The sequence below is a fragment of the Argopecten irradians genome, chromosome 13, assembly GCF_041381155.1.
Source record: "Argopecten irradians isolate NY chromosome 13, Ai_NY, whole genome shotgun sequence".
Classification (NCBI taxonomy): domain Eukaryota; kingdom Metazoa; phylum Mollusca; class Bivalvia; order Pectinida; family Pectinidae; genus Argopecten; species Argopecten irradians.
Genome location: NC_091146.1, coordinates 16,392,351 through 16,451,038, shown reverse-complemented (window position 1 = coordinate 16,451,038; position 58,688 = coordinate 16,392,351). Strand labels below are relative to the sequence as shown.

General features: G+C 36.9%; 3 protein-coding genes and 2 non-coding genes across 5 annotated transcripts; 4 read left to right on the top strand and 1 right to left on the bottom strand.

Moving 5' to 3' along the window:
* Nucleotides 1-442: 442 nt before the first annotated feature.
* Nucleotides 443-514, top strand: Trnaa-ugc (transfer RNA alanine (anticodon UGC)). The gene has a single exon. It is a non-coding gene; the product is annotated as a tRNA-Ala (tRNA).
* Nucleotides 515-5,120: 4,606 nt separating this feature from the next.
* LOC138306762 (dymeclin-like) lies at nucleotides 5,121-33,707 on the top strand. Its single transcript, XM_069247231.1, has 16 exons — nucleotides 5,121-5,246; nucleotides 7,543-7,684; nucleotides 8,609-8,755; nucleotides 9,853-9,980; nucleotides 18,111-18,195; nucleotides 18,758-18,883; nucleotides 19,018-19,139; nucleotides 19,541-19,729; nucleotides 20,907-21,088; nucleotides 25,187-25,312; nucleotides 27,913-28,026; nucleotides 28,454-28,548; nucleotides 29,211-29,358; nucleotides 29,960-30,142; nucleotides 30,935-31,054; nucleotides 31,759-33,707. The coding sequence occupies exons 2-16, from the start codon at nucleotides 7,545-7,547 to the stop codon at nucleotides 31,903-31,905; spliced, it is 2,052 nt and encodes a 683-aa protein (XP_069103332.1). The 5' UTR covers nucleotides 5,121-5,246; nucleotides 7,543-7,544; the 3' UTR covers nucleotides 31,906-33,707.
* Nucleotides 33,708-41,152: 7,445 nt separating this feature from the next.
* Nucleotides 41,153-41,224, bottom strand: Trnav-cac (transfer RNA valine (anticodon CAC)). Its single transcript has one exon. It is a non-coding gene; the product is annotated as a tRNA-Val (tRNA).
* A 1,670-nt stretch (nucleotides 41,225-42,894) lies between these two features.
* Nucleotides 42,895-46,238, top strand: LOC138306354 (uncharacterized). Its single transcript, XM_069246793.1, has 2 exons — nucleotides 42,895-43,587; nucleotides 45,708-46,238. Exons 1-2 carry the CDS (start codon nucleotides 43,086-43,088, stop codon nucleotides 46,109-46,111), a joined length of 906 nt encoding a protein of 301 aa, XP_069102894.1. The 5' UTR covers nucleotides 42,895-43,085; the 3' UTR covers nucleotides 46,112-46,238.
* A 2,547-nt stretch (nucleotides 46,239-48,785) lies between these two features.
* LOC138305952 (uncharacterized) lies at nucleotides 48,786-57,999 on the top strand. Its single transcript, XM_069246257.1, has 4 exons — nucleotides 48,786-49,213; nucleotides 50,223-50,423; nucleotides 56,015-56,958; nucleotides 57,166-57,999. Exons 1-3 carry the CDS (start codon nucleotides 48,793-48,795, stop codon nucleotides 56,635-56,637), a joined length of 1,245 nt encoding a protein of 414 aa, XP_069102358.1. The 5' UTR covers nucleotides 48,786-48,792; the 3' UTR covers nucleotides 56,638-56,958; nucleotides 57,166-57,999.
* Nucleotides 58,000-58,688: the final 689 nt, after the last annotated feature.

Below are 58,688 nucleotides of genomic sequence, written 5' to 3'. Positions count from 1 at the left end.
TACGTCCTTGCTACTTCAAAATAGGTTTTCCTAAATTTTATTTCTCAAAACGTTGAAAAACTATTTTTTCAGACTTGCGTGTTTCAATTTGACTAAAAATATTTTAAATATTACTAAAAATGAACAGTGTTATTTAATGGAAAGAAATGAAAAAGTACTAAAAGCTTTATGTCCGATAATCCATTCTTTGACCAGATCTGTGTGAGAGTTACCTCCCTTTCAATACAAACATGCAAATAAACCAACGGCGTTGGTCTATTTAGCAAAGTAAATGCGATTGCGAGTAGCAATTAAGTGCATTGATGCTTAGTTAAAATAAAATTATATCACATGATAGAATTTAAACCAAAAGAAACGTGTACAAAAACCTTGTCCAAACTGAAGTATAATACATTTTTCGATTTACCATACTGATACTTTTTAAATGCCGTATTATCAAGGCGGGGATGTAGCTCAGTGGTAGAGCGTTCGCTTTGCATGTGAAAGGCCCGGGGTTCGATCCCCCGCATCTCCACATATATTTTTTTTGTATTTTTTTTTGTATTTTTTTTATTACCACTTTATGATGCATAAAGAAACAAAATTATTCCGAAAAATATATCATAAAATAATAATAAAAAAAAAACTTTCGAATTCGCTCTTTTAGCCTTCTTGGTGTTTTTTTTTAAACTATAAATATATATCTAATTTATAAATGTAAAACGAAAGAAAGGCTATAACAAAATATATGGGTTTAAATCGCATCTATTGTATTGAAATAAAGAAAATTAACAACTTAATCTACTACAGATAACCATGCTTAGCCAACATTTCCAAGTATATTAATGAATATATGTAATATAAGAATATAAACTTTATTTATTTTACATTGATTGAGAAACAAGTTATACAAATTATGTAAATCACTCTCGATGGCCCGGATGTTAGCGCGCGAGGGTCTCAGTGTGGGAGGAAACCGGAGTGCCCGGAGAAAACCCACGTGATCGGGCAGGTGACCCCTGACCTTTTCACGTCCGTGCCGAGGATCGAACCCCGGCCGGCTAGGTGAAAGGCGAGTGACTTAACCACTACAACACCCGATCATCCAATATAAGAAATATAATGAATGGCTAAATTATATCACAGTAGCTAAATCAATATTATGATAGGATGTTTAAAAATTGTTTTATTAAATGACGTTGGCCTAATTTACATAATTTATACATGCTAATATAGAAAAAGGTATGATATATTAATATGATAATATATAGCATTCAAAACATCATGCAATAAGCATTGGATAATGATTAATGATGCTAAATTGTTTGAGCTTATCCCTTTGTGGAAGTTAAAGGGTCACTACCTTATCAAAACTGTTTTTAATTTTTAAAATTGTAATGTAAAACGAAATTGATAATTCTACAGAGTCACAAAAGTTATTAACTTACCGTAAATACTACACTTACCACCACCTTCTCAACAATTTGATTTAAATAAATTAAATGCTAATTTTTAAAACGCGGGTCGGTTTTTTAATGTTAGCCATTTTGACCCATTTTATCGCTGCTCCTCTGAGCCCTGGGGGTCGGCCAGAGACCTATATGGATATGGTGTTAAAATGCTATCTCAGGCTAATAATTATAATCAAGTTTGTTTCATTTCCTATGAATATTGAGCAAATAATACTCATAAATGTATTCTCCCTATATAAACTCTATAATAACAAAGCTTGAGGTGACAATTTACATTTTCTACATATATTTTTTGTCAAGTTTAAAGGGCCTCTACCTTTGCGAAACAAACATTTTAAATTTCTTAAAAACAATAATAATATACGTAAATGTATATAAATTTCCTAAGAGGATGTTATAACGCCAACAAAATGCAGATTTCCCTGTATAAACTATGTTAACAGTGAATAGTCGGGCAAAGAAAACCAGTATAAATGCGTTCATTGGCCTTCCAAAAGTTCTCGCATATTAATACGACGGTCAAGTTCTGCTTAGTTTCCCAGTTCTGACCATTAAAGTAAAGAAAAGTTGAAAGCATTGAAAGCGAGGCTGCGTGGAAATGTAACCACGGACATAGTGAGCCGGGAGGACGTTTTAGAATTTCCATACTTTAAATTAATTTCTTCGTACGCAGACAGATTTTGACGAGAGATTTTATTTTTCCATTTGATAAGAAATTATACTGGATACATTCACACCATTTTTACCGACTTGAGCCATCCTTGCCCGACTGTTCACTTTAACAGTGAAGATTCATGTCGCTGTTTTGCCGTCTGGGGCAGTGATAATCAACCGACGCGTGGTAATTAGGACGACGGCGGGAAACATAAAACGACCCGCAAATTTATTTAAATTAATTTTTAAGTAGGTTTTGACTATATAAAATTATCAGTTTCGTTTTACATTCCCATTTAAAAAAGTAATAGACGTTTCGGAAAGGTACCGGCACTTTAAATAATAATAATAAAAAAGAATATGTTTTCACGAATTTATCCCATCGGTCGCAGCCATTTTGATTTAGTCCTACTAAATCGGTAGTCTTTGGGAAAATGATATTACATGTGGTTTTATAGAGAAAAAAAAATAAAACAACGAAGCAATGATTTAACTACTTATATTTACATATGACCCTATATAGTCAACGGGAGGGGAATTGCGTTCATATTAGCGTAATCGCAATGACGTATGAATACAAACACAGTGCAGGTTCGGACTACTTCTAGTTCACGCTTCGATAAGATTTTGCGTCATCAGTTGAGTCTTGACGGATTTCAAAATAACAATAAAGAGTTTCTATTAGATCCAATCAAATATATGTATTTGAAATCAAAACAAAAGATGTATTCAAGCATTGTAACGGTAATAAACAACAAAATGAATCGTTGGTCGGAGCTACAACCGAGGGGCTTTCCTCGGGGAAATTCCACATTCAGTACAGTAGTTACGTCGTCAGTATGTGTGTACGGTCACTCATCTCACCTAAATTTACAGAACATCTGATTCTTGGATCGTCTAAGGGAACAATAGGTAACAGGTCATGTACAGGATTCCAGAACAAAAAAAAAAAAAAAAAAACATCACAGGTACCTATCCGAAACAGTATCATCAGCTTTACCCCCGTCTTTGCATTCAAAATAGGCCTACACACACCATGCAAACACTTGTCTATCCTCCGTACAATAAAATAAATGCCATGACTATGAAGAATTTAGTCTATATCGCGTTCGTAGACCGACATATACATGACAAACATTCAGCAGCTCAATGGACATACCATCAATAGGCTATATCACAGTTTGAAAATCAAATATGGCGGCTCGCTCTACTTCGGACCGCATCACTACCCTGACAACGATACATACCGGTAGTCGTTCCGCTTCGGTTATCTCAATTTTTTATTCGAAATGGACATTATTGATATATTATCAAATTAAAAAAAACAACATAATTTCAAAATAATTTAGAGGTGTCATTGTTATATTTCAAATCAAACTGCAGCTATAACATTCAGCAATCGGAACTCCTGACTACCGTAGTTACCCAACTTAGCAACCATCACCGTTTTAAATTTTACGTAAAAGTAGACTTATTTATGTAAATATAAAGATTGAACAGTGTTTTGATTGCGTTAAAGGTGGTATAAACGCAATGGGATACAGACATATTCTACATGTAGCGCGTTAGACATATTCTACATGTAGTATATGTCTGAATTCCATTGCGTTTATACCACCTTTAACGCAATCAAAACACTGTTTAATCTCTATATATTTACATATGCCCCTATATAGTCAATGGGAGGGGAGTTGCGTTCAAATTAGCGTAAACGCAACGACGTATGAATACAAACCCAGAGTAGGATCGGACTACTTCTAGTTCACGCTTCGGTAAGATTTTGCGTCATATGATAATCTAAATAAACTTTAATTCCTTAATTTACATTTTACCTTTTCAGATGACAGATTTGCTTTGAATTAATAATAAACTAAAAAAATATTTCGGTCTTCTATTTGTCTCAAGACTGATCCTTAGGCGGCACAGACAATATGATTATCATGCTCGTCATTAGCCTACTCGGATGGCCTACTGTGTGAAGTGTAAACAAAGTTTCCTCGTTGTCGGATTCAAAATAATATTAAATAGTTGTTATTAGATCTACCATAGGTATGCGGATACATTTTTAACAGAGCGTTGGTATGCGAATTTGTCACATCTAAGTGATGAATAGCTGACGATATTGTGCTATTATGAAAAATTAACTTGTAAATAACAAACAAATCATATTTATTTTATCTCAACACCAAACATGGACATACCAAATTAAATGATCAATTAACGGATGACAACTAAAATTTATCTTGAAACTTACTAGAGTGCTGACATTAATATTCCATCAAAATTGATAGCAAAATGATTCCCTGAATATTTGAAACCTTCGATTCGTGCAGGATTTACCAGGACAGCTCATTTAGAACCTCTGTCTATAAATTTCATCTTGATTAATACATCACAGTGTGGGAATGTGTCTGAGTAGTCAGCTAGGAAGAAAAAGTGTGACGAGGCTAAAAGAGTCTCGAGATCAAATCAGAATTGTTGCTATGATATAGTCTTGCTTCTGTAATATTGTAAAATTGAGTTTTGTGTCTTTTGAGGGTAAAGCCTTTGAAGGCGACACTGGATCATTTAAATTTAAAAAAGATCTTTTCAAAGCATAAATACAATAACATGTATTTCATATACAGATACAAGATTTGCCCAAATGATCTGTACAACTTGGAAGTGTTTACTGCCATGATACAACTGTGATTACTTTCACTGTGATCCCATATGACGGTCTTCATAATTTAATTTCATTTTGTTTGTACTCCTTTATCTTGTCAAAAGTTTTCTGGAGAACTGAGCTCTGTGGAGCCATGACAAACAAAGCTATAAGGTAATACAGTGGGCTGTATAGTCTACAAGGTTATATATCTATCTGACTTTGTACACATCTTGTAATTGATCAGTCCCTTGCACAATGTTTAGTGGTTCAGATAGTCAGAACCCCTCAAAGTAGTTAAGCTGGCTTCTCTGACTTATAAAACAAGAACTGATTCAGCCATGTGTAATATTTTCTTGTAATTTCTCTTTCAGATTCATCTTGTGTCAGGAACCTGTAATTAGCAATTTGAAAAGTGATATAGAACTCACCTGGTGGTTTAGGTATATCATGTGGTAGTTCCTGGTCCTCTAGTTAATACCCATCAAACACATCAGGTAATAATTTTAATATTGATTTTATGCATTGAACATTGACTCTAAAGATCCAATCATTTTATCATAATTCTATCATGTCACATCAAGATGTACAGAGTGTTACTGCACACTAGGACCTGTCGGTCGGTGATCATGACCAAGCGTCTGGCCATGCCTTGTACCTGCGTATAGTACTAGTGCACACACCAACTTTTCACTTGTATATTTTTGAAAAAATGCGGGCACAATACGTGCAAAAATACGATACTGCTCTCACAAATTAAATCTTATTAAAATTTGAGATCCATGACTATAATCTGCAACACAAATGAATTGATATATATATAATGATAAGCACTCGTCTGATACACAGGTGATAATTACTCTTGTCACAATTTGATTAAATTCCAGATTTGATCCATTACTATTGCATAATCTGCAATCTGTTTAAGATAAGTTCTCATCTGACGTCACAACTAGAAATCATAAATTCATAGGTATTGAACTGCATATCATATGTATTTTATCATTATATCAAATAAATCTCTAACTTGAATCTCCTTATAATATGCATAGTACAATGCAAAACATTGAAGCAAAAGATACCGTAAAAACTTGTATAATTTGCGCACCAGTGTAATTTGCGCAAGTACTTTTTAGGGCTGAAAATGCTGAAAAAAATCTACTATCAGTATATTTTGCGCATCAAAAATTTTGGGAAAAAACCATGTCCAGGGAGTCCCAAAATCGATGTATGAAGGTGACAATTTCAATGCAAAATATTTCTATAATTGCGTGCATCAACTTGCCCTTAAGATTGATTGATATTAGACAGATTAATGTAACTTATGTATATATCTCCAGCATTCGTGTTTGTTCTTCTTTTTATTGGTCACCGTATCCTGGGAAACTCTCCTCCTGAAATATTGTCTGATGAAGCTCTCTGATGTCCTAATACTTATTGGCGGTCAATGGTCCGCGTAACTCCTTGCAATGTCAATGTTTTATGAAGATATTACAGATGTTTATAGTTATCTGGTATATTGTGAAACAGTTTTTGAATTTTAAATATTACCGTGTAATTGGCACATTTAAGTAATTAGTGCATGTTTGAGGATCTTTTAAACAAGCAACGCAGCTAACAAGCTAGCGGATGTCGTGTTGTAGCTACGTGCAACAATACATTGCGAGTAAACTCACTACCTGTACGGTAACAGATCCAAGCTGATGGCTAATAATATTTATCAATACGGTTGAGTATGTCACTAACCTTGTAGCTTGTTAATTCTGCAGTAATAAAATTGCAAACCACTTATTGAAAATCCTAATTATAGGTCAGTTTAGGCATCTTATAAATTCCACGTGTGGTTTGACTTTTTGCACACGGCCTACAGCTGGGCCCTACGTAAGGTTTCATGTGCAAAGCTGATGGCTAATTATATTTATCAATACGGTTGAATATGTCACTAACCTTGTAGCTTGTTAATTCTGCAGTTATAAAATTGCAAACCACTTATTAAAAGTCCTAAATATAGGTCAGTTTAGGCATCTTATAAATCCCACGTGTGTTTTGACTTTTTGCACACGGCCTGCAGCTGGGGTATACGTATGTTTGTGTATACACACACACACTCTCTACAGACTTTCTCTACAGTCTCTCTCCCCTAAAAAAATACAGGTAAACTAGATTGACCCGGCCAAAGTCACTGATTGTGGCTGTCCCATTATACTACGAGGTGCACAGGGTATACATCTGTTGCTGTCAGTAGAAGCCATGCTCTCAGTCAGTCGCCATTGAATTCTCAGGGCAAATGGAAACAAGACAATGTGATCATAACTTAACACTTTAATTAGCCTTAGATAATCCACTTTAATAGGTGAGGCATTGTTTTTTACAATCTTTAATACCTTTCATCATATAAAATGACTACCATACACAGAGCGGTACCTCAACATTCATAGATCGTCAGTCCCTCAGAATGGACAGATTTTTTCCCCGTAAAATTTTTAAATCTCCTCTATCAATATAATTTGCGCACCCCTAACTTCAAATTTTATTTTTGCACAGAAAAAGTGCGCAAATTACACAAGTTTTTACGGTACATAAAATCAGCGCTTTTATTTTGAAAGCTTTAGATACAATAGTTGTTGATAAATTCATAGTTCTAATAACAGACTTAATTTGTATTCTTTAGCACATTGAGTCAAAAACTCTTCTGATATGTCCATAGTCTAACATCAATGTACTATACACATTAGGTGATTCATACTTTATCAACGTAGACAACTTTCCATTCATCCCATTTGTTCATTATAGAGATGGGAGCCAACAGCAGTAGTATGGGAGAACTGGCCAACAACGACTACCTAAAACGTCTGGCCGGTAATACCTCCATCAACCCTATAGACCCGTTCTGGAACCAGCTGCTATCTTACTCCTTCCTCATACCAATCAACAGGTAAGAGTAATCAAATGTCTGGCAGGTAATACCTCGATTAACCCTATAGCCCCGTTCTGGAACCAGCTCCTATCTTATTCCTTCCTCATACCAATCAACAGGTAAGGGTAATCAAATGTCTGGCAGGTAATACCTCCATTAACCCTATAGACCTGTTCTGGAACCAGCTCCTATCTTATCCCTTCCTCATACCAATCAACAGGTAAGGGTAATCAAACGTCTGGCAGGTAATACCTCCATCAATCCTATAGACCCGTTCTGGAACCAGCTCCTATCTTACTCCTTCCTTATACCAATCAACAGGTAAGGGTAATCAACAGGTAAGAGTAATCAACAGGTAAGAGTAATCAACAGGTAAGGGTAATCTCTGTAAACAAAAAGTAGGTTAAAGTAACAGGTAAGGATAATTAAATAGGTTATGATAATCACTGGATAGGTGAGAATAACAGGTAGGTCAATAACAAAACTTTTTAAGTATTCCAGCATTGCCCTTCTACTGCGTCCTAGTCATCCATCATTAGCATTCATTTGATAAACTACATTGAAGTAATAGAAAGGAAATCCAATCTTTCATATATAGGAAAAGTTTACTTTTATCAGGTAGATAATCTATTGCTAGAGCCTTTAACCTGTTCATCCCTGAAAAAAAATAGATTCTTCTAGTTCAAAGTCTGGAACAGTCCATTATATAATTTCAGATGTGACTGAGTTAATAGCATTGTAAGAAAAAAATATGGGTTTCATTAAGATGTCTTTGTAAGTAAGCAAGATAGCTTAAATGGAAATCAGTCAAAATTAAGAAAAGAAATGTGATGAACTTTGCTTTATAAAATATCAATAATATTCCAGTACAGTTTTGACAGAATTTGTTTTATTCTTAAACTCTTGTCATGGTTTTCATTTCTTTATTTTTTTTGTTTTCAGTGCTGATGGTAAACTACTGGAAGAGTCCACAGTCGGGATCTGTAAGACTTTAGCAATTAACAACGCACGGTCAGGAAACTTCGGAGCACTCGTCCGTAACTTCCTCGTACGGGCCACGGAGCTAAAGGCCTCAGCCCAATGTGAAGAGTAAGATATTGATTATCTCCCTTAGACTACCATTAAATTCTTATTACACTTCAAATCTGTCAATACAATTTTTCAATTTTATATAAAGTAAAATTTCAGTTTTGTGATTTTTCTGGCAACATGATTCTCGATATGCTCTTAGTCTACACAATTCTTGTTAGCTAAACAGGAGACGGTCAATGTTTTGAAATATTGACGTTGTGTTTCTATTTTAAAGATGCTCCACCGCTGACGAATGATTTTCTTTCACTATCAAAAACATGAGCAAACGTTTTAGCATTTTTCTTGTTACAAAAGTTACTTACTTTACACCATTACCACCATTGAAAGTTTTAGCTTCTAATTTTACTTTAAGTTAAAAATATAAAGAAATAATTAATTGCATCCCGAAAAAATTCTGTGTCACTATATATGTATATACCCTACATGGAATGAAATACTGATCGTGCATGCACCAAAACCAAATAAATTATTTTATTTATTAGTTTTTGTGTTAATCAGACATATATATATATATATACGATTAAACACCAATTATCGTTCAAATGATGAATGTCATTTATGCTCTGTAGGCGGTGGAGTGAGCATCTTTGAGAAACACATCAGTTAATTTTACATTCACAGTGTCACAAACTAGATAATAAATTGAAGCTTTGATTTGACCTGGTCATAAAAAAACATTACATTGACCTCACGAAAGGTCATTACTGCTTAACTGGTTTATTTACTGATTGATAGATGTGCACCCAGTATATCTATAATTAGTCATCAAATCACACAAGGGTCATCGTAAGTTTTCTGTCATTGTCCTAATTTCTGTGTGTAATTGACTCTCACTGTGGCAGATGGCAAAGCAACAAAAGGAATCTTCACTGTTAGAGACAATATAGACTACACAGCGAATCTGGAATTCGTTTGGTCTTGTTGCCTCATTTTAGACCATCATTTCCTATGTTATTGCTGTTTTAAAGAAACTTCAAATTTTTGTTTCGGAAAGGTCGTGCGCCTTTAATAAAAAAAAAAAATTGCTACTCAAAACAAAATTTTATTATGTTATTTTCTAGTTTGCTAACTTTTCTAACTGTTTTCTGTTTCAGTAACATCTTTACCTGGCAGACATACAACGCCCTGTTCATCATCAGGAGCCTGTGTAAATACTTTGTGGAGCACCTCAGTGAGGAACTCATCATACAACAGTTTGAGGCCAAGCCCCCTGACATGGGAGGTAACTCACATTAGTATATATTTAGATCTGTAATATTTTAGCGTAAATGCGAAAAGCTGTAAATAACAATTTATTTTAGATTTTAGATGGATATCAATTAGGGCATTTCATTTATTCAATACTGGAAGTACCCTTTTACAAAGTTTAGTGCTGTACAAGAATTAAAGCTTAAAAAAACCCGCTAAAAGCGCTAAAACTATCGTTAACATAATTACATTTACTGTACTCCTAACATAGCACTTTAACAGCATTTGATCTGGAAAATTGATGCCCATGCTATAAAATGGGGAGTTTGAGGTGTTGTCACCACCAAATATTTCACTCCCGTTCATCCTATCCTGATAAATGGAGCCAGTTATTTTCGTATGACATTTTTGCGATTTAGCGGGTCATCGACTTGTTCACAAAATTTTGATCCATGAAATATTTCAAGAAATGGTTGAAATATATATATATATACAGTGGGGTTTTTAGTCACTCACCTGGCCCGAAGGGCCGGTGCGAGCTTATGTCATGGCGCGGCGTCCGTCGTCCGTCGTCCGTCGTCCGTCCGTGTCCGTCGTGCCCGTCCGTCCGTCCGTCCGTCCGTCCGTCCGTCTGTCCGTCAACATTTCCTTTAAATCGCTACTAGTCATAGAGTTCTGCATGAATTGTAACCAAATTTGGCCACAAACATCCTTTGGGGAAGGGGAACAGAACTTGTATAAATTTTGGCTCTGACCCCCGGGGGCAGGAGGGGCGGGGCCCAATAGGGGAAATAGAGGTAAATCCTTTAAATCGCTACTAGTCATAGAGTTCTACATGGAATGTAACCAAATTCGGCCACAAACATCCTTTGGGCAAGGGGAACAGAACTTGTATAAATTTTGGCTCTGGTCCCCCGGGGGCAGGAGGGGCGGGGCCCAATAGGGGTAATAGAGGTAAATCCTTTAAATAGCTACTAGTCATAGAGTTCTGAATGGAATGTAACAAATTTTGGCCACAAACATCCTTGGGGGAAGGGGAACAGAACTTGTATAAATTTTGGCTCTGATCCCCTGGGGGCAGGAGGGGCAGGGCCCAATAGGGGAAATAGAGGTAAATCCTTTAAATCGCTACTAGTCATAGAGTTCTGAATGGTTTGTAACCAAATTTGGCAACAAACATCCTTGGGGGAAGGGGAACAGAAGTCGTATAAATTTTTGACTCTGGCCCCCCCCGAGGGCAGGACGGGTGGGGCCCAATAGGGGAAATAGAGGTAAATCCTATAAATCACTTCTTGTCCTAGAGTTTTGTTTGGATTGTAACCAAATTTGGCCATAAACCATCCTTGGAAGAAGGGGAACAGAACTTGTATAAATTTTGGCTCTGACCCCCTGGGGGCAGGAGGGGTGGGGCCCAATAGGGTATTTAGAGGTTAATATTAAAATTCTTTCAGAAAAGAAACAATGAACCTGTATTCAGAACATTACTTGGCATTACAAACCAGGTGAGCGATACAGGCCCTCTGGGCCTCTTGTTTAGCTCACCTGGCCCGAAGGGCCGGTGAGCTTATGTCATGGCGCGGCGTCCGTCGTCCATCCGTCCTTCCGTCCGTCCGTCCGTCCGTCCGTCCGTCCGTCCGTCCGTGTCCGTCCGTCCATCCGTCGTCCGTCGTCCGTCCGTCCGTCAACATTTCCTTTAAATCGCTACTAGTCATAGAGTTCTGCATGGATTGTAAACCAAATTTGGCCACAAACATCCTTGGGGGAGGGGGAACAGAACTTGTATAAATTTTGGCTCTGTCCCCCCCGGGGCAGGAGGGGCGGGGCCCAATAGGGGAAATAGAGGTAAATCCTATAAATCGCTACTTGTCCTAGAGTTCTGCATGGATTGTAACCAAATTTGGACCACAAACATCCTTGGGGGAGGGAAAACAGAACTTGTATAAATTTTGGCTCTGGTCCCCCAGGGGCAGGAGGGGCGGGGCCCAATAGGGGTAATAGAGGTAAATCCTTTAAATCGCTACTTGTACTAGAGTTCTGCATGGATTGTAACCAAAATTAGCCACAAACATCCTTGGGGTAAGGGGAAAAGAACTTGTATAAATTTTGGCTCTGACCCCAGGGGCAGGAGGGGCGGGGCCCAATAGGGGTAATAGAGGTAAATCCTTTACAATCGCTACTTGTCATAGAGCTCTGAATGGAATGTAACCAAATTTGGCCACAAACATCCTTTGGGGAAGGGGAACAGAACTTGTATAAATTTTGGCTCTTGTCCCTCGGGGGCAGGATGGGCGGGGCCCAATAGGGGAAATAGAGGTAAATCCTTTAAATCGCTACTAGTCATAGAGTTCTAAATGAATTGTAACCAAATTTGGCCACAAACATCCTTGGGGGAAGGGGAACAGAACTTGTATAAATTTTGACTCTGGTCCCCTGGGGGCAGGAGGGGCGGGGCCCAATAGGGGAAATAGAGGTAAATCAATTTAATCGCTACTAGTCATAGAGAGTTCTGAATGGAATGTAACCAAATTTGGCCACAAACATCCTTGAGGTAAGGAGAACAGAACTTGTATAAACTTTGGCTCTGGTCCCCCGGGGGCAGGAGGGGCGGGGCCCAATAGGGGAAATAGAGGTAAATCCTTTAAATCGCTACTAGTCATAGAGTTCTGAATGGAATGTAACTAAATTTGGCCACAAACATCCTTGGGGGAAGGGGAACAGAACTTGTATAAATTTTGGCTCTGATCCCCCCGGGTCAGGATGGGCGGGGCCCAATAGGGGAAATAGAGGTAAATCCTTTAAATCGCTACTAGTCATAGAGTTATGCATGGATTGTAACCAAATTTGGCCACAAACATCCTTAGGGGGAGGGGGAACAGACCTTGTATAAATTTTGGCTCTGACCCCCTGGGGGCAGGAGGGGGGGGGCCCAATAGGGGAAATAGAGGTAAATCCTTTAAATCTCTACTTGTCCTAGAGCTCTACATGAATTGTAACCAAATTTGACCACAAACATCCTTGGGGGAAGGGGAACAGAACCTGTATAAATTTTGGCTCTTGTCCCTCGGGGGCAGGATGGGCGGGGCCCAATAGGGGTAATAGAGGTAAATCCTTTAAATCGCTACTAGTCATAGAGTTCTGAATGGAATGTAACCAAATTTTGGCCACAAACATCCTTGGGGTAAGGGGAACAGAACTTGTATAAATTTTGGCTTTGGTCCCCCGGGGGCAGGAGGGGCGGGGCCCAATAGGGGAAATAGAGGTAAATCCTTTAAATCGCTACTAGTCATAGAGTTCTGAATGGAATGTAACTAAATTTGGCCACAAACATCCTTGGGGGAAGGGGAACAGAACTTGTATAAATTTTGGCTCTGATCCCCCGGGTCAGGATGGGCGGGGCCCAATAGGGGAAATAGAGGTAAATCCTTTAAATCGCTACTCGTCATAGAGTTCTGAATGGAATGTAACCAAAATTTGGCCACAAACATCCTTGGGGAAGGGGAACAGAACTTGTATAAATTTTGGCTCTGGTTCCCCAGGGGGCAGGAGGGGCGGGGCCCAATAGGGGAAATAGAGGTAAATCCTTTAAATCGCTACTAGTCAAAGAGTTCTGAATGGAAATGTAACCGAATTTGGCCACAAGCATCCTTTGGGGAAGGGGAACAGAACTTGTATAAATTTTGACTCTGGCCCCCTGAGGACAGGACGGGTGGGGCCCAATAGGGGAAATAGAGGTAAATCCTATAAATCACTTCTTGTCCTAGAGTTTTGCTTGGATTGTGACCAAATTTGGCCATAAACATCCTTGGGGGAAGGGGAACAGAACTTGTATAAATTTTGGCTCTGACCCCCTGGGGGGGGGAGGTGGTGGCCCAATAGGGGATTTAGAGGTTCAATATTAAGATTCCTTCAGAAAAGAAACAATGAGCCTGTATTCAGAACATTACTTGGCATTACAAACCAGGTGAGCGATACAGGCCCTCTGGGCCTCTTGTTTTTGGTCGAATCTACAGCCGAACTTCGGCTGTTTCCCCTAGCCAAAAATGCCTTATTTTCCCAATTTTGAAGTCAAATTTCCCAATAAAAACTGATCAAATTCAGTGACTTTTGTGTTCATAATTTGTAACAGATTTTCATTACTAAAATGTGGAAATATAGTCTTCATTACTTTCACTGCATGGATTGTAACCAAATTTGGCCACAAACATCCTTGGGGGGGGGAACAGAACTTGTATAAATTTTGGCTCTGTCCCCCCCGGGGCAGGAGGGGCGGGGGCCCAATAGGGAAATAGAGGTAAATCCTATAAATCGCTACTTGTCCTAGAGTTCTGCATGGATTGTAACCAAATTTGACCACAAACATCCTTGGGGGGGGAAACAGAACTTGTATAAATTTTGGCTCTGGTCCCCCAGGGCAGGAGGGGCGGGGCCCAATAGGGGTAATAGAGGTAAATCCTTTAAATCGCTACTTGTACTAGAGTTCCTGCATGGATTGTAACCAAAATTAGCCACAAACATCCTTGGGTAAGGGAAAAGAACTTGTATAAAATTTTGGCTCTGACCCCAGGGGCAGGAGGGGCGGGGTCCCAATAGGGGTGAATAGAGGTAAATCCTTTACAATCGCTACTTGTCATAGAGCTCTGAATGGAATGTAACCAAATTTGGCCACAAACATCCTTTGGGAAGGGGAACAGAACTTGTATAAATTTTGGCTCTTGTCCCTCGGGGCAGGATGGGCGGGGCCCAATAGGGGAAATAGAGGTAAATCCTTTAAATCGCTACTAGTCATAGAGTTCTAAATGAATTGTAACCAAATTTGGCCACAAACATCCTTGGGGAAGGGGAACAGTAACTTGTATAAATTTTGACTCTGGTCCCCTGGGGGCAGGAGGGGCGGGGCCCAATAGGGAAATAGAGGTAAAATCAATTTAATCGCTACTAGTCATAGAGTTCTGAATGGAATGTAACCAAATTTGGCCACAAACATCCTTGAGGTAAGGAGAACAGAACTTGTATAAACTTTGGCTCTGGTCCCCCGGGGGCAGGAGGGGCGGGCCCAATAGGGGAAATAGAGGTAAATCCTTTAAATCGCTACTAGTCATAGAGTTCTGAATGGAATGTAACTAAATTTGGCCACAAACATCCTTGGGGGAAGGGGAACAGAACTTGTATAAATTTTGGCTCTGATCCCCCCGGGTCAGGATGGGCGGGGCCCAATAGGGGAAAATAGAGGTAAATCCTTTAAATCGCTACTAGTCATAGAGTTATGCATGGATTGTAAACCAAATTTGGCCACAAACATCCTTAGGGAGGAGGGGAACAGACCTTGTATAAATTTTGGCTCTGACCCCCTGGGGGCAGGAGGGGGCGGGGCCCAAATAGGGGAAATAGAGGTAAATCCTTTAAATCTCTACTTGTCCTAGAGCTCTACATGAATTGTAACCAAATTTGACCACAAACATCCTTGGGGGAAGGGGAACAGAAACCTGTATAAATTTTGGCTCTTGTCCCTCGGGGGCAGGATGGGCGGGGCCCAATAGGGGTAATAGAGGTAAATCCTTTAAATCGCTACTAGTCATAGAGTTCTGAATGGAATGTAACCAAATTTGGCCACAAACATCCTTGGGGTAAGGGGAACAGAACTTGTATAAATTTTGGCTTTGGTCCCCCGGGGGCAGGAGGGGCGGGGCCCAATAGGGGAAATAGAGGTAAATCCTTTAAATCGCTACTAGTCATAGAGTTCTGAATGGAATGTAACTAAATTTGGCCACAAACATCCTTGGGGGAAGGGGAACAGAACTTGTATAAATTTTGGCTCTGATCCCCCGGGTCAGGATGGGCGGGGCCCAATAGGGGAAAATAGAGGTAAAATCCTTTAAATCGCTACTCGTCATAGAGTTCTGAATGGAAGTAACCAAATTTGGCCACAAACATCCTTTGGGGAAGGGGAACAGAACTTGTATAAATTTTGGCTCTGGTTCCCCGGGGGCAGGAGGGGCGGGGCCCAATAGGGGAAATAGAGGTAAATCCTTTAAATCGCTACTAGTCAAAGAGTTCTGAATGGAATGTAACCGAATTTGGCCACAAGCATCCTTTGGGAAGGGGAACAGAACTTGTATAAATTTTGACTCTGGCCCCCTGAGGACAGGACGGGTGGGGCCCAATAGGGGAAATAGAGGTAAATCCTATAAATCACTTCTTGTCCTAGAGTTTTTGCTTGGATTGTGACCAAATTTGGCCATAAACATCCTTGGGGGAAGGGGAACAGAACTTTTTGGCTCTGACCCCCTGGGGGCGGGAGGGGTGAATAGGGGATTTAGAGGTTAATATTAAGATTCTACAGAAAAGAAACAATGAGCCTGTATTCAGAACTTACTTGGCATTACAAACCAGGTGAGCGATACGGGGCTGTTTCCTACCTAGCCCCCTAAAAAAATGCCTTATTTTCCCAATTTTGAAGTCAAATTTCCCAATAAAAACTGATCAAATTCAGTGACTTTTGTGTTCATAATTTGTAACAGATTTTCATTACTAAAATGTGGAAATATAGTCTTCATTACTTTAACAAATAGTTTGGGATTAGAAACAATTTTTATTTCACAAAATGAAAACAAAATTGAAATGAGCATAAACTAGGTCGCTAGGTGCACCTTCAGTTCAGAGACGTTTTACAGACATTCACGCTAATAAAAACAATAGTAACTGCTTTTAAGTTATATAACAATGTTTCCAGAGTTAACTTACATTTTTTAGTCGTCTAATTATTTTTTTTTTTCGACATAATCAAGGAGTTTTTCTGTGTAAAACGATCTCTGTTCAAGGTAGGAAGTAGCACTTGGGATCTAATAATGGAACCGGAATCCAGTTTCCGGAATTCAGGAATTTAGAAAAAAAGTAAAATTGAAACGAAAAAAAAAAAATTTAAAAATGCAAATAGTGCTGAAAATTAATTGTTTTATTTTTCTTCTAATTATAGAAGGAAAATATCTTTTGAAATAGCATCAGAAATGTTTATTAGATAATTCTAAAGTTTTTGATTTTCAATTTTCTAGTAAGTACACAATGCTTCAGTCAATATCCTTTATCAGTCACAGCTACCAATGATTTGTCACAATCAATATTCGGTCACTACCAATACCTGGTATCTATCCAAGCTTGGTCACTACCAATGATCGGTCACTACCAATGCTCAATCACTACCAATATTCGTCACGTGTTTGACCTTTAGCAGGTAGCAATGACACTAAATTCAAATGAATGACCTTAACCTTCATTGAAGGTCACAGGTATCAAACATATTAAACCTTCAAACAAGGTACTGCGATAAAAATATGGTATTTTTTGGGGCAATGGAGTTTAATTTTGGGCAATTGCAAGGTAATTATTGGGCTCTACTTGCCTGGGGCAAGTAGTTTTGAAATTTTTTAACACCCCTGAAATTTTTCCCTATTTCTTCCAAATTCCTAGTTATTTTCCCAATTCAAAAGGCATGGGCTGTTGAAAATAGTAAGTGAAAAAAACACTGATATATACACCCTTAAAGTCATAAATTTTAAATTGGTAAAATTTAATTTTCCTAATATTTGGTCCAAATCGTGAAAATTGTCATCTTTGAAAATAGTCGGCTCTACAGTAATGTCAAACAAAAAAAAAAAAGCTTAAAAACTGAAACCAGGAGTAGAAACAAGATTTAATGTTGAATTCATCTGTTGATATATATATTTTGTTAAATTGCAAAATTAAATGAATAAATATCCAATTCCGACTGTGCATATTAGAGAGTTATCTGTACTTATGGGTAGGTATTGGTTGTGATGTCATGTATTTGAGAGGGTAATGTCATACGTTTTGGAGAACACGACGTGAATTGCGTGAAAAAAAAAAAAAAAAAAAAAAAAGTAACAATCAATACCTACCCCCAAGGGAGCTAACTTTGTAATATGCAAAGACGGAATAAAGATGTTCTGAATCTTCATTTCCATATTGTAGCTTTCGAAATATTCTTAATGATCTTCGATATGATTGGAATGTTTGTATACAAGAAGCTTTATTTAATGTCACATATTACAAACATATAGCTGTAACACAATAGTGCTATTTCTGCGACATAATAATGTATATATATGATTAATTCCCATGCCTGAAATGTGATCTTTGTGTGATCCAGGTTATGCTGACCCCGAGGACATTGGACCGTTGACTGAAGAGCTGATGAACTCCCTCGTAGAACTCCTCGTAGATGTTCCTGTACTGTAAGTCCTCATTAATCAATATAAAATATTTATCACATAATCCGCCTTCTGTCCGGGGACTTCACCCATGTCATGTTTTTGCTTATGTCTGTAGTGTAATTTGACCTGGAGTGTTTTTAATCGAATAGAAATCCATTTTGATATCGTGGCTTAACATCAGTGAAAAAGCAATGACATTAGCACATTTTGTTGTGAGATTCTTCGAAATGCAGGTTGGTTTAATTATGTAATAAAAAAGTATCTTAAATTTCTGTTCAATTCATAAGAGATTTTATGAAAAATAAATACTATTCTTCTGGGACTTATTTCATAAAATCTCATATGACTCATTTCGTAAATTCTCATATAAAATTAACACTCATTTAAGATCCTATACGACAAAAATGTATTTACATTACACAGATTCATCAGATCTTTGGATCAGATAAACATGCTAATTTAGCCTTGTTATGTTGGGAAACCAAGGTGCAATTATCATAGATTTAGTGTAACTATTCAGACAAGAATTGATCTATAGATTACAGATAGAGCACTAATGGTATATAAAAATGTTGTGTTACAGGAGTTTTACATACGCCCTTCACCTTGAGGCTCTCAACACACTGTTAGTCCTATTGTCACTACAAATGTTCCAGCCACAACCCGCCTCGAAGTTTATACTGTACAAGTATATCATGCAAGGCCGATGGTGAGTAGTAAAAATGCTAAACAGTAAAAATATTCAGTGATTTTCAATGACATTTATTTGGTTTGAGCTTGTGAGAGTGATTCCACTTCTCACTGCCCCTGGGACTCCATGATTTTAGCTTTTTTTCGTTCCAGTTCAATCCATGCCTGCCTGTTAGTGAAGTCTCTATTACGTAACTTTTCAAACCAGGAAAAATGTCCACCTGAATTATACAAACACACAGGGGATAGCAATAGTATGATGGCCTCAGTTGCGGGTAAGTCAGAATCTCTGTTTGTATGCTGAATTTTATGAACATATAACTACTGTCACCATTGTAGTACATGTAGGTTTCTGTCACCCTAACACAAATATGGTACAGTAATTAAGATTTTGTTTGAAATTAAATCTTGATATAACATTAAATATAGGTCAGTGGTTTTTCTTGGGGGCCCTCTAGCTTCCTGGAATTTTAAGATTCACAAAAATAAATTGCCATGAAAAAGATTCAAAGTACAACAGAGTGTTTTACTTGTAAATCACAATATTAAATTGCTTTAAAAATATTGTTGGGCAAGAAAATACAAAATTAAATCGCCAGGAAAATAAGTTGATTAACAGTATACCAAATAGAATCAAAGAAAAAAAATGTAACTTTATGAACCGCTTATTTTACAGCAAGCTTTTGGTCCGTGATGACATTAGGAATGGGAGGAGCTACAGAAAAGAAGGAAGACGATTTCCAAGAAACATTATTAGCCAATCAGAGTCTTCTATTCCTGTTGGTGCTGACGAACCACTGTACAACAGATCACAGCACGCATAATCCCTACAGACAGGCATTGTTTGCCTTCACGAACTCGCAAGGTAAATTTACATGGTATAGTTGTATATTACTGTTATCACTGTAATTAGCTCCCCTCCCCTTTCCTGGATAAGGAATTAAGGATGTAGATACGCCCCTATCCGGTTGATTTAACAACGTTTTACAACATGTGATGCCTCTAACAACAGCATTGTATCCCATGAAATTGAGTCTTTTACATGTGAATCACAACACAATAATATGTCTAAAAGGAAAAATGGCATAATTATATCATATACTGTTACTGTAACAGATTAATGAATTATGAGTACAGAAAGAGTTAAAATATGAATGACATTTTTTGTTCGCAATTTACATTTTGATACACTTATAAACGACCCCCTGTTTTACAATTTTTAAGCGCCCTGAGTGGTAATTACAGCGAATACCATTGACAGTAGGGAGTTTGATTTACAACACAGACCATCCTCGATTCACCAGAAATACTAGCTATATCCACATTCTTGATATTCCAGGGGTTACTATAACTGTTGTTATCATCCTCGATATCTGATGGGTTACTATCACTTGCTATATCCACCCATGGAGTATATCTCGGGGAAAACTTTCAGTTTGTTTGTTTGATTACTTTAACATCCTATTTACAGCTAGAGTCATGTAAGGACAGCCTCCCATGCATGCAGAGTGTAGCGTGTATGTAGTGCAAGGTGCATGTTTTGGGAGACTGCTGTATGTTCATGTTATGTCTTCTTGTATAGTAGTTAAAACCATATTTTATTTCAATTAAGTACATATATAACAATATGTTATAAAGCGTAAAAATTCAGAAAAAAAATTATGCAACACTTATAATAATCTAATATATATAGCACTATATGTACACCTAGGGACCAATCTACCTGTCCCATCTCTTGTTGCCTTCAGTGTTGCTATGACATAATCTAGTAACACCCTTCTCCTATCACATTTCATCTAGTGTAGTGGTGGCACTCCTCATGTGTCAGCCCACAAGTCTAGTGATGTAAGGGGCGTCACATTCTTTGGTAATTAACTCATTCACCCCCTGAAGACACATTTAAGCACTTCTAAATCAAAGACGAGATCAGTCCATTGTGAAACATCAGGTGTGAATAAGTTAAGCAAGGTTTCGCTGTCATTTCATCATCAGATAATCCTGTAGTGTGTAAAACTGCAGTAAAGATGTTTTGTTTTTTTCAGATCAATCCTCCACAAGTCCTACAAAAACTCCAGCCACGTTCAAACTAGATTTTAGCCAATTGTATGATGCCTTATGTGTTGCCCTTAGAGACGACCAATCAACACTGCTGTTATATCTCCTGATACATCGGAACTCTCTAATGAAAGCTTTTATACTCTCCAGGACAAATATTGATCAACTGGTAAGGAGCGTTTAAGAGGGTTCATGAAGCCGTATTTCTAATGTATAAAAGTTAAAACTTCTTGAGACCAATTTTTAGCTCACCTGGTCCGAAGGACCGAGGTGAGCTTATGGGAATACTGCAGCGTCCGGCATCCGGGGTCCGTCAACAATCGACTTCTTCTCCATAACCGCTGGTCGGATTTCAACAAAATTTGACTGGTAGCATTCTTATGGGCTACTAACTGAAAATTGTACAAATGATGGGGCTGAGGGGCGGGGCCAAAAGGGGTCAATTTGGCTATTTCCATATAAACAACTTCTTCTCTGAAACCAAGCGTGGGATAGCACCCATAATGCAATGGTAGCATCCTTATAGGGTGGGGATTCAAAATTGTACAAATGATGGGGCTGACCTCCCGGGGGCCTGAGAGGTGGGGTCAAAAGGGGCCAATTTGGCTATTTCCATATAAACGACTTCTTCTCTCAAACTAAGCATGGTATAGCAGCCATAATGCAATGGTAGCATCCTTATAGGATGGGGATTCAAAATTGTGCAAATGATAGGGCTGACCCCCCCCGGGGGCTTGAGGGGCGGGGTCAAAATGGGTCAATTTGGCTTTTTCCATATAAATGACTTCTTCTCTCAAACTAAGCATGGTATAGCAGCCATAATGCAATGGTAGCATCCTTATAGGATGGGGATTCAAAATTGTGCAAATGATAGGGCTGACCCCCCCCGGGGGCTTGAGGGGCGGGGTCAAAATGGGTCAATTTGGCTTTTTCCATATAAATGACTTCTTCTCTGCAACTAAGCGTGGTATAGCACCCATAATGCAATGGTAGCATCCTTATAGGGTGGGGATTCCAAATTGTGCAAATGATAGGGCTGACCCCTGGGGGCCTGAGGGGCGGGGTCAAAAGTGGTCAATTTCCATATTAATGACTTTTTCTCTGCAACTTAACATGGGATTACGCTCATAATGCAATGGTTACATCCTTATAGGGTTTGGATTCAAAATTGTACAAATGATAGGGCTGACCCCCGGGGCCTTAGACGGCAATAGATGCGATATCAAAAAGGTCAATTAGGCTACTACTTTCATATAAATTACTTTGTCTCTGATTTGTCTCTGAACCTTTGTATTGGATAGCATATTTGTATGGTATCAATAGCATCATTGTATGGTTGTGATTCAAAATTAAACTTTGGGAGTCAATTTGCTTATTTTTCTAATTGACAGAGTCTTGTGATAATTATTAACAAAAAACCAGGTGAGCGATACAGGCCCTCTGGGCCTCTTGTTAATATATTTTCATTTTATTAGCTCACCTGGTCCGAAGGACCAAGGTGAGCTTATGCCATACCGTGGCGTCCGTCGTCCGTCGTCCGTCCGTCCGTCCGTCCGTCAACAATCGACTTCTTCTCCATAACCGCTGGTCGGATTTCAACAAAATTTGGCTGGTAGCATCCTTATGGGCTACTAACTGAAAATTGTACAAATGATTGGGCTGACCCCCCGGGGGCCTGAGGGGCGGGGTCAAATGGGGTCCATTTGGCTATTTCCATATAAACGACTTCTTCTCTGAAACCAAGCATGGGATAGCACCCATAATGCAATGGTAGCATCCTTATAGGGTGGGGATTCAAAATTGTACAAATGATGGGGCTGACCCCCCGGGGCCTGAGGGGCGGGGTCAAATGGGGTCCATTTGGCTATTTCCATATAAACGACTTCTTCTCTGAAACCAAGCATGGGATAGCACCCATAATGCAATGGTAGCATCCTTATAGGGTGGGGATTCAAAATTGTACAAATGATGGGGCTGACCCCCCGGGGGCCTGAGGGGCGGGGTCAAATGGGGTCAATTTGGCTATTTCCATATAAACGACTTCTTCTCTGAAACTAAGCATGAGATAGCACTCATAATGCAATGGTAGTATCGTTATAGGGTAGGGATTAAAAATTGTACAAATGATGTGGCTGACCCCCCGGGGGCCTGAGGGGCGGGGTCAAAAGGGTTCAATTTGGCTATTTCCATATAAACGACTTCTTCTCTGAAACCAAGCATGGGATAGCACACATAATGCAATGGTAGCATCCTTATAGGGTGGGGATTCAAAATTGTACAAATGAAGGGGCAGACCTCCGGGGGCCTGAGGGGCGGGGTCAAATGGGGTCAATTTGGCTATTTCCATATAAACGACTTCTTCTCTGAAACTAAGCATGAGATAGCACTCATAATGCAATGGTAGTATCTTTATAGGTTGGGGATTAAAAATTGTACAAATGATGTGGCTGACCCCCGGGGGGCCTGAGGGGCGGGGTCAAAAGGGTTCAATTTGGCTATTTCCATATAAACGACTTCTTCTCTGAAACCAAGCATGGGATAGCACCCATAATGCAATGGTAGCATCCTTATAGGATGGGGATTCAAAATTGTACAAATGATGGGGCTGACCCCCAGGGGGCCTGAGGGGCGGGGGTCAAAAGGGGCCAATTTGGCTATTTCCATATAAACGACTTCTTCTCTGAAACTAAGCACGTTATAGCACCCATAATACAATGGTAGTATCCTTATAGTGTGGGAATTCAAAATTGTGCAAATGATAGGGCTGACCCCCCGGGGGCCTGAGGGGCGGGGTCAAAAGTGGTCAATTTCCATATAAATAACTTTTTCTCTGCAACTTAACATGGGATTACGCTCATAATGCAATGGTTACATCCTTATAGGGTTTGAATTCAAAATTTTGCAAATGATGGGGCTGACCCCCCGGGGGCCTGAAGGGTTGGGTCAAAAGGGGTCAATTTAGCTATTTCCATATAAACGACTTCTTCTCTGCAACTAAGAATGGAAGAGCACTTATAATGCAATGGTAGCATCCTTATAGGGTTGGGATTTGAAATTGTACAAATGATAGGGCTGACCCCCGGGGCCTTAGACGGCAATAGATGCGAGGTCAAAAGGTCAATTAGGCTACTATTTTCATATAAATTACTTTGTCTCTGAACCTATGTATTGGATAGCATATTTGTATGGTATCAATAGCATCATTGTATGGTTGTGATTCAAAATTAAACTTTGGGAGTCAATTTTGCTTATTTTTCTAATTGTCTGAGTCTTGTGATAATTACTAACAAAAAACCAGGTGAGCGATACAGGCCCTCTGGGCCTCTTGTTTCTTGCAGAAATGGTTGAATTTTATAGCTATAAATAGTATTTAATTTCATTAATTTATGATTTGAATCATATTGACTAAGATGCAGTTAAACCTTGTTGAGTCAAACTTATAACTCTAAGATCCTGTTTGATTTAACTCATTCATCCCTGAAGACACATTTGGACTCTTCTAATTAAAAGAGTAGAAGAGTTCATTATGAATGTTCATGGGTCAGTGAATAAGTAATTTGTTGGTTCCCGGTTTTAACTTTTCACAGAACTCAAATACCTTGATAATTTGAGATTTTACCCTGATTCGTTTGACTTTCGTGTGAATGACTGTACTTACCAGTTACTTATCACATTGTTAAGGAGTTCAGACCACAAACCCTCCACATCTGGGTTTTAAGTATGAACCATGTTTGATGCCCTAGCAACTGTGTCAATGGTTTCAGATTAACAACCCAGAGGTGGAGGACAAGTGTTTTATATGTCTTGGTCATAACGGCTCCTGATTAGATGATTTAAAGGCCCACTACCTTTCCTAAACGGTTTTTGATATTTAAAATGGGAATGTAAAACAAGATTAATAATTTTGTAGAGTGGCAAAAGTTATTAACATAACGTTAATACTACACTTATTATCACCTCCTAAACAATTTAATTAAAATAAACAAAATGTTGATTTTCATAACCCAGGTCGTATTATGTTTCCCCCATCGTCCTAAATACCGCACGGTAGTTGACTATCACTGCGGCAGACAGTAAAACAGCGAAATAACTCTCCATTGTTATCATATATTACGCAGGAAATCTTGCATATGTTTGGTGTTGTAACCTCATCTTAGGCCATTGGTATATATTTTCTGAGGTAATTAATGTTTTTAAGAAATCTTTATATTTTGCTCCGGAAAGGTAGTGGGCCTTTAAAACTAAATGAAGTCTTTGTGTTTTGCAGGTGATGCCGTTACTGAAGATTTTATACCATGCTCAAGATAGAAACTCCCACCACATCTACATGGCTTTAATCATTCTTCTTATTCTCAGTGAGGATGAAGTTTTCAACAAGGCCATACACGAAATAGTATGTATCAATATCAGGCCATACACTAAATAGTATGTATCAATGTCAGACCATTCACGAAATAGTATGTATCAATGTCAGGCCATACATGAAATAGTATGTATCAATATCAGGCCATACACGAAATAGTATGTATCAATGTCAGACCATTCACGAAATAGTATGTATCAATGTCAGACCATACACGAAATAGTATGTATCAATGTCAGGCCATACATGAAATAGTATGTATCAATGTCAGGCCATACATGAAATAGTATGTATCAATGTCAGGTCCTACATGAAATAGTATGTATCAATGTCAGGTCATACACGAAATAGTATGTATCAATGTCAGGTCCTACATGAAATAGTATGTATCAATGTCAGGTCCTACATGAAATAGTATGTATCAATGTCAGGTCATACACGAAATAGTATGTATCAATGTCAGACCATACACGAAATAGTATGTATCAATATCAGGCCATACACGAAATAGTATGTATCACTGTCAGGCCATACATGAAATAGTATGTATCACTGTCAGGCCATACATGAAAAAGTATGTATCACTGTCAGGCCATACATGAAAAAGTATGTATCACTCTCAGGTCATACACAAAATAGTATGTGTCACACTGTCAGGCCATACATGAAAAAGTATGTATCACTCTCAGGTCATACACAAAATAGTATGTGTCACTGTCAGACCATACACTAAATAGTATGTATATATGTCAGGCCATACACAAAATAGTATGTATCACTGTCAGGCCATACATGAAATAGTATGTATATATGTCAGGTCATACACGAAATAGTATGTATCAATGTCAGGCCATACACGAAATAGTATGTATCACTGTCAGACCATACATGAAATAGTATGTATCAATGTCAGACCATACACTAAATAGTATGTATCAATGTCAGGCCATACACCGAAATAGTATGTATCAATGTCAGACCATACACGAAATAGTATGTATCACTGTCAGGCCATACACGAAATAGTATGTATCAATGTCAGACCATACATGAAATAGTATGTATCAATGTCAGACCATACACAAAATAGTATGTATCAATGTCAGACCATACACTAAATAGTATGTATCACTGTCAGACCATACACGAAATAGTGTGTATCAATGTCAGACCATACACTTAATAGTATGTATCAATGTCAGACCATACACTAAATAGTAAGTATCAATGTCAGACCATACATGAAGTAGTATGTACCACTGTCAGACCATACACGAAATAGTATGTATCACTGTCAGACCATACACTAAATAGTATGTATCACTGTCAGGCCATACACAAAATAGTATGTATCACTGTCAGACCATACACGAAATAGTATGTATCATTGTCAGGCCATACACGAAATAGTATGTATCAATGTCAGACTGTATGTATCAATGTCAGACCATACATGAAATAGTATGTATCACTGTCAGACCATACACGAAATAGTATGTATCACTGTCAGACCATACACTAAATAGTATGTATCACTGTCAGACCATACACGAAATAGTATGTATCACTGTCAGACCATACACGAAATAGTATGTATCAATGTCAGACCATACACTTAATAGTATGTATCACTGTCAGGCCATACACGAAATAGTATGTACCACTGTCAGACCATACACGAAATAGTATGTATCACTGTCAGACCATACACTAAATAGTATGTATCACTGTCAGGCCATAAACAAAATAGTATGTATCACTGTCAGACCATACACTTAATAGTATGTATCACTGTCAGGCCATACATGAAATAGTATGTACCACTGTCAGACCATACACGAAATAGTATGTATCACTGTCAGGCCATACATGAAATAGTATGTATCACTGTCAGACCATACACGAAATAGTATGTATCAATGTCAGACCATACATGAAATAGTATGTACCACTGTCAGACCATACACGAAATAGTATGTATCACTGTCAGACCATACACGAAATAGTATGTACCACTGTCAGACCATACACGAAATAGTATGTATCACTGTCAGACCATACACTAAATAGTATGTATCACTGTCAGGCCATACACAAAATAGTATGTATCACTGTCAGGCCATACATGAAATAGTATGTATATATGTCAGACCATACACTAAATAGTATGTATCACTGTCAGGCCATACATAAAATAGTATGTATCACTGTCAGGCCATACATAAGATAGTATGTATCAATGTCAGACCATACACTAAATAGTATGTATCACTGTCAGGCCATACACGAAATAGTATGTATCACTGTCAGACCATACACGAAATAGTATGTATCACTGTCAGGCCATACATGAAATAGTATGTATCACTGTCAGGCCATACACGAAATAGTATGTATCACTGTCAGGCCATACATGAAATAGTATGTATCACTATCAGACCATACACAAAAACCCTCCGTTCGTCCATTAACAATTCTTATTACTGCTATTTCTCAGAAAGTACTTAATTCTTTGCCTTATCAACTTCTTCCTAGGCATGTTAGATGAGAGTTTAGGCCCTTATTTAGTCCTCTTGTTCAAAGAATGTCGTCCATCTCTTGAGATACTAAGATTTGTTTTCTAATTTTAGGTAATAAGGAATATCCCTTGGTTCAAAGAGAGGCCAATCTCAGAGATTACATTAGGTGGTCTTTTAATATTGGTAGTTATCAGAACGATACAATACAATATGACTCGCATGAGGGTAAGTACAAAATATAAACCAAAACAATAACGTTTTGTACCTGTGTACTTTTAATAATGTTGACCATATGGAGCCCTGAGAAAATGGTCTTATTGATCTTTCAAAAAAATGCAGATTTCTTTTAGTGTGACTTACATATTTCTGATGATGTTTTCATGAGTTGATTTAGATATTTATATATAATATATTGTAAATCATATGTATTTTCGTGGCAACTTTATTTTGATTTTTCTCGCCCAACAGCATTTTTAGGACAAATTGGTTTTGCTATTTACATTTAAAATAGCCTGTTTTACTAGTAGTTGAATATTTTTTGTGAGAAATTATTTACGTGCATTCTAATTGCCAGCAAAATGTTTGAAAATAAGTTGGTTTACAAGTAAATTGTTTGACTTTGACATGAATAGCCATCTTATTAACTTTTCAGGATAAATACCTTCACACCAATTGTCTAGCCGCCCTTGCCAACATGTCATCACAATTCACTAATCTCCATCCGTATGTTTCACAGCGACTTGTCAGGTAAAGTAATGATGGCACTAACTTGTATTACTATTTCTTTCTCCTAAATTTGATGATGTATTTGCATATTACAGAGTTAGCCCCCTTGTTGGTAGGTATACATTGTGACATCATTTTTTTTGTGTAAAGCTCACATCTTTAACTCTGAAAAGTATCGCCTTTTTTTCGCGCACACAGGATTTCGCAATTAGTAGCTGACCTGCATGAGATGATAACTCTGTAATATACAAATACGGAATAGTATCAGTACTGAATATTCTTGTTCTTATCTGTGTATGGGACATAAAGTCTTAACAATCAAATATGTCCTGAACAAACTTACCTGAGAGAAATAAACTTGTATCACTCAAATATTATGTATCAACGTGATCTTGAATCAAGGTGTCAATTTTATGAATGTTTACATTAATTCTTGTCAGAGTAAAACTATCAAAGAAAGAGTAATGAAACCCGTAGTATACCTGATTTTTTGTAATCTCATTTGGCGTCAATTCCTATAGGTCAGAGGTCAAAATGTCTATCAAATGTTTAACGGTGTATAGTTCTGTACATCTGAAGGGAGACATAACGTACATATTCAAAAAAAAAATCTATCATGAAATTTTTTTTTTTTAAAGAATTGTTATCCATACTAATTAATTCAAATTTGATTTACCTTTCAGTTTGTTTTCCCAATTGTGTAAAAAGCATGCCCGCATTATTGAGCAAATACGACAGGCAGCCATAGAACCTGCAAGTACAGGAGAGCCAGAGGGTGGGGCGAAAAAGGAGGAAGAAGAGGGAGAGGATGGGGACAGTGAACAAGACTATGTAAGTATGGGGTTTTTGATTGGCAGAGAGGGGGGGGCGAAAAGGAGAAGCATGAGGGAGAGGATGGGAAAGTGAACAGGATTATATGTAAGTATGGGGTATAGATTGGTGGGGAGGGATGGGGGGAAAGGAGGAGCATGAGGGAGAGGACGGGAAAGTGAAAATGATTATATGTAAGTATGGGGTATTGATTGGGCACCTAGGGTATGGAGGGGGCCAGGTGAGATAGATAATATTTTAAGGGGAGGAGGGAGGAGAAATAAAGAATATTTTGGGGGAAGGTGTGATAGAGAATATTGGTGGGAGGTAGGAGGGCAAAACTTGTCTATGTTTTACTACAAAATTATTTATAAAGTACAAAATTTATACTTCTGTGAACCAGCTTACATTCACATGTGACTAATTTTCGGATATTTGGTGGAAAATAAATCGCTAAAAAAAATTGAATACAGAAAAAATAGAACTAAAAGGTTTGGATTGCAAAGTTAAATTGTTGTGAAAAAAGTTGTTTTGTGTTAATACCTGAAATAAAGTCTCCCCAAAAAGAAGTTGGCTAACATTATATAAGATAAGTCTACATAAATGTGATTTTGTTACACAGATGCAGGACCTGGCTGTCCTAGAGGAGGTGATCAGAATGATGTTGGAGATTATTAATTCCTGTCTGACGAGCTCACTCCATCACAATCCAAACCTCGTGTACACACTCCTGTATCGTAAGGAACTGTTCGCTCAGTTCAGGACGCATCCAACCTTCCAGGACATCATACAGAATATTGATACAGTATGTTTAGATTAAAATGGATAAGTGCATGCATGTTGTCATAAAATTACTTGATGATTTTAAGGATAACCTATTGTCATTATGCAACTTCTGTCGTCATACACCGTCTGCCATCAGCCATCAGCTGTGCGCCGTGAGAAAACTTTTCATTCAAACAACTTCTTCTTAATAACCGAAAGGCCAAGGGTACTGATATTTGACCTGTACTATGGTGGGATGTAGGGCTACCAAACTTATTCAAATGACCTTCATTCAAGGTCACAGAGGTCAAAAAGGCTAAAAACTATAAACGACTTCTTCTCAAGAACCTAAAAAGTTGACCTTGACCTTCATTCAAGGTCACAGTGGTCAAATAAGCTACAATCTTTTAAACGACTTCTTGTAAGTAACTTAGAGGCCTTTAGACTGGATATTAAATTTGTAGCATAGTGGTGTTCAAGGGACCTTCATTCATAGTCAAATTCATGAAATATATCAGGACCTGAACTTCTTCTTTTGAAAGAGTTCTTTTGTATAGCCTTAATTGTTTGCCACTACTATATTCTTTGAGGTGTTGTATTGTGTCAATAGTCAGATGACCTTTAAGGCCCATGGGCCTCTTGTTAGTTCCCATGTAGTAATGTGAAATCTGTATATGTATCTTAAATTAATACTTGAATGCATTTCACATGAGATTTATTCAATAATATCTCAAAGCTTTTCAAAAGACTCACAAAAAATAAGATCTCAGAAATGTATATTAAATCTTGTTTTATAAGTTTTATCTAACATTGTCTTGTATCTTGTTTGTAGGTGCTTTCATTCTTCAACACAAAACTAGAACAAAATGGTCACACTGCCACTGTGTCTCCAGCCGAAGTGTTGGAGTTGATCAAAGATGGCTCCAAACAGTTCCGACGGGACCATCTGAGGGTAGAGTATCTAAAGATTCACGAGAATAAACCACAAAGTGGAGAAATAAATCCTCAAAAATAGAGGCTACTCAAATTTTCTAAGCTAATTAACAGATTGTAGGTACTATTTGGTTTTTGAGCCAGGTATGTGCATATAGTCAGAGTACCTTTGTCTGTAGGAAACATACATATCACTTTCTTAAACTTTCTGCGAATATATCCAAGCACGAACATATCAACAAGTTCAAAGTTGTTAAAAAAAATTAATAATAGAATAAATATGTATGCACAGTGCAAAAATTATAACACTGCGAGTTTGATATCGGACATATTGAAAATCTACAGTACAATATTATACTCCAGTTTTGTTGGGGAATATTGTTTCACTTATTCAATACACTGACCCTTGATAGCACCAATATTCAGTGGTCAGGTGGTGCAGTGGTTAAGCCGCTCGCCTTTTACCTAGCCGGCCGGGGTTCAATCACCAGTACAGACGTGAAAAGGTTAGGGGTCACCTGCCCGATCACATGGGTTTTCTCCGGGCACTCCGGTTTCCTCTCACACTAAGACCCCTCGCGCGCTTAAATCCGGGCCATCGAGAGTGATTTACATAAGTTGTTTAACTTGTTTCTCAATCGATGTAAATTAAATAAAGTTTATATTTATACCAATATTCACTATTGTGCTATTGTAATAATGACAATTTTTTTTCTTTTCCAGAAATTCCCCGACCTGAAGTTTAAGTACGTTGAGGAGGAGTCCCCTGAGGAGTTCTTCATCCCCTATATCTGGTCTCTAGTATATCACTCATCAAACATGTACTTTAACGCTTCACGTATCGTCCTCTTCTCTCTCACCAGCTCCTGATGATCGTCATAAAGGTCAAGGTCAAAGTGATCAAAGGTGATAAAGGTCACAGAGGTCATGGTCATAGTGTAACTGTGGTAAAATTCACAGAAGTCAACACCAATGTGATAATGAGGTGATAGTGATACTGTGGTTAAGGTCACAGAGGGCAAAGTGATACTGAGGTCAAGGGCAGAGGTCAAGTTTGTAGTGATAGTGTGGTAAAAGACACAGAAGTCAAGGTCAATGGAATCTGTATGAGAAGGTCACAAAGGTTAAAGTTCATGCTTCATTACAGTTAACAAATGTCACTACTGTAACAGAACTGGTGAAAATGCCATAGTTTAAAGTTCGAAGGATGCGTTTTTAGATATTGTGGAATTCACAGAAGTTCTTACAATTTTAATCTTCATATTATTATGATCAAATGACTTTATAAGATTCTGTGAGCTCTAAATCTATTCTAATGACTATGGAAAGTATGTACATTGTGCCAATTTATCATTGCAATGTTATCAATTATTTCATTACATACATTATTTTAAATGGCCCATTTTACCGTAACGTGTCATACAGGTTCAAATATCATAGAACGCAGATGCTGTATCACTGTAACAATGTCATTGTGAAGATAACTGTTAAACACTGTTTTTCCATGTATACAATAATGGTATTTTCGTTAATTTCCATTGGAGGCCGTACTTACATGACCCCGGCTGTTAATAGGACATAAATTTGATCAAACAAACAAAGTCAATTTCCACATATTAGCGAATACTTCAATTTGCCACCAAGAGCTGTTATGAAATTACATTTACACTTTATATTATTACGTTTTATTATGAATTATTCGCAAAACATTTGGATTTGCATTTGAGCTCTCTTGTGAAATTGCGCAAAAATTTAATCTCATGAAAATTCAGTGGTTCATGATAAGTGCTGTATCATCATTGTCTTCGCTGACGGAAATGTCTTATGTAGAGGTGCAAAAATAAAGTTTCTTATACTCTCATTGATACTGAAGTTATGCGCTTAACAGTATAATTCACTCATGGGTATTTTATATTTAATTTATTAAACAGGTTAAACAATTAATGTTCTACTTTCCTTTAACCAAATTAATAAACTTGTTTAATAAATTTTGTATTTAAAATACACAGAGTTAAGCACTCGCGTAATATTATCTATTTTAAGAAATGTTTGCACTCAATCAACAACTGTATATTGAATTTTTTACATATCACTCTGAGAGAGATTCTGATAATTATGTAATATGATCAGTAAAACTTACGGTAAAGGTACATATTGTAGTGATAATTATATTTCAGATTTTCTTGCACCCAGAGATTTTGCACTAAGAGTCTTAAGATATGATTACATTACTTGTACTTACTCATTCACCCCTGAATACACATTTAAGCTCTTCTAAATCAAAGACTAGACCAGTCCATTATGAATTTTTGAAGGGGTGAATAAGCGCTAATTTGCTTGAAATTGATTTCATTATGACTAAAATAAGAGTGTTTCTTGTATAAATATTCATTGATGTTAAAATAAATTTTATTTAAGTATCAAATCATTAGAAATGTATGTACCTTGAACTATTAGATATGTACTGTGTAGGTCATCATATAATTTTAGGCTTCGTAGGATTTGACTCCCAAAAATCAGAATTGACTCTTGAGTTTGAAGCACATGTCCATTTGTCATATCCATTGTATTTCGACTCTTTGGGTTTCTGAGAAATTGTGATTTGACTCCTAAATCTGCTAAATGTCAAGGGTGAACTGGATGCACTGGGTTCCAGGTTAAATGGAGAGAGAGAAAGAGAGAGAGAGAGAAAGAGATTACCTGTTAGAGAGACTTAGAGATGGTGTGAATGAGAAGTTGTTGCTGGTTTTAATCCATTGTTTTCCATGTCCTCTTCCAAATTCATTTGTATATATACATACATCAAGAACACACTTGTAAAAAGACATTTATAGATGAATACATGTATATAGAATATATACACATTAATATATAGATGTTAATATCAAATGAATATGTATTGGCTGGGCTGTGATAAGGTGAATAAGGTTTAGCTCTCAGATAAAATTGGTTAATGTTATTTATTTATCACTGTTTATCAAAATGGATACAATTAACGATTAACCATTTACTCATAAGATAAAGGTCAGAACTTTATCATTTTATAAATGTACATTTCAGAAAATTATTAGGAAGGTTAGATTTGCCCGTACGTAGAAGCTGAGTAAATCCATCAAACTAAAGCCCATGATGGTGATGAGATATTTTGTATATAAAGCTTGGTATGTTGTACATGGTAAAGTAGATATTTTATCCTAAAAAGACATCAGATATATTCGCTTATGATCAAAACCATCACTGTGAATTGAGCCATCTTCCACGTGCGATTGACTAAACAAATTTTGTAATCAAAGTACCAGTACTGTAATGAGTTTATCTCAACCAGGAAATGCAGGTATTTACTGAACTCACGTTTAGCCTTAGGTGTAATTCTAATTTTCAGTCTGTGAACTTGCTCTTAATCAGAAAATTCCCAACTTTAGAAGCCATGGAATAAAGTTGTTTTGTACTATTTAACATAATGCACACATGTACATACTAACAGCTGATGTGCTCATGGTATATGTGTATTTGATAGAGTGAAACCAATAATTAATATTATTATAAATCTGTACATAGCTAAGTCGAATAAGGTATTGAACATGTGTGTGAAGATTGAAAAATGAGTAATTAGATAGTTATTACATGTGTTGTATCCTGCCAATAAATCATAATGAGCTAGAGGTTTGTACTGATAGAACATTGGTACAGTATTCTATCGGTAAATGTCAGTGAGACCTAGCAATAAGCAGAGTCTGACGTTTTCGTGGTCACCCAGTAATTAACCTTAGTGTTGTGTAGGACTGAATCTTTTAAATCTTTTTTCATATCATGATCTATAATTGACTTGCTTGTTTTCACATTTTTATCAAAACTTTAAAAGATGCTCCACCGCCGACGAATGGTATTTTTTCTCAATCGAAACAAGTAGCAGACGAATAAGAATTTTTCTTGAGTTGCAAGAGTTACTAATTTTTCACCATTACAGCCATGGAAAAGTTTGAGCTTCTAGTTTTTCCTCAAGATAAAAATATCAAAAATAATTAATTGCATCCCGAACAAAATCTCTTAATGGAATGAAGTACTGATTGCACATGCACCAAAAGCAAAATAAATTATGTTATATTATTTTTTGTGTTAATTAGGCATATATATATATATACACGATTAAAGACCAATTATTGCTCAAATGATGGGTATCATTTATGCTCTGGTGGCGGTGGAGCATCTTTAACTTTGTTTGAGGATACTGATAATGATTTTATAACATCACTGCCTGATGTCCCTTGTAACCATGCATAATTAGGATTTGTACCTTTTTTTCTCAAAAATGACAAATTACTATTGTCTTTTCAAAATAGCATATATGTGGGTTGAATGTTTAATGGTCATTAATAATTTTGTTAATTTAGGTAATGATAAATTGCACATTGTAAAGAAATGTTTTGCACAGGATTATTAAAGAGATAGACATATGATCGAAAAAGGAAAAATAAGAATTAAGGAACTTTATGAACTTTGGAAACTTGGACTGTTTCAAAATGGTCTTTTTGTGAGTATTGAGACATTTGTTTCCCTAAGTAATATGTATATCTTCCCTGTATATTGAATATTTTTAAAGAGACAATTCACTCAGGCAAATTCTTTTACATAACCAATAAGCAAAATATAGCATAAATGTATTGTTCTAAATTTCTTATGAAACATATAACGTAAAACATTGACAAATTCCACAACATTGTTAAGTATTTTAATTAATATCGTTGAAATATCAAATTGTTGGTCAATACGATTAAGCAGGTACAATATTAACTCTGTACCCATACCCGAGCCAAAGTCACGCACGTTAAACAAATGAACTACATAACCACTGAGAAGGTGATAAAATGATTTTTAGGCAAGAAAATTCACCTAATAAGGTAAACACACTACTGTCAGAGCGATTTGAGCAGTTCTAGCCAAAAGTTGCATTACTTTACGAGCAAGGGACAGGGTTCGGCATACAAGAAGTTCAATATTTTATGTCTTTATTTTCCCCCCTAAGAAATTTCATGTTAGACATTACTTAATTGCTCCGTGGTCCAGGAAAAAAGCTAATGATTAAGATTTACCACTGACTAAAATGAAAAAAGGCTTACATCTAATTTTTCCATAGTGGTACAGTGTGTAATGGCGGACAGCGAGAAAATGAGTTAAAACTAACCTCACAGATCTTCCTCACGTTCTAAGATTGTGTAATAGGATTGAGGTTCGAAAACAAACATATTGGATTTAAGAAATAGTTTGAAAGTCCACAATGTCCTTATTATGAAATTAGTAATGACCGAGGATCTATGGGCCCCTTCTTCTCTGATTGACATTTGAGTAACTGATGACAAATTGTATATTGATCCACTTCTCAGTTGTCCTTGGAATGTAATCTACAGTAGACATCGATGACTATAATACTGCACACAAGATGATAATCTCCCTCAGCCACAAAAAATCTACCCGACCTGAATTTGTTTAGCTGGCCATAATAATATTTTTTTTAGTATGTTTTACCTTTTTCAGAGCCTCTTCACTCACATGGGGACAATGTACCAAATTGAAGGCCAAAAATTAATGTAACGTCAGGGGAGACGCTACGTAGTCAGGGAGAATAGAAAATATAAGGCTCCAAATTTAGTCGCGTTTTAAGATCATGAAATGAGAATAGCATCTTCAATACTAACCACCTACACCGATAGAATTAAAACATGTAATTACTAAATACCAAGTGGCATTTAATGGAAAATAATTACATTTAGTCTAAGCACGTTCAGTTGACAAACACCTACCAATCAGCCAAATAGAAGAGTAAATAAAAAGATAAACTTATGTAAAATTAATGTGGAGATGTGGAGGCGGTCGGGGATCGAACCCCGGGCCTTTCACAATGCAAGCGAACGCTCTAAATGCTGATACGTAATAACTACTGAGCTACCCATTAATCCCCCTATATTTGACTCTTATCTTACATAAATACACAGTACTTCTCTTGCTGAAGTAACTATCTGATATACGATCACAGCTTTTAGGGATATATAAAGGTGAATTTACTCTTTTCCTAATGCCTTCCTTGGCAATCACTTTTGGGCCTCCATTAATAAGGCTCGCACATGGTAGATGTCCTTAGCCACGGGGTCGACATTCGTTTCAGATCTTATCTTGTGTCAATCGGCTGGCAATACACAACTTTCCCCAGGTATACATTCATGCTTTACCGCTGAAACAAGTAGCACACCATACACGCAACACACCAGCATACAGGGAGGCCGTCCTTACATGACCATTCCTACTGTTAATAGGGACGTTAATTAATCAACAAACAACAAATACTCGAAGTCTAGTATGCTGAATGCATAAATTGGAATACTACAAACTATATACCATATGTATCATGTATAGTATAAAAAGCCAGCACGTCCTTGATCTCTATAACAAATAAGTAAATTTGTTAAACTTTATGTTTACAAACGAGCATCTCTTAAAAAAATTCCTAACAATCAGATTTTATTTGCTAATCATGTTCATTCTCAATGGCTATTTTCGTTGTCGATCGTGGCACTAAAAGCAACACTTATGATAGTATTATTGAAAACGTACTAAGAGATGTTAAAGGGGGATGTAACTTCACGTGGTAATAGCGAACCCCATCAATCCTTTTGCAACCATTTGTTCACATTTGAAAAAAATATATTAATAAAGTAAACGATAAATACTAGACGGATGTACACTAGTTTTTTAGTGTGATCAAGTTTTGTCAACAGTTTCTGCTTCTGCATTAGACTTGTACTGCTGCCCCCTATTGTATGCTTCGTAAAAAGAAAGGGCGACTAGGATATCTTCTAAACTCTCTTCCTAACTAACTATGGGTTTCTTTCCTAACGTCCTCCCTTGATACTACCTCACTTTCTGAGCAGGTAGGTTTTTGGGGGGTCCTGTCCAATGACCCGAGACAATAACACCATAAGTTGCGTTGAAAAGGAACGGGAGTGGGGACGACTGGTTTTGCCCTCGTTTTGCAGTGTAATGTGACGGGTGATATGTACTTGTTTTTGATGCCTTCGGTGGCATAGCGTCCATCCGATAGCAAACTATGAAAAATGGTGAAGAGGTTTTATCTCAACTAAACGAAATAACAACACAAATATAACTGGCGGCATTTCGTAGTCTCGTCCTCCAAGGTCTCTCCCTATAATGCGCATGCGACTTAGCAACCAAACCATGTGTACTCATACTTCAATCACAGCTTGATGCACAGACATAAAATCGAAATATAAACCCACAATACAAAACAACTACCACTGAGATTGCCATCCCTTATGATTGATACTGGCTGTCATAGACGGTGTCGGGTTGATTTAATATCAAAAACAACACAAATGTAAAGAAGAAATTGAATGGATTGATATTCATTTAATATAAAGAAATTTGATTGCCGTCCAGAAGACAATACATTTAAATGTACATGCCCAATTGTAAAATGAATCGCTTGAGAAACGTATCAAATCAATAACTTACTTAGACATCAATAATAAAATTAAACAAATAGTTGAGTGGATAGATGCGGTGGGATCAGATACCCCGGGTGGTTAGGGCCTACTTATATTAAATAATTTTTCCACCATTATTTGCATTGAGAGCGAACGCCTTATCTAATAATGTATTTGTTATAAGCTCTACTGAGTCTTTACAAATCCCCCGATTTACGAGAAGACCTTTTACACTATTACACAGTAAATGGATTTGTACCTTCTCCACACTGATAAGATTCAGTTATTATAAAGATAACATTTCAATCGTAACTAGGTGTTGTTATTATATCAATACTTACAATCAATGTGTTTTCCCCCACACACATTTTAATCATTCTCTGATTAAAGTTGTAGCTGGTGGCTAGTTATTCGTGTGCCTTAAATGTATACCTGTTAAAGTGCTACCTAGAACACAGGCGTTTTGCTCTATACATACATACATATATAGAGTATATTGACCGTAAGAGTCAAAGAAATAATATCAACAGGATTTTCCAGATGACACAGGATCCCATCAAACGTAAGTCTATAGGATACAAATTAATTCAAATGGTAAAAATGGGACAAAGATAAATTCCAACCGTGTTGACAAACAATGTCAAATTTTCGAGCCGATCTGCCCCTTTATCAAGACACAAAACGAACACGATTACATAATATGATACGAACAGTGATATGGGACAATGAATATAGACCAATATTCTGCCGAACATCATGGCTACATGTTGGTAGATCCGGCCTACGGCTGCCACTTGCCGATGGGTTAGTTGCACTCCATTGTGCTACTAAATATTTGTATGAATTCGTTGAAAATTAACCACCTTTTCATAACAAATCGCGTTATATTCGATACTGTCAAATCGCGTAAACATGAAATGAAACAAAACACATCAGCAGTATAAGCATACATAATATTTAAAACATCTAGATTTTGAAACCTACCTGGAATTTTATCAATGCGTTGTACATTATACTGAATATGGAAGATATGTAGAGGATGTAGCTCAGTGGTAGAGCGTTCGCTTTGCATGTGTCCGTTTCAGATTAAATGAGAAGGTTTATTGCAAAGTTTTTTTCCCCTTTAATTATTTTCAATAAATACTTATCGTTAGACTATATCGGTAAATTTACTCTTTAATTTCAATACTGTATAGTACGGTGGCTGATTTGTACCATTTCGTCTTTTCGTCTTTTCGTCTTTTCGCCCCGAAAAGACGAGAATTAAAGAAACCTTAATTTTCGTCTTTTCGTCTTTTCGCCCCGAAAAGACGAAATTTAACAACTTTAAATTTGTCTTTTTCGCCGCGAAAAGACGAAAAGACGAAAAGTCAAAAGTCAAACGAAAAGACGAAAGTGATACACGCTAATTAGCGACTTTGATTCTCGTCTTTTCGCCTTCAAAATTCTCGTCTTTTCGTCTTTTCGTCTTTTCGCCCCGAAAAGACGAAAATTAACAAACCTTAATTTTCGTACTTTTCGTCTTTTCGCCCCGAAAAGACGAAATTTAACAAAAACCTTAAATTTCGTCTTTTCGCCCCGAAAAGACGAAAATAACAAACAACCTTAATTTTCCGTCTTTTTTCGTTTCTTTTCGATTCTTTTTTTTCGGCCCCGAAAACGACGACAATTTAAAAACCTTAAATTTTTCTTTTCCTGTTAAAGTGCTACCTAGAACACAGGCGTTTTGCTCTATACATACATACATATATAGAGTATATTGACCGTAAGAGTCAAAGAAATAATATCAACAGGATTTTCCAGATGACACAGGATCCCATCAAACGTAAGTCTATAGGATACAAATTAATTCAAATGGTAAAAATGGGACAAAGATAAATTCCAACCGTGTTGACAAACAATGTCAAATTTTCGAGCCGATCTGCCCCTTTATCAAGACACAAAACGAACACGATTACATAATATGATACGAACAGTGATATGGGACAATGAATATAGACCAATATTCTGCCGAACATCACATGGCTACATGTTGGTAGATCCGGCCTACGGCTGCCACTTGCCGATGGGTTAGTTGCACTCCATTGTGCTACTAAATATTTGTATGAATTCGTTGAAAATTAACCACCTTTTCATAACAAATCGCGTTATATTCGATACTGTCAAATCGCGTAAACATGAAATGAAACAAAGCACATCAGTTGTAAAAGCATACATAATATCTAAAACATCTAGATTTTGAAACCTACATGGAATTTTATCAATGCGTTGTACATTATACTGAATATGGAAGATATGTAGAGGATGTAGCTCAGTGGTAGAGCGTTCGCTTTGCATGTGTCCGTTTCAGATTAAATGAGAAGGTTTATTGCAATGTTTTTTCCCCTTTAATTATTTTCAATAAATATTTATCGTTAGAATATATCGGTAAATTTACTCTTTAATTTAAATACTGTATAGCGATTGAAATATATTTGTCTCTGTTGTTGATTATGATTATAGTTTAAAGTAATTTTCAATTCTTACAATAATAACACCGATCTAAAAACATTAATTAACCAATCAGTAATGGTAGGAGGTTCAATACATAATTAAAATCAGAATGCAGAGGTTATACTAGATGGAGATGACGGGGATTGAACCCCGGGCCTTTCACATGTGAAGCGAACGCTCTACCACTGAGCTACATCCCCTGAATACAATAAGAGAACATAAATGTATAACGATCCAGTTAGAGAATGTATTTATGTATTTTTCTAAGATTCTTTTTGAAATAACAAGTGTTTTCTTCTGTAGTCAGACTATAATGTATAGTTGTTAAATTTCGTGATCTATTCTTTCGCTGGGGTTTATTTTCCTGAATCACATCGTCATTATCATCTTATATTTTGTTATTAGATATTAAATTTTGCGAATTTGGGATGGATCCTCTAATTTAACGAAATTGAAATCCCTGCGATAATTGGTAAATATACAGTATTGTCAATCAATTTACGGAACATTCATTTACCTGATGATGTTTTATCATGTGTACGTGAAATAAGGACGTCGCCTGATAAGAACACTGTTAAAGACAGGGCTCAAATTTTACATTTTTTGCCACTTGCTAAAAATAGCAAGTGCCATAAATTTTTACTTCCTAAAATATATTTTTTCCTTATAATTAATATCCGTATTCAAATTACAGTTATGTTATATATAAAAACATTTATTTTTGCATGATGATGTGAGGTGTATAAGTACATAATAGATATCAACAACATTACTGTAAGAACTGGGCCCCCATATTTTCCATTACAACAATTTTTCACAATCATTATGCCATTTTTACAGTTGTCCCTGTTAAAAACCACTTGCTAACATAAGCAAGTGCATATTTTTTCACTTGCTATTCTGGTATATCTACTTGCAAAAAACAAGTAAAACAGTCTGAAATTCGAGCCCTGTAAAGATAACACTAAGGTACGATGGCCGAAAACGGACTGACAGAATTGTGTTACTATTAACACGTTTTCGTCAGCAAAATATGTTCGTACAAATTTTGTGTCAAAAACCTATAGTTATAGGGATGCTATAGTAGTACGTTTTCGTTAACAAAATTTGAACGTACATATTTTGTTGACGAAAACCTGTTGTTATGATAGTAGTAGATTTGGCTGTACACGAAATGTGTACATGACAAAAACGTGTAGTTTAGAAATCTACTGAATCCATATACCAATAAACATTCCTTTGTTCTGTGATTGAATGTTACACGGTCATATGCTGACTTCACTTGATAAAGGCTTTGAAAGGTCAAAACAGTTTGAAGTTTCGTTTCATCATATTGTTGTTTTCAAATGCATGAAGTTATATACATATTTAAACTTAATTCTGATGGTAACCCGGATTGCTATAGTTACCATACTATCAAATACTTATCCATTCAAAGTTTATTACATCACTGCGAAACTGCCATATTCGTATGGTAAAAACTAGACATAGCACCCGTAGAAGTAAACCTGCATATATTATGATGTTTTTGTCTATAAATCAGGTAGGAAAAAAAGGGGGGCTCAATTTAATCTTGACCGCTATAGTTCTAAGAATAGCACCTACAACAAGTCTAAATGGGTTATTACTGAGAACGTCTTATATGTTGTATATCATGACTCATAGCAGTGAAGTAAACATCGCGATTGGTTTTGATGCCCTTATCAGGTAAAGTCACTATATGACCGTGTAAGAATCAATCACAGAAAAAAGGAATGTTAATTGGTATATGGATTCAGTAGATTTCCAAACTACACGTTTTTGTCATGTACACATTTCGTGTACAGCCAAATCTACTACTATCATAACAACAGGTTTTCGTCAACAAATATGTACGTACAAATTTTGTTGACGAAAACGTACTACTATAGCATGCTTATAACAATAGGTTTTTGACACAAAATTTGTACGTACATATTTTGCTGACGAAAACGTGTTACTAGTAACACAATTCTGGCAGTCCGTTTTCGGCCATCGTACTAAGGCCTGTCCACACACTCGTACAGTTCTACGTCGGACAATATGGATTTACCATCCATATACATTCTCTTGGTCAGCTTCGGGATCATTCAGGGAAATCCTGGGAAAATAATAACTTCCTCCCATAATCCCGCAGAAGGAAGTGATAGTAATGTCCTGGCATTAATTCATGACCTTGAAAAACGCGTGGTATTCCTCGAAGAGTCCCGCGCCGATGATGCCAAACGAATGAAAACAATGGAGTCGGAATTAGACGATCTGAAATCTGAGAATAACTGGCTGAGACGTCATCTTTTTGATCAGGTACATAGTGTAAAGAAACCGACAGTGGCAGAAACACTAAGGAAAGTGTATCCATTTAATGATTTGAAAATTGATGAAATTACACAAAATGACATACAAAACCACACAACAGTGATCGAAACAGGAGAGAACTCTGGAAACATAAACCGGGACCAGAAAACGGAGAAGAAGGGAAATCAGGTCAGTCGCCGCAGTGGGAAGGTGTCAAAATTTCGTACACGCAAGATGTCAACCCGTGTCGGTAAGTTATAAAACCTCGTTCTGGTTTGATGTCTATTTTTGTCCAATCAGCAGTTAAGTATTCTCTTAACGTTGGATGATTATGTGGTTCCTGCTTCTGTGCATTGGGAGACTGGTGAGTTCGTGTTGTTTTTCATTCCAATATCGGAACTCTTGTCTTTCTTATAGAGATATCTCACTAAAGTATACTCTCTAAGACATCGAACAGCACACCTCACCCTGTCACATTATACGGACAGTCGTCTTAAAGTTATATGTGGCGTAACTGGACGAAAATTTTGACATGTTATTTTTTTCTTCATTAATCTATTGAAAACTGTAAGGTTTGATGAATTAAGCCATGAAAATCATTCAAATGGTTCCAGATGTCTGACAAACGTTAGTTGCAACACAGAATTTAAGTATTGTAAAATTGTTGGTTTTTTATGCCTTATGTATGTTTATATGGAAACATACCTGCAGAAATCACTTTACAATGACTAATAACATTATAAAAATGCTAAATGAAACTGTAGACCACGATTTGGCTTTATGGTCCGACCGTATGTACTCATTTCACTTCACTATAGATGTACATATAATGATTTTTGGCAGTACTGCCAAAAATCATTTTCAGCTCTTATATGTACTCGTAAAATTAAAACGTTAGCATTGAAAATACTGTAATTCTCAAAATGTTGGTAACTTTTGGTAATAAATAACATATCAAAAGCTCATCTTGATTCGTGAGTATGAAAAATACGGCACATATAACTTTAATCTACCAAAACGTAAAGGTAACATATACGGTGATAGTGCAGATATCGCGATATCCTTACAAACATAAGTTCACAGGTATGGAGAGTTGATAAAGGTTCAATAGATGGTTCTTACCATAGCTATAATACCAACGGTCAAATTTTCGAGACAGTTTTGTTTGAATAGTACTGGAAATGTAGTTGAATTAGGCTGAAGTAATATTTAAAGACCCTGTAAGGTAGGCTGTGTGTTCTGCCCCTCGCCTAAATACATCAAAGTCTATAAAAGTGGTAGTTTCTGCTCCTGCTTAGCGCTCAGCATACAAGGAGTAGGACGACTGGTTCGTCCCTTTTCAGTATAATGTGACCGGGTGGGGTGTGTTGTGGGACATGGGAGGCCGTCCTTACATATCTCTTGCTGTTAAAAGAACGTTGATTTATCAATTAAACAAACAAACAAATTTAATAATTAAACCATAAATTACTTTTGGAGTGTTACCTTTTAACCTCATGCCTCACCGAATGTTAAGGGAAGTTGCAGTATTCTACCATTGTTCTTACTTCTAATACAAATACTATCAACATGCTATATTCATATCGATTATACCATGAGGATAATGGTCATGGAATTGTGATTAGATTGTCCATAAACTAAATACATTTTAAAATTATTCAATCCTAAGACATTTGATAGTTTCCTATTTCTATCCGCTTATATGCTATTACCGATAGAACTTGATTTTTGTGTGTAATAATGGATAATGTAAATATAATGTTATTTTTTTCAACAGACGTTTCCACTCAAATATTGATAATATCGCCCATATTATGCAGATACCGTTAATTTATGAGATGTATACCGTATAGCCGGCTAGTTTGGCGTGCACAAGTTTTAGCGATTTTAGCAAAAGACGAGGAAATTTGATTTTGACAAATGTTCATGAGCTGGCTATAACGGGATATATCATTCAATCAAAGTGGTAGTTTCTGCCCCTGCTTAGCGTTCAGCATACAGGGAGTGGGACGACTGGTTCGCCCGTTGTCAGTATAATGTGACCGGGTGGGGTGTGTTGCTTGGTGTCTTCGGCGGCATGCTTCAGTGATATAGCACTATAAAAAGGGCAACAGTTGCACTATACAAGAAGACACAACACGAACATACCGCAGTCTCCCAGTACACTCACCTCGCACAACATACACGCAACACACCGCATACATCGGAGGCCGTCCTTACATGACCATAGCTGTTAATAGGACGTTAATAAATCAAACAAACAAACAAACAAACAAATCATTCAATCATTTCATAACATTTCGCAGATATACGGTAGTTCCTTGGAAGGCTAATATAAAGTTGTTTTGTTTTTGATTTTACAATTTTCAGCTACACAAGAAGATGTGTCCTTTCATGCGAACCTTGGAATCGATGTCCCCTCGCCTGCCCCGAATCGTGAACTCGTGTATGGCAATGTCGTCACGAACAACGGAGATAGCTATTCTAACAATACGGGAACTTTCACGTGCAAGGAGCCCGGTACTTACGTTTTCTCCTGGAACACTGTAACGGTGTACAACCATTTTGCAGACGCCCATCTGATGAAAAATGGCGTCATCATGGCGTCGACAGTGTCTTCGAGTGCCTATCGAAGAGGGTCTAGCACTGGGGTGGTTGTCCTTCATTTGGATAGTAGAGATGAGGTTTGGGTTAAAATCGGCAACCGTGAGAATGGAGCCACCATCATATCGTGGAGCATGTTTTCTGGATTCAAACTGAACGGAAATAATTGATTAAAGTTATTTTTGCTGCATTTAAATACTGATAACCGTGAGTTTGATGGGTTTTTGATCTGATAAATTCATAATCACTCATTGTGGCTAACAACTGTATTAATGGGAATACAATTTTTCAACTATTGATTACTGTTTCTGTTTTTGTTGCCCTTTTTCTTCTTCTGTGAACTGATAACCATTCCGCTAAAAAATGCATCCGTGAAACCGTGAAATAATAATAAAAAAAATCCCGTTAGCTAAATAGTAAATTTTGTGTAAAATCGTTTAATATTTCCGTAGTTGGGTTAATATTTATATCGACGTTTACTGTAAACTTAGTATCAGGTGTGATTAAATCTATTTCACGGGCAGGTAGAAATCAATCCACTTGCCGCAAATAAATCGCGAAATTAAATGACCGTAAAAAAGTTATTAGGCATGAAAACGAAAAATGAAGCCACTGCGAAATAGTGTGGGTTTTTTTAGTATATGAAGTGTTAGTTTCTTATTATTTCGATGAAACCCGAGTCTAAAAATTCGAAAGCAGTTGATAACATTTGGCTTGTAGCAATTTTAAAGTTTTCTGCTCGTAAAATGATGAAAATAAAAAGGTGCTAGATATGGTGGCTGATTTCTGCCATCTCCCACTGTGGAAAACTGAGTATAACTGTATACAAGTATTAGCTTCCCAAAAGACTAAGAAGGCTACCATACAGCATATGTTATTAGCAAGCAATTATAGAAAAGTTTGACGGATTGTTCTCTACACAGTTAGCTGGCATAGATCTTATGACAATTCATTTTTGAAGAATGATAACGTAAAGCCCCACTACCTTTCCGGAGCAAAACAAAAAGGTTTTTAAAAACATTAGTAACATCAGAAAGTATATATCGAAGGCCCAAGATGAGGTAACACCAAACATATGCAAGATTTCCTGCGTAATATATGATAACTGTGGAGAGCCATTTCGTTGTTTTGACGTCTGGCGCAGTGATAGTCAACTACCGCGCGGTATCTAAGACGACGGCGGGAAACATAAGACTACCCGCGTTAAGAAAATTAACATTTTATTTATTTTAATAGGAGTTTTTAATAAGGTGATAATAAGTGTAGTATTAACGGTAAGTTTATAACCTTTGCGACTCTACAAAATTATCGATCTCGTTTTACGTTCCGATTTTAAACATTAAATGCACTTTCGGAAAGGTAGTGGGCCTTTAAATGCGTTCACATTCAATGTAAAAGATAATCATCTTCATGATATTCACGAAAGAGCCACTAGGATACCTTTCCGAAACAAAATATGAAAGTCTCTTTAAAACAATTATATATAACACAAGGACATAGTCATTCAGATCCCCCGCCAATGGAGAGATCAAAGCTGAAGTAAGTTTGATTGTGAAGACTTATGTGTATGAAAAAAAACCAGGAAAAAGGAAGTTGAGCTAAAGAAAGATGGAGTATAATTCAAGTAGAGCGGGGCTGCAATTGTTGAATCAGGTATACAGCCTTGACATTTATATTAGACTATATACACAAAGATGGGTGGAGTTTTGCAAAGTAACATTTACCATTTACCATGATATTTTCAGCAATGTTTCCATGGTAGCGGAAAAAGTCCAAAAAATGAAAACCTAAAAATAGCAAAAGGCACTACTAGACCATAAGAACAATGTGTCTATGACGTTTCATGGAAATATCTCTGCTGGTTTTAGAGTTGTGCTCCGGAAACGATTCTTACACAAAAATCTGCCATTTTCAGCAATGTTTCCATGGTTACAGAAAAAAGTACAAAAAGTGAAAACCTTAAAATAGCAAAAGGCACTACTAGACCAGAAGACCAATGTGTCTATGAAGTTTCGTGGAAATATCTCTTCTGGTTTTAGAGTTATGCTCCGGAAACGAACCTGGTACAAAAATATGATATTTTCAGCAATGTTTCCATGGTTACGGAAAAAATGCAAAAAGTGAAAACCTAAAAATAGCAAAAGGCACTACCCGACCATAAGACCAATGTGTGTATGAAGGTTCGTGGAAATATCTCTACTGGTTTTAGAGATATGCTCCGGAAACCATTCGTACGGACGGACGGACGGACGGAACCCATTTGTATATCCCCCGCCAACTTCGTTGGGCGGGGGATAATAATAGAATTGATAAATGATGAATTTACAACTCCAAACAAGCTGAAGGCTTACCGTTATTTTAATACATGTAATATTCTTAGAAGGTGTAGTGGGCCTTTTCCCAATCCTAATGCTAACGATCGTTTTGGCCAGCAAATCAAAGTGAACAGATTATTTATAACCATATGAAAACCTAACAACATGGCAAGCAAAGCGACCGATTATAATAGCTACCATCCTTGGATGGTAGCCTAGGATGGAGGTAGCAATAAAAAGATAAACTTAATTTGTGGAAAGCACTCGTTAGGTTATGATGTCACCAAAACGTGTGTTTTAATTTTTGGTCTCTGACTTAGTAAACAATCCCATTTACAACCAAAGTAAATTCATGGAAATAGAATGAATATTTAATGCAAAAAAAGTATCTAGAGCTGAGTGATTAATTTACTTGACTTACAACATGATTGTTTGCTTGTTATCGTTGTCATGCATATACATGTATCTTTTTCAATAGGTCCGGATTAAGTCCGAGACCAGCTTTAGACATACACCATCGTTTCCGGTTTTGCAAGATGGCGGCCTCCATCCCAAAACGTAAACATGAAGACAACCATTATTTGACAGGCGGGTGTATGAAATGTCGAGTCGATAATTGTTCATTACAAAAGGACCATATTCATGAAAACTTCACCGCAAATTTGTTGAAAGATATTGCCGTCGAAATACGGAGTATCTGTGACGAGGATTGTTTTTCGTTTGTGAGAATATGTCCGCTGACTATTTTGAACTCGAACGCTGTTGACGGCGCTGCGTTCTCCAGGGCATACTGTCGAGTCGGGGACTACGGGGAGCAGTATCCGTTTGTCTGTTTATTCAGAAAGGGTCTTGACATACTTATGAACTACCTGGACGAGCAGGAGACGCCATCCGACCCTCAAGAAAACCTGGTGCTTGATTCTCTTCTCCACTTTCTGATTCAAATGACTGATGCAGGTAAATTATGTGTAGATGTCCAATGTCATCCTGGAAATATATGCTGTTTAGTGTTCATACTAATATTTGTAGTTGAGATGCATGGGTCAAAATAAATTAACAGCATATGATTATTTTCTGGACACTTAGCAAACTACATGCATAACAATGCAATATACATACAAACCGAAAGTAGAATTACAAGAATTAATCGCACATTTTATAGACAGTTGTCCTGTATAGTGTATACAGAGGTTAATTATATAGAAAATTTCACTCAATGGTTTTACTGTGACAGGTTTCCTTTATAGCAGGTTTGACTCTATTGTACATGTGTAATTAGACAACTTAAGGTTCTTATATGATAATATTAAACTAGCACAAATACATGTAGCATATTCAGTTAGCTAGGAGTTAGGATCTATGTGTTACCCTCGCTAAATAAATTATCAAACAATTAAAATAGGGCTCTATAACCTGTTGAAACCGGCCATTGTTTATCCCTTTCTATACATAACTGTCACTTTCCTTCTTAATAATTAAGATGGAAAGTGACAGTTATGTCTAGAAAGGGATTAATAATTTAAGATACCATATCTTAAAACTTGTACAACTTGAACCTGTTTGAGCTGACCAGATATGACCCCACTCTTTCCCCAGTGATATTCAGTATTGCCTAGTTAAAAATCATACACAACATTATTAGGCCAAATAAGATAATATATGTGTTTTTGGTAACACTTTTGTTCGTTTATTAGAATAGTTTTCTTACAATGAATAAGAAATTTCAAAATTCATTCCTTGCTTGATAAAACCACAAAACCGTAGATAAAGTATTTCTAGGTGTCTTAGATATAGAGAGCATTTGAATCAATACAAAAATCCTGATTTTGTGAAAAATAAATGGAATATTTTCAGCCCTGCCTTAATCCCCTTACTTTTCGTAAAGTCTTTCAAACACTAGTTATAATCCAAAGTCAAGTAACTACTGGCAAACATAAAATTCAAATTAATTCCATTTTGATTGCAGATAACCATATCCCAGCTGAAACCCTTGAGGAGCTTGAAGATGTTGATGTCGCCATCTTTCTTGCTAACCATTTGTTTGCACACTTAGCGACTTCCTCACACTTCTTGATTAATGATCATCATTGTAAAGGTGACAGAATCAAATGTCCCTGTTTTAAAGCTCAGTGTCAACTGAAGGGTCAATACTCTGACACAAGCATAGGTAAGTACTGTATCGTGACTTTAACTCAATACTTAAGTGAATAGTTGGGCAAAGGAAGGCGAAATTAGGTAAAAATAGTGTTGATATATCCAGTATAATTTCTTAATAAATAGGAAAGTAAAACGTCCCATTATTATATATAAAATTGCTCTGCACTTGAAGAAATTAATTTACATTATAAGATTCCTAAAACATCCTCCCAGCTTGCTATGGCTATGCGAGGAGCCGCGGTGGCAGAGTGGTAAAGATGGATCGACATATTACCACAAGCCCTCCACCTCTGGGTCGCGAGTTCGAATCCCATGTGGTGCAGTTGCCAGGTTTGTTTGTTTGTTTGATTAATTAACGTCCTATTAACAGCTATGGTCATGTAAGTACGGCCTCCCATGTATGCAGTGTGTTGCGTGTATGTTGTGCGAGGTGCGTGTTTTGGGAGACTGTGGTCAGTTGCCAGGTACTGACTGCTGGTCGATGGGTTTTTTCTCCGGGCACTCCGGCTCTCCTCCACCAACAAACCTGGCACGTCCTTACATGACCCTGACTGTTAATAGGATGTTATATTAATAAAACCAAAACCAAATGTTACGGTAATAAACAAAATGTTTATGTTTTGATTATTCATACACTGCTGAAATTAAAACTGATACGTAACAGTATATTGATATATTGATCGAGCCCCATGAATCACTATGCCCATCTCTATGTAACTACCTTTTGTCACAAATCTTGTGGCCATACGTCATATGCTTTTAACATTAGCACAGTATCCCATATTACATGAACACCTTTTACATGTGAATCATGGTGTAATAATGCATCTCAAAGAATAAAAGGCATATACATGTATGCATGCGTACTATAAGAGATTAATATACCATGAGTACAGAAAGACACAAAATATTGCTAAGATTTTTCATCCACAACTTACATTTTTGGTTCCCTAATATGTGCCTGGCTTTGTTACAATTTTTAGGTCACCTGAGAGGAAGTCTCAAGTGACCAATTCTAATCACCTTTTGTCCGTTGTCGTGCGTCATGTGTTCGTAAACAATTTACATTTTCATTATCTTCTGAAAAACCGCTGAATCAATTTTAATGAAATTTTGCACTAACCTTCAAAATTGGGAATTATATGACCCCCACCTCCAGGGGGCTGTGTGAGGGGCAAAAAGGGGTAAAATTGACTAAAATTTCAAAAATTTTCTTCTCCACTCACAGATGTGGTAGAATCAAATACTCTTCATAGGTAGAAAGGTCTCAAGGCCCTATACAAAATTTGTGAATTATATGACCCTGTGGTCTTAAGTTTCCCCCTGTGGAGGGGGTTAAAGGTGATAAAAACAGATTTTAAATATGCTATTTTTGTGTTGATATTTGTTTATTGTGATGCACTTTATGATTTCCAACAAAAAGTACAGGTTGTATTTGACGTAATTTCAATAAAATGTGCTTGAAACGAAGGCCACAACGACCCTTGTCTAGAATGATCGCATCGCTTATCGCCCCTGATATCACCAGGTGACCGTAGATTTGTGACGTCTTCTGAGACCAACAGCTGTGACAAGAGCTGGGAAATTCAATGGGACAGTGTTGCGGTATTGGCGATTATAAATATATAAAACAGTCGCGCTACGTGTAGTTGCTATATTGATAAGTGGAAATGTATCCGTATATATAGTATACAATCTATAACATACCCTGATATAATAAAAACGATCATTTACTCATTCTAATCGTTATATTCTGGGCTATAAAATTGTTATGTTCTTTAGGTCAAAAGTCATTTGACATCGTGCCCGTGTGTGTCAACTCAGGTTCGAGGAGGTTGCGGTTGACTTTTGTCTGTAAATTAAAATTCTAAACATACACTTTAAAGTTAATATCAACAAGAAGAAATAAAAGTTTACAAGAAAATGGACCAAAACAAAAATGACACTACATATGCTACATGTACATATATATAATGCATATTTATAAAAGTAGACCCCGACATCCTTCATACCCTTTCTAAAACCCTATCATACCGCGACAAACGTGCCCCCTTCCCGCCTCATGTATGTATGTACTACATACCTCTATTTCCTATTTGGAAATCCTTCAGAACACCGCACAGAAAGGATTAGGCTTATTTATTTTTTAAAGTTCTGTAATAAGTTTTACGGATTTATTCGACAAAATTTCGGGGCTTTCCGTGTACGAAAATAGAATAACATGTAGGCCTACAGTAGTAATGATGCACGCACGACCGATAAAAAGACGGGACAAAACATAGATACTAGATACAATGGCCAAATATGCATGACATGTACTTGTGGACAAGATATGCACGTTCAATAGTTCAACTAACACAGGGCCATGAAACAACCTATTTCTTATAAAAGACAAATCATTTACAAGACCGCTTCATTGTATTATCTAACCGTGCGCAGTTTTGGAAAATTTCAAAAGTATACGAACAGTCCACAGGGATTTGAGAATTAGTTTGTATCAATATGGACACGCTAGATAGCCTATTGACCATTATGAGACGATTTAGGGGTCTAGATAAAAAAAAATCGGTAAAAATCGTATTCTACATATACGCAAGTGTACTATGAAGAATATAACAGGAAATTAATGAGTACGCAAATTGCGGGCGAAATTTGCGAGCATACTATTTACAATGGCTGTGACGAGTTTTACGATGTATTATGATGATTTTAAAGCGTTCTTAACATTGTAATTTTTCGATTTTAAATTACCTGCATTTATATACTGATAATATTGTGAATGTCGTCATATCATTATGCAACCCTGCTCGATCTGAACATACCGGCTTCACACCATCGGCACATTGTTGTGTAACTCAAAGTACATGTACAAAGAAATGTAATAATGAATTAATTGTCTTGCTAAGACTTATACACATTTTTTAAATACATGTAGTAGAATCTCTAAAAGGAAGTATGAAAACTGTGCAGGAGGACCCTTTGTTTTTTCTTTTATCATGCGCGTATGTTTGTAACAGATGATTTTTTTCATCAAAACGTAGGTCTAAGGAGGTGGGCCGCAATAATTGTCCATTTTCACTACAATCTTATTTTGCACATCAAAACTCCCCGGTTAATGTTATGTGTAAACTATTAATTACATACATGCAGTCGTATTACTCCAGGGTGGACTGAATAGGAAAGTAGGCCTAATACTTATGCATTCGTGACCTTATGTTTAACCCCCCACATGATACTCCACATGATATATGTACTCGACATTAATGACATCATCATTTACATATAGTGACGTCATTTTATAGGTTATGACGTCAATAATGTGTCATTATGTAGGGGATAAACATGCTACCCAATAAGTCGGAATATAACATATTTTTCTCCGTGTGTAAGACCTAAGACCTGTGGCTAAAATCCACATGCATGTTGACAGTTCCGCGATCGGCACACCGGCTTCCGCTAGTTGATTGTCTCAGATGACGTCACAACTCATCGGAACTCAAGGGAGGTAAGTCATAGAAAAAAATATGTCGTCAAAAAGATGTGAAGATTAATTTCATTAATTTCACTATTTAGAGACAAAATATAAGCAAATATCAAACTGATATATGTTTTAATAGGATATACAAATGTTTCTAGCGTATTATCTCATTTTCCATGTCCCTTCTGTTTTTATCACCTTTAAGTTTACTCTAGTTTATACAATGAAAACACATTTTGGAGCATTATTTGGTCATTTATTAAAGAAAATTAGTCAAAAGTTGTCAGAATTATCCCTATGAAATGGCCATGGAATCCTATTAACAGATTTTCCATGACTGACCCCCAGGGGCCTTAGGGGCGGGGCAAAAAGGTGTCAAATAGGCTAAAACTTCAAAAATCTTCTTCTGAAATTCTGGAACTGGTAGAATCAAATACTCTTCATAGATGGAAAGGTCTTAAGGTTCTTTACAAAAATTGTGAGTGATATGGCCCTGGGGTCTCATGTTTCCCCTGGGGAGGGGGGCCAGTTTACTATAGTTTATATTGGAAAAACACATTTATGAACGTTATTTGCGTATTTTTCATAGGAAATTAGTCAAACTGGGTTAGAATTTTTAGCCTGAGATAACATTTTAACATCATATCCATATTGATCCTGGCCGACACCCAAGGGCCAGAGGGGCAGGACCAAAAGGGGTCAAATTGGCTAACTTTTCAAAAATCTTTCTGCTGAATTCACAAATTCGATGGAACCAAATACTCTTCATAGATGGAAAGGTCTTAAGGCCCTTTACAAAATGTGTATTTTCATGGCCATGGGATCTCATGTTTCCCCCTGGGGAGGGGGTCAATTTTCCTATAGTTTATATAGGAAAAACACATTAAATGAACATTATTTGCTTAGATTTAATAGGAAATGAGTCAAAGTGGGTTAGAACTATTAGCCTGAAATAGCATATTAACACCATATCCATATTGATCCTGGCTGACCCCCAAGGACCAGAGGGGTAGGGCCAAAGTGGGTCAAAATGGCTAAAATTTCAGAATCTTCCTCTGAATTCACAGGTTTGATGGAACCAAATAATCTTCATAGATTATAAAATGACTGACTCTGACACTGACTGACTTCTACTTTGGTTTTGTTGTTTAACGTTGACAAAGCAAATTGGAATTTTAAGCATAAGGTTTGGTAACCTAATACACTAACTATCAAAATGAAAAACAAAAAATAAAAATTCTAATACGAAGGTTCAACTTTAAAGTTTATTCTAATTGGTAAATACTATTTAGGTCACCTGGCCCGAAGGGCCGGTGAGCTTATGTCATGGCGCGGCATCCGCCGTCTGTCCTTCCGTCCATCTGTCCACCAACATTTCCTTTAAATCGCTATATACTAGTCATAGAGTTCTGCATGGATTGTAACCAAATGTGGCCACAAACATCCTTGGGCGAAGGGGAACAGAACTTGTATAAATTTTTGCTCTGAGCCCCCGGGGACAGGAGGAGTGGGCCCAATAGGGGAATTTGGGGTAAATCCTATAAATCGCTACTTGTCCTAGAGTTCTGCATGGATTGTACCCAAATTTGGCCACAAACATCCTTGGGGGAAGGAGAACAGAACTTGTATAGATTTTGGCTCTGACCCCCCGGGGGCAGATGGGGCGGGGCCCAATAGGGTAATTAGATGTAAATCCTATAAATTGTTACTTGTCCTAAAGTTTTGCATGGATTGTGACCACATTTGGCCACAAACATCCTTTGGGAAGGGGAACAGAACTTGTATAAATTTTGGCTCTGACCCCCCGGTGGCAGGAGGGGTGGGGCCCAATAGGGTAATTTGAGGAATATATTCAAATTCCAGAAAAGAAGCAATGAAACTGTATTCAGAACATTACTTGGCATTATAAACCAGGTGAGCGATACAGGCCCTCTGGGTGTCTTGTTACAGATTTGAACCAACTTTGCGATGCTCTTTCTGTATCAGCACTCAAGTGACCGTCAAGGCCTCTTGGACCTCTTGTTTAAGCGATCATGGCCAAAGAAATTAGAGCAGATAAACACCCTTTAAAAATGTCCCTATTTTATTTTGGATGACAATGATCAATATTCTTGTTATTTCAGGAAATCGCTCTCTCTGGCATGGACATTTGGACATCATTGTCAACAATGAAATCATAGTGAAATTTTCAGGTGAAACTGACTCTGATGACCTTAGATGGAAACCTTTTAAGGTCAAACAGAAATCTCATCTTACAAGAAACGCTGAAATTATGGCAGAGACAATTGTATTTTCTTTTCTTCAGAAGAAGAATCACCCGGAGGACGACCATTTCCTCTATCCCTGTATTGGAATCAAAGGAGATGAGATGGTGGTGTATTTTTATGACGCTGAGCATGACGTCATGATTGAAAGTACGCCTGTTCCGTTACATGTCAAAAGTAGAACATCAATGGGCCACATTAATTTGACAGCTGTTGTCGTGTCATGGTTGGTAATTAATCATAAGTACCTATGTTCAGGTTTACCAGACGTTTTACAGACCAAGAAAGCCCATTTCTTTGATACAGTGGAATCTAAATTATCCGCTTATCAAAATGAATTACAATTTGGATGTCAAGATGATTCTGTGAATGTGACTTTGAATTTTAATGAAAGAAAAGAAATTGTACATGATCCATATGCACAGAAACTTGAAAAGGACAGAATTCAGATTATTGAGAAAATAACTTCAGAGAGAATGTGATCTACCGGTATATTGTTCCATCTTTGTATTACAGAATTATTTCCCTTGCCGATAGGCATCAATTGTGGCATCACCACTTTGTGAACTAAATTACGTTGTTTTCTCTGAAAAATTTGACGTTACACTCAGTAAAACATGATGTAATAATTAGTACCTACCTGCAAGGGCAGATAACTCTAGTATGTAAATTCAGAATCGACAGTTGAAAGTGGTATCAAACCTGTAGGTGTTTGTTTCAAGCATTCTTATGCTATTGAATGATTTAATTTATTGAATAATTGAATTTTCTCTCTCAAAGACATTTAGATTTGTTGAAACAAAGTGAATGTTACCGGTTTAATCACTTTAAGTCATTGGAAATTTTTATGTTGCATAATATCAATAACATAATCAGTATATTTGAAAATGCAGTTCAAACCCAAGATTTATACAAACTCTCATCTGGGGATCCCCTTCCCCAAAGTGTGTTTCTGACAAAATTTGGTTACAATCTGTTTACCCCTGTTAGGCCGAGCCATCCTGGCCCAGGAGTTCATTCTCCGCCTCCAAATGATGTTTCTGGCCTATGGTTACAATCCATGTAGAACTCATTGATAAGTAGCATTTTAAAGGATTTACCTATGTTTACCCAAAATGTGCCCTGTCTGCTCACATCATAGAATTACACATACTCTGTTCTTTTATTTCTCCAAGGATATTTCTGTCCAAACTTGGTTGCAATCCATGCAGAACTCTATGACTAGTAGCGATTTACAGGAAATGTTGACGAAAGAAGAGATAAACCAGGGAGGCTGAGGGGGCACCATGGCATCATCTTAACTTTGGAATACAATAATTGTTTGGAAATTCATATTAGTTGATGAGAGTTTTTATAAAGTCTGCCATAAATTGAATTTTGTAAGAGATCGAAAATTAAAATTATTTGTCTGTGACAGCTTGCTATTGCCCCTTGAAACAGTACAAGTATTTCAATTAGACATTATACAGTAATTGACTGGGGTTGGTGGCAACCAATGATTTGTTTGGCCCAAAGACGAAATTTTGTTCGAGGCCTTGTTTTGTTATACCCATTGACTCAAAACAATGCATTAACGTCACGAATTGTAGGTGTGACGTCACTCCGGTACAACAGCACATTTTAACAGTCGATTTTAACAGTTCTTTTGACCACTCGACAGAACAGTTCATTTATTTTCATTTTTGTCAATAGAGTTTATAAAGAAACTATTTGATAGAGGTATATGAACATGATAACTGCAAGTGTATATTCAACCAAAGTTTGAATGCAGCATTATGTTGTACAATATCTGATTATTTTTGAAACAGATATTTTTTCCGTTGCAATAAAAGGGATTCAGATTATCTGCATGTATGTCACTATTATGGATTAATCAACCTTTGTATGGAACAAGAGTGTGATTTACCGTTGACTCTTCGGTGATTGTGCAACATCACAAAAATCACGTCAAAAGATGACGTCATAATCATCGGAAGTGGGATTAAACGACAGTAATACGGGGGTTTCGAGATCCTAAAACGACGAGAGTTAATTGCTATTGACTGTCGATTAGTCCCACCTTTCGATGATTATGACGTCTTCATTGACGTAATTTTTGTGACTTCAACAATCATGTCAAATCGACATAATGACACCGTCTTGAAAAATCATTGGTCGAATAGATTTCCAAAATGGCTGTTGGTAACCTTTTGGTGTGAGTATTTAAAACGCAAACTACGATTGACTTGACTCCCCCGGGACCTGAGGGGGAAACGGGGCCAATTTCGTCTCATTGCTGTTAACAACTTCTCTGAAAGCTATAAAAAGTATATTGCTTATCTATGTTTTGTATTAAGCAACCAACCTAAATGAGGTGACCATTTTTGATTTTGATCATTTGGGATAATTCACCCTATATAAACTTCACGTCAATCATTCCTGCACTGATGAAACTATTGAAAGTGAGAGAAAAACAGGACAAACAATTGTATCCTATGATATCATGATGAATGTCAAAATTCCTTTAGCATCTCTGGTGTTTAGCGTATTGTCA

What these genes read in the sequence shown, in the direction of transcription:
- LOC138306762 (XM_069247231.1), top strand. Translation starts at nt 7,545, where the DNA reads ATGGGAGCCAACAGCAGTAGTATGGGAGAACTGGCCAACAACGACTAC. An exon ending in TGCCTTCACGAACTCGCAAG is followed by an intron (nt 19,730 to 20,906) that starts GTAAATTTACAT and finishes TGTTTTTTTCAG; the next exon opens with ATCAATCCTCCACAAGTCCT. An exon ending in GGGACAGTGAACAAGACTAT is followed by an intron (nt 29,359 to 29,959) that starts GTAAGTATGGGG and finishes TTTGTTACACAG; the next exon opens with ATGCAGGACCTGGCTGTCCT.
- LOC138306354 (XM_069246793.1), top strand. Translation starts at nt 43,086, where the DNA reads ATGGATTTACCATCCATATACATTCTCTTGGTCAGCTTCGGGATCATT. An exon ending in CAAGATGTCAACCCGTGTCG is followed by an intron (nt 43,588 to 45,707) that starts GTAAGTTATAAA and finishes TACAATTTTCAG; the next exon opens with CTACACAAGAAGATGTGTCC.
- LOC138305952 (XM_069246257.1), top strand. Translation starts at nt 48,793, where the DNA reads ATGGCGGCCTCCATCCCAAAACGTAAACATGAAGACAACCATTATTTG. An exon ending in GATTCAAATGACTGATGCAG is followed by an intron (nt 49,214 to 50,222) that starts GTAAATTATGTG and finishes TTTTGATTGCAG; the next exon opens with ATAACCATATCCCAGCTGAA. An exon ending in ATACTCTGACACAAGCATAG is followed by an intron (nt 50,424 to 56,014) that starts GTAAGTACTGTA and finishes TTGTTATTTCAG; the next exon opens with GAAATCGCTCTCTCTGGCAT.